Genomic DNA, 72,089 nt, shown 5'->3' on the forward strand with positions numbered 1-72,089 from the left:
ATATGTATGATATGCACATGATATGTACGATATGCACATGATATGTATGATATGCACATGATGTATTCATAAATGCATTGGGTTGGGTTATGATATGGATGGAGGAAGTGCAAAAAGGGCTATGCCCCCGTTTACCGAAAAGGGCTTTTGCCCCAGTTTATCAATAGGGCTTTGCCCCAGTTATTAAAAGAGGCTAGGCCTCCAGTTATATGATAAAGCAGCTATGCTGCCAGTGGAGAGTTTTGGCTGGGTGGGTTGAGTTATTCCCCACATGGAGAGCTTGGTTGGTACGGGTGGAGAGTAGCGGATGGTGGGTCGAGTAGTCTCCCCAAATGGGCTTGCATTCTTTCATTGACATTACATGTGATATTGAAATGGGCCTATGGGCCATCCCGTTTATAGTGAAGGCTTCGGCCCAGTAATATGAAATATGAAAAGGCTTCGGCCCAGTGTTTTGAGATATGAAATATGAAAAGGCTTCAGCCCAGTATATGCTGAGATGGAATTTGGGCTTAGGCCCAGCAGACTGATATTGTTTTGGGCTCTGAAAGGGGCTTGTTGCACACTGAGTTTCCAAACTCACCCCCTTTCCTTAACCTTGCAGGTGGGTCTTGATATGGGGACTTGGAGCCGGAGGGGATTTAGAGTGGCCACGATGTTCGCTTTTGGGCTTTTAAAATAAATGTCTGGTTTCTTTAGGTTACTTTATTTATTATTTATTTTTGGATTGTAATAAGGCCATTTTAACTTTATTTTTTTTCTTTTCTGGGTTTATTCTATTTATTTTTCTTTTTTTATAACTTTAAACTGGTTGATAATAATTCAAATGGGCTAGACTTAGGACGCGTTTTATTTAAAATGATACTTGTTTTCAAAATAACACGACGTCACGATTAATCGATTTATCAACTCGTTGTAACCAAGTGTGGCAATGGTTGTGGGAATATCTAGGATTGGATCCAATCGAAGAGCTTGTTACTTAAGCAACCTTTATGTCTCACCTCCTCTGTTACGGATTCCTACCTGGTGCCCAGCTTCCATTCACTTTGTTAGCTCAACAAAAGTCGGTTTATAAAACACTAAAATGAAACATGGATTTTTAACTTCAATGTGGCATGTCAGATTCGGCCATAACGTCTGGGCTGGGTCTGGAGTGTTACAGTGGTGGTCACCATCCCTTTTCATAATTTGGTGGACGTCACCATCCCTTTTCATAATTTGATGGTTGTCACCATCCCTTTTCATAATTGATAGTTGAAACTATCCCTTTTCATTCATTGATGATCACTGTTACGTAGTTGAATTTTTTTTCAACACAAAATTTAATATTATGCAAAAATAGCATTTAAATCATAATTGAAAACACTATTAAATGTAAGAACTTTCCTAGACGATAAACGTAAAAAACCAAGTTGACTAATACGAAGCTTTTTCCTTACCTTGATCTAAAGCCGTACAGGGATTATCTTGATCTAAATGAATAAATTTAATCAATTTAATAATTAATCTATTCAATTTAATCCAAATTCACATTTTTACAGAATTACACTTTTGCCCCTAATGTTTTGATTTCTTTACAACTTAGTCCTTAGGCTCAAAAAATGAAATTCATACAATTTTACCCCTACCCAAGCCTAGCTGAATATCATATACACTTATAGCAACCCACATGTTGCATTAATTCACAAATTATACCATAAATTTTTCACAATTTTCAATTTAACCTCTAATTGATAGTTTCATCAAAAATCTCTTTACAAAAGTTGTTCATCTAATAGCAACTATCCATTTTCTTCCATCCAACAACAAAAGCAACCAATACTCATTCATGGGAAAACTTAAATCCTTTAATAGTTCTACAAACTAGTCCCCGGCCTAGCTAGATTAAGCTAGAACAATCCCGAAAACATAAAAATCATTAAAAACGGGACAAAAATCACTTACCTATAAGCAAGATGAAGTTTCCAAAAGTTTAAGCTCAAAAATGGCTTTATTTATTTACCTATTTACATATATAACCTAATTTTAGTTGAAGAATAGCTTAAAGATGATAGATTTAATTTGGTTTTATTTAATTTATAATTTATTTACCTATTTACATATATAACCTTTAATAACATTAATAATTACACAAGTACCAAGCCATGTACATCCACTATCACTATTTATGGTCTAATTACCAATTAAGGACTCATACTTTAATGCTCTATAGCTATTTAATCCTTAAGCTACTAGAACTCAACTTTTACACTTTACGCAATTTAGTCCTTTTTCTTAAATTGAGCATGTAAACGGTAAAATTTCTTAATAAAAATGTGTATTAAGGACTAAATTGAGAAAATTGTAAACTGAGGGGTCAAAATGTGAAATAAATGAAAGAAATGGGTTGCTTGGGACCTTAGTGAAATTCGGCCAAGCATGGGTGTGGTTAAATTTTGAATATTTTGTGTTTTGTTAAATAGGGACTGAATTGCGAAAAATGTGAAATGTTATGGTGAAAGTGTAATTAGCCCATTTATGTGTTTTTGGATGAATTTGATTGAGTATATGATTAAATAAGTTGAATTTGTATTGAATTAGATCAAGAAATGAGGAAATCAAATTTGGATCAGGGAAAGTAAAAAATTATCGAATAGTCATTCTGGTCCGTTCGTGCTAGTACAAGGTAAGTTCATAAGTAAATAAATGTTGTTAAATTGAAATATATGTGCATTATATGTGCTGAACTGAGTTGTAAAGAAATATATATATGTGATGCCTAATTGAATCGAGCTTTGGAGAATCTGTTCCGATCATAGATTTTTGAATAGGTGAAATTGAGAAAGTTTCGATAATGTGACAACGTCTGAAAAGTCTCATACGAACCATAGGAATAGTTAGGATACATATGTCATGACATAGGATTTTGATATGTGTTATCGTGTAAGACCACGTCTGGGACGTTGGCATCGATTTGTGATTTACGTGTAAGACCATGTTTGGCACATTGGCATCATATATGGTTTCGTGTAAGACCCTGTCTGGGATAGTGGCATCGATATTTGATTACATGTAAGACCACGTCTAAGGCGTTGGTATTGTACAGGGTTATGTGCTATCCGAGTATCCTTATTGATTTCGAACGGTTTAACAGGCATTTCGAGAAATAAATGAGTATATGAATGTGCATCCGAATCAGGTATGTTGCGAAGCAATGAAAGTGAGTATGATTATGATCAATTGATATATGATCTACGTGAAAATGAGATGTGTATACTAGCAAGTGAACTATGATCAAATAAATTATATAAAAAATGTGGAATTATAATTGTGTTTTGCCATATATGATTTAGGTACATGTGATTTGTATATGAAATTCTGATATGAAATGTGAGTATGATTCAAATGACGATATGTGAAATATATGACAATGAGCGATATGTTATATATGCTCGTTATATGAAATTGTGGTCCTATATTTCAGACATGACAATTATGAAAAATGGATCATCGTTTGGATGTGTGATTTGTTATGGTTATTCAAGTTTTGAAATGCATAAAAAGAAATTTATATATTTCTATGCATGAAATCTAATAAATGACTATGTTTCGATTGGTTATGTAATGAAATTGTGCAAGCTTAATTTATATGAATGATTTAATGGTCGTTATTTTGAAATGGAAAGCATGGTTTATATGTTCACCGATAAATAAGCCTAATGAAGTTACTTATTGTGGTGATGTTAGATTATATAAGATAAGTGATTGAATATGTGTAAGAAGTTAACTAAATTTGGCTTATTCAAGTTGAATTATATACATGATCTTGTAAAGATTTATTTGTTTATTGCTTACTAAGCTCTAGAAGCTTATTCTGTGTGTTTTTCCTATGTTTATAGATTTTCAGAGATCTGCTCAGGTTGGAAGTTGATGGAGACAACATCATACTATCCAGTTAACATTTTGGTAAATAATGTTTTGAGATTTGGTTATGTGGCACGTATAGGCTATAAGTATGTGAAGATGTTTGAAGATGTAAATATATGTTTTGCCAAGTGATATGGCTTGATAATGGATGTGAATATAGTTTGATTTTATTATGGTTTATGTGATAAGAAAATGGTATGATTTGATGCATATGAATGACTAAATGAAATGGTCAATTTTGTATGGGCTTAATGGTTAAATTAGGTATAAGTTTGGCATGAAGATGGATAAGAAATTGAGATGTTGGTAATGTATGATTGAATGAATTTGGCTTATGATTTTGGTATGTTTTAGTATAAATATTGAGCATGAAATAGATTGATGATTACATGACTTGAATGGTGTATGTTTTGAGATTGAAATTGGCTAAAAAAGTGATATATTAATGATTGAATGATGCTTGTAGGAAGGACTCAAATTGTGTGGCATTTTGGCTTTGTAAAAGGCCTATTTTGTGCCTACATGGGCAGGGACACGGGCATGTGTCTCCGCCGTGTTGCTCGAGGGCCATTTCAAAATGAGCCTGGGTATATCACACGGTCGTGCGCACATGGCGTGTGCCAGGCCATGTGTCCAAGTCAGTTTTGACCACGGGCGTGTCTTGTAGCCGTGTGGATAGGTCAGTATGTATGCCCTATTTCGTCACGGCTTAGACACACGAGCATGTCTAATGCTCTGTGAGGCAAACAGCCTGTTCACACGAGCGTGTGACCTTTATAACTTAAAAAAATTATTAAGTTTCGAAAATTTTTTGTTTATGTTTGGTTTAGTCCTAACCTCTTCCTAATGCATGTTTATGGTCTCATTGACCTAAGAAAAGGACTTAATGTTGATGTTTGACTATGACATGACGATGCATGGATTTTAATTGTGAAATGATTGCAAAATATTCCGATATGTCCGGTAATGCCTCTTAAACCTAGTCCGGCAATGGATACGGGTTAGAGGTGTTACATTTGGTTGGTATCAGAGCTATGGTTTAGTTGGTACTAGGATTATCATAGCGTATGTGAGTCTAGCTATACATGCCACATTTAACCTGCGATAGTGTGATATCCCCCGACTCTAATGAAAATTGTTTTGATGAGATAGATATGCTTTCCAACCAAGCTAATTCTGATAGTACAGTAGTAAATACTCAAATGATTGAGTGAAAATGTGTTGATTATGAGTTGAAACTCATAAAGGTATGGATCAAATTATATGACATGTCGTTTTTGATAAATGTAGTAATGATATGAGTATATGAGTTGTGATATGTAGCCTATGATTACTATATGAAATGTTTTGATTGTGAATTAGTAAATTGAGTTGGCATATGAACTATGTGATAAGTACAAAAGTGAGTAAAAGCAAATGTGAAATTGGAAATGAACTGACTATTTGTGATAGTATGTGTTAAGTGCATGTATTAGAGAGTTAAATTTGAGGCTTTACTACCCTCACCCCCTTATCCGTAAAATGTTGCAATGAAATCTGTATGATTTAAGTTGAATAAGCCTATGAGTATCGAATTACAGAAGCCCGTGTTTGAAAGTGTAACACCCCTTACCCGTATCCGACGCCGGGACAAGGTTCAAGGCATTACCGGACTAAAACATAAGCATTTACGCGTAACTGGGCCATAAAATTTTGTTCAATTTTAAAACTTTTCAATTTCTTGCAACTTGTCCCTTATAAAGGCCTACGAAGCCCAAAACAGACATCAAAGGTGGTTCGGGACTAAACCAAGGACTTTAGAAAATTTTAGGATAACTTAGAAAAATTTCCTACTTTAGGGAGTCACACGCCCGTGTGGGTAGCCTGTGTGGGTAGCCCGTGTGGGTCCAAGCCATTTATCACTCTTAAATGCTTATTTGCTTATTCATCTAAGATATTATGCAACCTAGTAAACTTGGTCACTTGAAAACACATAAACATGATTATTCCATGGCTTTGTAATAACAACATGACACTTATCCAAAACTTCATACTTTCATATAACATTCCACACCAATTTCATATTCATTCATTAAGCTAACCCTACTTTTAAATTACCTAATCATACCATAGATTTGGCATACTTATTAACCATGATTCATTCACTTAGCAAATGTGCCATTCATTGTACATCTCATCCACAAACAGACACATTAAATATGAAACATTGCATGCATGTATAATTGATTAGGTTTACAACCCAAATGATTAATATGGACCATATCGCATGGCCATATACAAAATAAATCAAATATTTTCATAAGCCAACACATTTACTAGACCAATATGACATATAAAAAAAATACCAAGTCTTTATACATGCCATGCTTGTAACTCCCCTTACCCGTATCCAAGGCCGAAACAGGGTACAATGCATTACCAAATTTAACCATACACATAGACGAAAACCGGGCCATAAAATTTCATTTAATTCAAAACATTTTGAACACATGCATAGACTCATATTTAAAGACATATAATGTGGCATAGATGAGCACTTACACATCCATAATTATGCAATAACATGTCATTCACTTTAAACATATTTGCTTACCATCCTGTATATAATATACATTCTTTCACTAACTAGAACTAGACATGCTAAATCTTACTCTCATTTTATACCATCATAATGTAGTTACCAATTTGTCCATTAAACATCCATATTCAAGGCAACATTACTCATTTCCATTTAATTCATGATCCACTAGCCTGCATTTAACTTACCTGATGTATGACCAATCATGCATAACAAATAAAGCTAACTATATCATCACATCAAAACATAGGACATGGCATGATTAATTAAACTTACAAACCATAATGGATAAAGACCACATCTCATGATCATATACAATGACTCAATGCAGACTGATACATATGGTCAAAGTCATAATAATAATACATATCACAAACCAACTTCCTATACATGCCACTCACTTGATATTTCTAATATTTGAATTAATTCTCCCAAAAATGATAGCTTGATAGTGTGATTTTGCCTCCGACGATCTCCAACCCCGAGCAGACCTGCCAAAATTGAAGAAGTAGAGAGGAGGGGCAACCTTTACGCTTAGTAAGTCCATATGAAGTTAATAAGCAATTACCCACATTTTTTTAAAAGTGAAACACCATAATCATACAATTTACTCTTGTTCAGGTTAAGCTATTTTACCAAGTTATAGTTACTAATTCATTTATATCTGGAGCTACGAGACTCCAAATTAAGTTTTGTTAATTTTTCTTGAAACTAGACCCATATACATTTCTCCCATAAAATTTTCAGAATTTTTGGTTTAGCCAATTAGTACAGTTTATTCATTAAAGTTTCCCCTATTTTGCTATCCAATAGCTCTGACATCTCTTCACTAAAAATTATTTTTCTCATAGCACAGAATTATGATAATGCTCTCATCTATCTTTCTAGAGAATAGACTCATTAAGGATTTTAATAATATAAATTACAACCCATAATTATTTTTATATAATTTTAATGATTTTCTCAAATCGGAATAGGGGATCACGAAGTCATTCAGAGTCTATCTCACAAAAATTTAAATATCTCATACTAGAAATTTCGATTGCATATACCGTTTCTTCTATGTGAAACTAGACTAATTAGGCTTTAAATTCATATTTTATGCAGCCCCTAATTCAATTTCACAATTTATGGTGAATTTACAAAGTTGTACCACTGCAGTAACCCAAAACTGCCAAGGCTAAATTTACTCATTCATTACTATTATTCACCAAATCCATACAAGATCATTTCATTCATAATGATAAGAACACATAATTATGCTTCATAAGCATAAATCCATAATCTCAATGTCATCAAGTATCAAAGACTTATTCCAAATCATGTCATTTTCATAATATTCACCAAATACTATATACATCATAGATGACATGTCAAGGCATCACATATAAGTTTAGTGTACATACCTGTACAACTTGTAACATAACTCAAAAACATACTCACCAATGGCTTATCTCATTGGGATCATCAATGAATACTTCGTCAAATTACCCGTTGAACACTTGAAATATAATCGGATACATGGAATGCATGCACATAGCTAGACAAACTCAATAGCCTACGGAATATATGTGTAGCCAAGCTATCATGTAACCTACCCATAAGTGAACTCGGACTCAACTCAACGAGCTCAGGTGTGTGCATCCATAAGTGAACTCGGACTCAACTCAATGAGTTCGAATGCCTAGTTACATCTCACGAACTCAGACTCAACTCAACGAGTTCAGAACTCAAATATCCTAGTGACATGTCACTTGTACCCTAATCTATTCCTAAGGTTCAAACGGGATTTTCCTCGATCACACATCTTTTTCGTCTTCTACGGAATGTTAGAACCGATACTTGGTAGCATTTCATATTTATCAAGTGATTCACATAATTTTGCATATTACTCAATAATAACCACAAAACATAATATTTCATAATAATAATCATCATATCATATAAATAACATTAAATTACTTAAAATGACAATTATGTTACCAACATTTACACATGAACTTACATCTCATTTAATATCAAGGCAATAACATTAAATTACACATTGCATTATAAAAAAAATCATATGAACTTACCTCATATGCAGAAATGGCCATTTTTACTATTTTGTCCATAACTTGATATTTTCTGATTTTAGCCCGAATTTCGATTTTTCCTTGATTTATCATTTCAAATATAGCCTAATTAGGACTCACATTATTCAAATTAGCCCAAAATAATATTTTGGCAAAATTACAATTTTGCCCCTAGACTCGTAAATTAAACTTCATCCTATTTTCTTATGTTTTATGACATGCTGATCATTTTTTCCTTCTATAGCAACATCAAATTTTCACTCTAACATGTACTTATGAACATTAGGTATTTTTACCGATTATGTCGTTTAACTCGTTTTCACGTAAAATCGCTTAGTAAAAGTTGTTTAACACAATTTCAAGTTTCATATTCTACTATAAAACATCAAAATAAACACATTTCACCTATGGGTATTTTTCCAAATATAAATCCTAGGTTAAATTATTGCTAGAATAAGCTTAACCAAGTTACCGGGATTTCAAAAATGTAAAGAACTAAAAACGAGGCTAGTGAGCACTTACAATCGAGCTTGGGAGTTTGAACAAACCTTAACCATGGCTGCTACTGGTAGAAACGGTTGAATGAAGAAGATGATAGCTAATTTGGCTTATTTCCCTTTTTAATTCTTTTAATTATTAGTTTACCAAAATACCCCTAACTTAAAAATATTTTATTACACCCATTTCATGTCTATTTTTGTCCAAAAATTAACTAATGGTCTAATTATCATTTAAAGACTCTCAATTTAAAATTTCATAACAATTGGACACCTCTAGTATGTAGAACTCAACTTTTGCACTTTTTACGATTTAGTCATTTTAACTAAATTAAGTGCCCGAACGTCAAAATCTTCAAACGAAATTTTTATGAAATCATTCTGTGAAATCATAGACCATAAAAATATAATAAAAAATAAAATTCTCATCATCAGATTTGTGGTCCCGAAACCACTGTTCCGACTAGGCCCAAAATCAGGGTGTTACAATGCTCAAAATATTAAGACTAACTATACCCCAAATGTCTAGTTGATAGTGTGATCGAGCCTTCGACGTCCTTCGATCCCCAAGTTGGCTTGGCCATACTATAAGAAAATAAGAAAGAGATGGGAGTAAGCATAAAGCTTAATAAGTTCACATGCAAATAAATAGCAACATGATCATAGATATATATAAACACTTATGACATAACATAGATTTACTTTAAATGTTATCATGAATTCATAAATATATCTCAATTTTGTAAACGTAACTTACACATTTTCCATCTTACCAAACATTCATCACATATCGAGCTCATTCATATTAGTTTATCGTACATAGACCAACTAAAATCACACTGTCATATTCTCTCTTCATTGATTTACTTGTCGATTGACTTACAAGTTTACCTGTTGAACACTCAGAATACTATTGGACACACGGAAGATTTACACATAGTGCATCAAATGTAGCCACATGCTACCTCCTGTCACAATCACATATTGCTCACTCACGAGCTAATCACGGGCCTGCTCACACAAGCTGACAGTCAGGACGTAACTAATCGGGCTGCTCACACAAGCTGACAGGTACCCACAACATATGCCAGGCTACCCAACCATCGGTAGGACGTACAAGACCAGCACCCGAATTCACATATCACATATACACATATCCATGAGCTCATATTCACATAGTTCCTAGTGACATGTCACATTGTATCCTAAACTATTCTTAAGGTTCAAACGGGGTTTTCTCGATATCTCATGTTTGTCAAATTCATTCACAGTCTCATGCTTGTAGATTACAACATCATTCATACACTTGACATCATAAGTAATCATATAAACTCATACATTAACAAAATAATAAAAATATTAAATATCATTGCATTATTTAGACATGAACTTACCTCGGTACAAAATATGGATAATTTATACGATTTAGTCCAAAATCTTGTTCTTTCCCTGGTCTAGGTCCGGACTTTGTTTTTCTTGATCTATAATAGCAAATTCAGCTCATTTAATCATCACATTGTTCAAAATAGTTCATAAATTACAATTTGGAAAAATTACAATTTTGCCCCTAAACTTTCACATAATTACAACTTAGTCCCTAGGCTCGTAAAATGAAATGTGTTCATTTTTTTGGTTACCCGAGCCTAGCCGAACCTTTAATATGCTCATATCAGCCCATATTTTCCTTTATTTCACATTATTACTACCCACTTTTACACTTTTACAAACAAGTCCCCTTTTTCACTAAAAATCACCTAGTAAAAGATGTTTATCATGCATCAAACATTCATATTCCTCCATTAATCAACAAAATACATGCATGTTACACATGGGTCAAATTTCATACATGAACCTTAGCTCAAAATATAGCTACAAATGGATAGATCATGCTTCAAACATTTCAAAAATAAAAAAACATTAAAAACGGGGCTAGGATTGACTTACAATCAAGCTTGAAATGTAGAAAAAAACCCTAGCTATGGTGTCCTGCAAATTTTCAGCAATGAGAGAAGAATATGGACACCAATTTTGACTTATTTTCCCTTTTTATTCTTTTACTTACCAAATGATCAAAATGCCCTTAGGGTCTTTCTTTCAAAATTTTCCTATGCATGTCCATTTTTTCCAAAATTATAGAAATTAGTCAAATTGCTAATTAAGACCCCCTAATTCATAATCTATAGCAATTTGATGCTTAAAGCTTCTAGAATGCAAATTTTACATCTTACTCAATTTGGTCCCTAAAATTCAATTGGACATTTTATGTATAGAACTCCTCCATGAAACTTTCACACAAGCATGAAATCATATCATAAACCTCATGAGAATCATAAAATAAATATTTCTATTTCAAATTTGTGGTCTCGAAACCACTATTCTGACTAGGCCATAATTCGAGATGTTACAATTCTCCCCCTTAGGGATTTTCGTCTCTGAAAATTTATCGGTGAAAAGATTCGGGTACTGGTTCCTCATGTTTTCCTCGGCCTCCCATGTAGCTTCTTCAATCCCATGCCTTTCCCATAAAACTTTCACAAGAGTAATACTTTTGTTTCTCAATTGCTTGACTTCCCAGCCAAAATCTTAATCGGCTCTTCACCATAAGTCATATATGGTCGGATCTCGACCTCTGTCAGTGAAATCACATGGGAAGGATCGGATCGATATTGATGCAACATAGACACATGGAACACATCATGAATCTTTTCCAATTCGGATGGTAAGGCTAACTGATAGGCAACTGGCCCTACTCTCTCGGTAATATCATACGGTCAAATAAAACGTGGGCTTAATTTGCCTTTCCGACCAAACCTCAAAATCTTTTTCCATGGGGATAGTTTCAAAAATACTTTATCACTGACCTGAAACTCACTCTCTTTCCGTTTCAAATTTGCGTATGATTTCTGTCTATCCGAAGCGGCTTTCAGGCAAGCTTGAATCACTTTTACATTTTCTTCGATTTCTTTAATCAGTTCAACTCCATGAATCTAATTCTCTCTGAGTTTGATCCAATACAAAGGCATTCGACACTTACGCCCATACAATGCCTCATAAGGTGCCATTTTCAAACTCGACTGAAAACTATTGTTGTAGGCAAATTCTACAAACGGTAAATACTTTTCCCAATTACCTTGGAACTCAAGGACACAACACTGTAACATATCTTCAAGGATCTGAATTACTCGCTCAGACTGAACGTCAGTTTGTGGATGGAAAGCGGTACTAAAATTCAATTTTGTACAAAAAGCCTCTTGTAACTTCTTGCAAAATCGCGATGTGAACCTCGAATCTCTGTCCGATATAATCGATAAAGGCACTTCATGCAACCTCACTACCTCATAAATATACAACTCGGCTAGCTTGTCAAGCGAAGCATTGATGTGTACTGGTATAAAATGAGCCGACTTTGTCAATCGGTCAACTACAACCCATACAATATCTTTCTTTCTCAGTGTCAAAGGCAAACTCGTCACAAAGTCCATAGTAATACAGTCCCATTTCCATTCGGGAACCACCACGGGATGAAGTAAGCCTGAAGGTACTTGGTGTTCAGATTTTACTTGTTGACAAATTAGGCATCTTGAAACAAACTCGAAAATATTTTTTTTTCATACTTGTGCACCAATACAATTTTTTCAAATCATTGTACAGTTTCGTACTACCCGGATGCATAGACAAACGACCACTGTGAGCCTCGAGAAAAATCTTTTGAATCAATTTATTATTCCTAGGAACACAAATCCTATCTCAGCAGATTAAGCAACCATCAGAATTAATCCAAAAATCTGATTCTATACTTGATTCACATTGGGCACTTTTAGCTTGCAAATCATCGTCACTTTGCTGAGCTTCACAAATCTCTTAGAGAAACATTAGTCTAGCTCTCAACTTCGCTAGAAACGAACCGTCGTCTGCTAAAGCCAATTGAGTGTCCATAGCCCTCAACGCGAACAAGGATTTCCTAATCAAGGCATCAGTGACCACATTCACCCTTCTCGGCTGATAATCAATCACTAGCTCATAGTCTTTTATCAACTCTAATCATCTCCATTGCTGCAGGTTCAAGTCCTTTTTAGTCATCAAATACTTCAAACTTTTGTGGTCAGTATACACCTAACATTTCTCACCATACAAATGATGTCTCTAAATCTTCAACACAAACACAATGGCAGCCAACTCCAAATCGTGTGTTGTATAATTCTTCTGGTGCAGTTTCAGCTACCTTGAGGCATAAGCTATTACCTTGCCTTCTTGCATAAGTACACAACCCAATCCATTCAAAGATTCATCACTATACACCACAAATTCCTTTCCCGGCTCAGGTTGTACTAAATTTGGAGCCTTAGTCAACAATGCCTTTAGCTTCTCAAAACTCTACTAGCATCCTTTCGTCCATTCGAACTAAACATCCTTCTGTAACAGTCTCGTCATCAGAGTAGCAATCATGGAAAATCTTTTAACCAACCGTCTATAGTGATCGGCTAAGCCTAAAAAGCTTCTAACCTCTGAACATTTCTCAGCGGTTTCCATTCAACAATAGCTGAAACCTTACTTGGATAAACTCAAATGCCATTACCCAAAACAATATGCCCCAAGAATCTGACTTCTCGAAGCCAAAACTTACTCTTACTAAACTTAGCATACAATTGTTTGTCTCTTAAGGTTTGTAGAACCGTTCTCAAGTGCTCAACATGCTTAATCTCATTATGACAATAAATTAGGATATCATCAATAAAAACAATGACAAATTTATCCAGGTATGGTCGAAAAATACGATTCATTAAATCCATAAATACAATAGTACATTCGTTAGACCAAAAGGCATAATCAAATATTTGTAGTGACCATACCACATCTGAAATGCAGTCTTTGGTACGTCTGAATCTTTGACTCTCACCGGACCTTAAGTCTATCTTCAAAAATACTGTGGCCCCTTTCAATTGGTAAGATGGTTCGATGAGATTAGGCATTGACTCTGACACTAGCCACACACCACTTATCCCCTGGGCCAGCAGGCTCTTTTCTGTCCAATTTTTCCTTCATTTATTCAAAAGCCCACCTACTTGCCATCAGGGTTATTTTAATAATTTTAATAATTAAACTATAATTTATTTTACCCCTAGGTTCGAACTCAAACCTTGACCAAGACCTACCATCACATAATTAGCACTTAACCGGAAATGCTAAGCACACAAAAAAAAGAAAAATTTGAGATTTCGGGATTTTGGGGGCATTACAGCTCTACCCCTTAAAAGAAATTTCATCCTCGAAATTTTACCTGATTCAAATAGTTAAGGATATTGACATCGCATCGCTTCCTCAGGTTCCCAAGTAGCTTCCTCAGCCTTGTGATTATGCCATAGCACTTTGACTAATGGAACGGACTTCCTTCTTAGTACCTTAACATCACGACCAATTATTTATATTCGCTCTTCCTCGAAAGTTAGGTCTGGCCTGACCTCGATTTCCTCAATCGCTACGACATGTGAAGGATCTGAGCGAAACCACCTCAGTATGGAAACATGAAACACATTGTGGATTTGGCTCAATTTAGGAGGTAACTCCAATTGGTAAGTGACTGGCCTAATCCGCCTTACAACTCGATATGTCCCAATGAACTTTGGGCTTAGCTTCCCCTTCCGTCCAAACCTTAACACCTTATTCCATGGAAAGACCTTAAGGAAAACTAAGTCCCCTACTGCATACTCTATCTCACGACACTTAAGGTAGGCATATGATTTCTGTCTATCTGAGGCCTCCTTCAACCAGTCCCGAATCAACTTACCTTATCCTCAGTATCTACTACTAACTCAGGGCCCAAAACTCTTCGTTCGCCCGACTTCGTCAACATGTTGGCGTTCGACACCTTCACCCATATAGTGCTTCATACGGAGCCATCCCAATACTTGCTTGATAGCTATTATTGTACGCGAATTCGACTAACGACAAATAGTCTTCCCAGCTACCTCGGAACTCAATCACACTTCCCCTCAACATATGTTCCAATACTTGGATCACCCTTTTCGACTGTCCATCAGTTTGAGGGTAGAATGACGTACTGAAGTTTACCCTAGTACCCAATGCCTCATGCAACTTCTTCCAAAATCATGAAGTGAAACGTGGGTTCCTATCGAATATTATGGACACTGGCACTCCATGCAATCTTACAATCTCTGCCACATACAACCTAGCCAGCTTTTGTAACGAGTAGTCGATGGTAGACCTTGTTAACCGATCCACTATAACCCATATCGAGTCTTTCTTAGTAGGCGTTAAGGGTAGCCCACTAACAAAGTCCATAGTGATACTTTCCCACTTCCAAAGTGGAATCTTTACTGGCTGAAGCAATCCTGAAGGCAACTGATGCTCCACCTTCACCTTTTGACAAACCAAGCATTTACTTTCGAATCCCATAACCTTGCGCTTAAGTCTAGGCCACCAATAAAGCTCCCGAAAATTTTGATACATTTTGTTCCCACTAGGATGCATAACATAGAGGCTTTTATGTGCTTCTCGCAGAATAGATTGTCTTAGATCATTGTCCTTAGGTATACACATTCTCCCACGGAAACACAACACTCCTTCACTGTTCATCCCAAAGTCCGATGTCTCACCATTCTCTACTTGCGTAAGACGAGCACCGAAGGTCTCATCCATCAATTGTTTACTCCTTATCTGCTCGATCCACATGATTTTACTTGAAGCTCAGCTAACAAGCTACTATCATCCAACAAACTTACCCGGCGAGCATAGCCCTCAAGTCTGACTTAACCCTACGACTCAATGTGTCGGCTACGACATTCGCTTTGCCAGGGTGGTATTCAATTGTACAGTCATAATCCTTCAATAATTCCACCCACCTATGCCGCCTAAGGTTTAGCTCCTTGGTAAGGAGGTACCTCAAACTCTTATGGTCTGAATAAATCACGCACTTCTCCCCGTATAGATAATGTCTCCTTATTTTTAGCGCGAAGACCACCGCGGCTAGCTCCAAGTCATGGGTTGGGTAATTCACCTCATGAGTCTTAAGTTGTCATGACGCATACGCAACCACCTTTCCTTCCTGCATCAACACGCAGCCCAAGCCCACATGTAACGTATCACTATAAACCGTAAACCCCTTCCCAGGCTCTGGCTGAATCAACACAGGGGCCTCAATCAAAACCTTTTTAAGTTTTCCAAAACTCACCTGCTGTTTGTTCGTCCAAACAAACAGTACCCCCTTCCTCAACAACTTAGTTAAAGGTGTAGCAATTACTAAAAAGCCCTCAAAAAATCGTCGATAATACCCTACCAAGCCCAGAAAACTTCAAATTTCTAACACCGACTTGGGTGTTTTCCAGTTTAACACCGCTTCAATTTTCTGGGGATCCACCTTAATCCCCTCAGCTGACACCATATGTCCTAGAAAAGTAACCTCCCTTAGCCAAAATTCGCACTTATTGAATTTGGCATACAACTGCTTCTCCCTCAAAGTCTGCAACATAATCCTTAAGTGCGCATCATGCTCATCCTCATCCCTTGAATACACCAAAATGTCATTTATACAAACTACCACAAAACGGTCCAAGTAGGGTTGGAAGACCCGATTCATAAGATCCATGAAAGCGGCTGGTGCGTTCGTCAGTCTCAATGGCATCACCAAGAACTTGAAGTACCCATAACGAGTTCTAAAAACTATCTTATGAACATCTGCCTCTTTAACCCTCAATTGGTGATACCCCGAATGTAATTCAATCTTTGAGAAAATGAAAGATCCCCTAAACTGATCAAAAAGATCATCGATTCTCGGCAATGGGTACTTGCTTTTAATAGTTAACTTGTTTAACTACTAGTAGTCGGTGCACATTCGCAACAACCCATCCTTCTTCTTCACGAATAACACCGGTGCTCCCCACGGAGACACACTTGGTCGAATGAATCCTTGATCCAACAGTTCCTGAATTTGTGCCTTAAGTTCCACCAACTTTTTTGGTGCCATCCGATAAGGGGTGATGAACACCGGAGCCGTACCAGGTAACAATTTGATTCCAAATTCTACCTCTCGGTTGGGCGGCAACCCTGGCAACTCGTTGGGAAAGTCATCAGGAAATTCCTTAACTATTCTCAACTCCTCAACAGTAGGGCTCTTAACCTCCGTATCGCTAATGTAAGCCAAATAGGCTTCGCATCCCTTTCGCACCAACTTTTCAGCCCTTAATGCCGAAATCACGTTCGATAGATAATTTCGGCGTTCACCAATCACCACCACCTCCTCGTCCTCCACCATTCTTAACACCATTCACTTTGCAGCACAATCCAAGGTGGCTGGGTGTTTCACCAGCCAGTCCATACCCAAGATTAAATCAAACTCACTAAACGGTAACTCTATTAAGTCCGCTAAAAAGGTAACCCCTTGAACTAACAAGGGTACCTCCCTAAACAAATTATTCACTCTTACTGGCTGACCTAACGGACTTATCATAGTCATCTCATTCAAAGTAATTTTAAACATATCACCCAAAGGTTCAGTCATATTGCATGCAACATACGAATGGGTCGATCCAATATCAATCAATGCAGTGTAAGGTAACTTATATATAAAGAACATACCCGTTATCACATCTAGGGCATCCTTGTCTTCTCGGCGACGAGCAACATAAAACAAAGCTGGCTGCCTCGCCTCAACATCGGTTGCATTTCTGCCTGGTGCTCTACGTCCGTCCATTGCCATTACTGCCCCTGGCCTCCCACGACCCCTTGGCGGTAGTTAACCACCCCTTGGTGGCTGAGCACCACCTCGGCCCATGAATGGCACCTGAGCTGACATTCTAGGGCAATTCCTGATCTTATACTCCATAGATCCACAAGCTAAACAAGCTCCCGTCCTCTTCCAACACTCGCCTCCATGGCTTCTCCCACAATCAGCACAAGGTGGCACCCCTGGATTAGTAGTAGGTGACCCTGCTCTAACTGGCCCATTAACTCTGGCCCTACCCTAGGCCTCTGTCCAGCACCAGGAGTCTCAGCCTCCCTTTTATTCTTACCCCTTTCCTTTTCTCGATTTAGGTGCTCAGTGCGGTTCACCTCCTCCGCTATCTTTGTTTTCTCCACCAATTCCGAGAAAACTCACTCTCTTTCTGTAGCTATCAATACCCTGAGGCTATCTCTTAGTCCATCCTCAAATCCAACGCAACACTCGTAGTCCATTGTCACCATAACTCTTGCGTACCTACTAAGACGTAAAAATTTCACCTCATACTCTGCAACTAATTTGTTCCCTTGGGTCAAGTTTAGAAACTCCTTCCTTCTAGCATCCACATAGCTCGCACCTACATACTTTCCTTGGAACGCAGCTTTGAAGAACTCCCAAGTGACCTGCTTGGGTTGAGTGCCCTCTTTCACTGTCAACAACCACTGATAAGCTTCTTCCCTAAGCAGTGACACTGCCCCTTTCAACTTCTATTCTAGTGAATAGTCCAAGTCCTTCATTATCCTTTCTGTGGCCTCCAACCAATATTCAGCCACGTTAGGAGCCACACCAGCCACGCCCTTAAAGACCTCAGCCCCATTTGATCGCAGTCGCTCCGGAATGGACCCCTGATTCCCCGTGCCATTATTGGGCCCTGCGACCCTCTCCAAAATCCTTAGCATTTCCTGCGACAATGCATCTTCTCCTGCGACCCGATCATACGGCCTAGTCCCAGCTATGGGTGAATCTGGAGCCTCTTCTGCTCCAACATCGGGCATATGGCCTGACGCTACTCATCCCTAACACTTCCGTGACCTCAGCCACGACTCTCGCACCTCTTCTAGCACTCATCGTCAATTCACGTATTTTCTGGATTAAAAATTTTATGAAGTTTTTGTTAGTTTCAATAATTAACCTGATTTTTTTGAAAGTATTTAAGGAGAATATTGTTTTCGTAAATCCTCTATAGTTTCAAGATCCTACGGGCTTTAGTTCCATTCTAACAAAATCGTCTAAAGTAGCCCTCTAACTATCTACTGTATAGCAATTTAAACAGGCTCAAAAACAGAAGAACTTACTTGGTTTGACGTCGGAGACTTGGTGTGCCGCTCAGCAAGACTTCCCCTTTTCCAAAAACATTGTGATTTAATAAAATATATATATTTAAAACACCAAAAAGAAATCAAGTAATAAGGCCCATTTCACAACCCGAGTTTTACAACCTAGGCTCTGATACCACTAAATGTAACACCCCAAACCCGGCCTGAACCTTATGACCGAATTGGCATGTCACATTGAAATATTTTAGCGAAAACTTTGTTTCATTGAAAGCCCTTCCTTAATAAGTTAAATCTCAACTGATTAGTAAAATCTATTTTTAGATTGCGAAGCTTTGTTTAAAACATTCGATTAAAGAAAACTTATCCTTTAAAAATTTAGTTGTGCAAACGTAGTATTAAAAGAAAACTATGGTTTAAAAAATCCATGTTCCACTTCTTATAATTACAATGCAAGAAATTAAAAGATCCAAACAATAACGAAAGGGAGAGGCCTTATTACAATCCATACTAAATGAAAATTACTTAATAAGCGAGTAACTTAAATACTTTTAAAACGAATCCAAATTGTCTTGCTAGCTGGCCACCCAGAGTCCCTCCAGACATCGAACCTCCTATTGAGCATTACTTGAGAAAAATAAAAGAGGGGGTTAGCTTTCGCAAACTCAGTGTGTACAACCCTTGACAAGTAACAAGCAAACATTATTCACCATACAACATACATGCAATGCAATACAGTGCAACCCACCCCAATAATCCATCCGCTACACACCAAATCCGTCCCCTAGTATACATCATGTGGGGATATAAATATCGACCCACCCATCCGATACACTCCAATGGTAGCCTGGTTGCTGAACTATCTTCATTGCAGCAAGCTTCCAATCACATATTGGGCTGAAAAAGCCGTCGGTGGATCCACAGTTGTCAAGCAACCATTCGACCCTCATATACTTCCTCCGTTCCATAATTCCCAACCCCTATGCAACCCAAACAGAATATCGTATGTATGCAGCAGTTATACATGTAACATCCATACATCTTACATTCAACATTTAGGGGTATTTTGGTTATTTTTGCCCTTAGGGGCATTTTGGTAATTTTTCTTTATTACAGGTCTCACTTACATTGGCCCGTTAACAAATCCTGTGAGCTAAGACAGCTTAAGTACCAAGCTCTCCTTAGATCCAATCCTAGACATGCATATACCCGTTGCCACACCTTAACCCTATGACTTGTCCATGGTCTTTAATAAATTAATTAAGTTTTATGTTGTCATCATATACTAGGCCTACAACCTCTTACAAAGCCCAGACAAATCCCCATACCTATATATATATGGCCCATTAGGCCCATTCACATTTATGTGGCCCATCAGACCCAAATCACATTCATATGGCCACTAGGCCCAAATCACATTTACAGTCATGGTCACATACAATTTTCCATCACATAGCATCAATTATCAATTTTTGCCTATTATGGGCCCAACAACCCATCGGGCCCATTTAGCACATTTCGGCCCGTTCGGCCAATTCACAACCCAAGTCCATAGAATCGCCTATGGGCCTCAGGCAACCTATCAATTTCCCTCTTACGAGTGTTCTCGCACTCGCAAGACTACGTAGCCAAACTTTCGGCTTTTCAGCTTTTCGGCATTTCAGCTTTTTGACATTTCGACTTTTCGAGATTTGTCGATCTACTTGTGTGTGCAGTGTATGTACACACTTGTTAATAAAATGGGCTGTGATTTCCTTAGCCTCAAACCTACAATCGACATCTTCCTTCAATTAATTGCATGCTTAAAACATATCTCTACCAAAACTGAAACCTCACCTTTCACCTTACCTTGCGCGACAAGTTATAACAGTCCCTTTTTTAATCACTAACCACTCTCAACCCCTAGATCTACACCAATCTTAATTATTAAAACTAGAATAACAAGTGACTTGTATCCAACACAAGTCCCCCTTACCTTAACTATGACCATTTGACCAACTAAGATCAAGAACACTTACCAAGGTTTCTCTCTTGAGGAGCAAATCTGTAATATCCTGAATTAGGGCTTAATCGGAATAGTGGTTTCGTGACCACAAATTCGAGATAGAAATAATTATTTTCCAATTATTTTGATGTTTATGATATGATTGCATGATTGTGTGAAAATTTCGTGATGAAATTCTATGCCTAAAGTGCTTAAATTGAAAGTAGGGACTAAATCGAATAAGTTGCAAAACTTGCATTCTAGAAGTTTTTAGTATGAAATTGTTTTGGAATATTAATGAGAATGTCTTAAATAGCAATTTGACAAATTTTAAGTTCATGGACAAAATTAGGACATGGAAGGAATTTTTGGAAAGTTTAGTAGTAAGGGTATTTTGGTCATTTAGTTATTAAAATGAATTAAAAACAAAATTAAAAGCCAATTTTTGTCCATCTTCTTCATTAGGCCGAAATTTCAAGGGTTCTCCATAGCTAGGGTTTGTTTCAAGCTTCCAAGCTCCATAGTAAGTGATTCCAAGCCCCATTTTTAATGTTCTTTACGTTTTTGGAATCCCGGAAGCTCGATTAAGCTTATGCTAGCAATAATTCAACCTAGGGTTTATATTTGGAAAAATACCCATAGCTGAAATTTGTGTATTTTGATGTTTTATGATAGAATATGGGGTTTTAAATTATGTTAGACAACTTGTGCTACTCGATTTTTAGTGAAAACGAGTAAAAGGGCTTAATCGGCAAAAATACCTAATAGTCACAAGTATATGTTAGAGAGAGAATTTGATGTTGCCATAGAAGGGAAAAGTGATCAGCATGTTATAAAACATAAGAACAAGGAATAAAGTTTAATTCCCGAGCCTAGGGGCAAAAGTGTAATTATGCAAAAATTTAGGGGCAAAAGTGTAATTTTTCCAAAGTTCGTATTAAATACTGTTTTGATGAATGTATGTATAAAATAAGATTAATTTGGCATTATAGATCAAGAGAAACGAGATTCAAGTCGCGATCAAGGAAAAGAAAAGATTGTGGACTAAATTGCAAAATCTTTATATTTTGGTACCAAGGTAAGTTCATGTGTAAATGTAGTAACATAATTGTCATTTTAAGCAATTTAATGTTGTTTATATGATATGATGCTGATTATTATCATGAAATATTATGCTTTGTGGTTATTGTTGAATAATATGTAATTATATGAATTACTTGATGAGTATGAACTATCACCGAAGTACTGATTTCGATATTCCGTGGAAGACGGCAAAGATGTGTGATCGAGGACAACGCCCGTTTGAACCTTAGGAATAGATTAGGATACAAGTGACATGTCACTAGGATGGTTGAGCATCCGAACTCGTTGAGTTGAGTCCGAGTTTGTGAGATGTAACTAGGCATCCGAACTCGTTGAGTTGAGTTCGAGTTCACTTATGGATGCGAACGCCCGAGCTCGTTGATTTGAGTCCGAGTTCACTTAGGGGCGGGTTACATGATTTCTTGATTACATATATGGCATTTATGTGCAAATTATCCATGTATCCAAGTTATATTCCGATGTGTTCAACAGGTGAAATTTCTAGTGAAATGGAAGAACACTTAAGACGCAAGCGACGTTTTGGTAAGTGTTGTGAAATGGACACTTTGGACAGGTATGTTCTTAACCCTCGGGTTGAAAATAGATACAACAACGATAAGGTGGTAAGATGATGAATAATGTTTAGAAACGTGATATATGTTTTGGTGATACCATGCTAAAGTTGTTTGGTATATTTGTGTTGTTATGTTACTTGTTATTTACATATGAACTTACTAAGCATTTATGCTTACTCCCTCCTCTTTATTTACTGTAGTTTTGAACAAGTCAGCTCGGGAATCGGGACGGGTCGAAGTTCAATCACACTATCCAAAGGACTTTCATCTGGGTAAATGGCTTGTAAAACTTAAGTATGGCATGTATAGCAATATACTTATTTTGTGTAAATAATTTTATGATATGGCCATGATTGGTTGAGAAAATGTTTGATATTGATAAGTCATGGTGATGGTTAAGTTTAGATCATGTTTGATATCATGGAAGTTTAATAGGTTATCTAGTTCATAACAACTCATGGAAAGATGAAACTTACCTTAAAACAGAATATTGCTGCAGCAATGACATGAATTTGAAAAATCACTAAAAATAGTATAAATGGAATTAAATGATTATCAACTTATGAAATTAAAGCTTAATGAGTCTATTTTCATATGGATTGAAAACAACAGGAATATAAATTATATTTTATGAGATATTTAAAATTTTGTGAAACAGGGTCAGAGTGATTTTTGGATCCCCTGTTCTAACTTTAAAAATTCATAAGAAATTGTAAAATTATAATTAGAGGTCATTATTTATATGTAAAGATTCCTTATTGAGTATAGTTTTAATAGAAACAAACCTCATAGTCATTTAAATTCTTTATAGAGAGATATCTGATTTGTAATACACAGAGGTCAGAGCAGTCAAACCCTGAAACAGGGGAGACTTTAACTAATAAACTGTACTAATTGGCCTAACCAAAAATTCTATAAAAAAATTAGTAAATAGATATATGAGTCTAGATTTATGGAAAATTTACGAATCTTGATTTTGCGGGTAGCTATGTTGTAACTGTGACTGTGACGCGGGTAGCTATAAAGCTGTGAATGTAGAAACAAATGATTTGAAGTTCTTAATTTGATAAATTATGTTCGGTAACCCCTCAAGCTCGACTCCGGCGACGGTTTCGGGCGTGGGGGAGTTACAAAATTAGTAGAGATCTAAAGACTAAGATTCGATACCTATTCCTACCCAAAATATATTAGAAGAAGTGAGGGAAAATAATTGATACTTAGCAAAAAAAACCGATTAGAAGAGCGAATACTTACACTAAAATCGACTGAGTGGAAAGGGTAGTGGCGACACAAGGGTATTCAGCCAAAGAGGTGTTCGGCCCCTTGAGATTTGTATGGAAATAAAAGAATATTCGGTACCAAGGGAAGAAGAAAGAAAAAGTCAGCTAAATCACAAGTGAAACAAAGAAAATTGTGTAGAGGAAGGATAGAAATCGGCACAAATAAAAAAAAGTAAAGCAAAGGGTTTTCGGCTTTTAGAGAAAAGGGTTTCTGGCAACAGGGTAAAGGGGACTCGGCATTAGCCTTGCCACCTCCCATTCAATACCTATTTATAGCCACTATAGCCGAATTTCTCAAGCCCAAGTTCCCAATTCAGCTCCACCTCATCCTTACTCCTCATCTCTTCATTTTTCTCCCTGATAACCCCTTGATCCTTTCCTCAAATTTCTCCTCTTATCGCTCCCTACAGAGTCAATCCAACACCACCTCTGTCCACCCTTTAAGCAAAAAAAATATATATCCCTTATTTGAGCAAAAGTGAGATTCGAACCCTAGACCTCTGACACTAGCCACACGCCACTTATCCCCTGGGCCAGCAAGCTCTTTTCTGTCCAAATTTCCCTTCATTTATTCGAAAGCCCATCTACTTGCTATTAGGGTTCTTTTAATAATTTTAATAATTAAACTATAATTTCTTTTACCCCTAGGTTCAAACTCAAAGCTTGACCAAGACCTACCATCACATAATTAGCACTTAACCGGAAATGCTAAGCACACACAAAAAAAGAAAAATTCAAGATTTTGGGATTTTTGGGTTTCAGGATTTTTAGGGCGTTACACTGCTTCTACTGAGGGACTTGAGTTCGAGTCTTGGGTTACACAATGGAGTAATTTTTTTGCTAATGAGCTGGGTAGGTAGTGGAGTTGGATTGAGACTCTGAGGTTGAATTGGTCATGAGAGTTTGAATAGGTGTTTGAGGGATTTGGGGAGAGATAAGGGGAGAGATTTTAGGAGAAGAATATGGAAGTTGAGGTGTGAGGTGGTTGTTGTTGAGTGAGGGACTCTTCTAGTGCAAAAATAGGTCATAGGATGATTGGGGGGCCTTGTCGAATTCTTTTAGGGATATTTGTACTCTCATCTGCATTAGTCCTACCATTTTTTGCTTTTCTTTTTCTTATTTCTCATTTCTCGGTTTTGCTGTGTGACCTATGAACTTTTGCATTTCTAACTGTCTGGGCTGCGCTTCAAGTGTACCACTTTCTTTATCCTAAATCTTGGCTGAACCTCCCATTGTTCTTATCTTTTCTGTCGGCCTTAAACATCTTTTATTTTGATCAAGTGTTGACTTTTCTTTTCTTCTCTTCTACATTCACGGTTTCCCCTCAACTCTCTCTATTCCTCTTCCTTGAGTTTGCCAAATATCACTGCTCCTCTCCGTCTCAACCCATTCGGTTTTCATTATTAGCCGATTGTGCTTTCTTTTTTTTTGTGTAAGGCATATCTTTCCGTATTTTGGGTAATGATATGATCCTCTTTTTCCTTTTTCAGCATAAGCTACCTTTCTAATTCTATCTTCTATCCACCTTTCTGTCAGAGGCGTTACTGTTCTTTGTGGGACTCTATCCTGTAGTGTGCCCTTGAAAGCTGAATTCTTTTAAGTAGTGGTAAGTGGTTGATCTTTTGGTCTTAATCTTTTAACTCACAGTTTTAGTTAACAAGGTGGTAATAATATATAGATTTTATTAGGTTTGGAAGGCAATTTTGATCAGTGATTAAAGAGAGCAATCGTTCGCTATTCAAGGTAGGCAACCATTACAATTGTTGAGATTTCGGTACTTTGTGAGATTGGTAACCTTATTGGATTAAGGTCTACCGCGGGGCTATGTTTGAATCTGGGTTGGAGTTGTGGAGAATTTCCCACTTATCGCAAAAAGGTGTGTAATCACACCCCTTCCAAGTGTAAATCGGCAAATGCCGAATAGCTGAAAATACGACGTTTGAGGCCACATGAGCGTGTGACTGCTTGTGAGGCTAGTTGAGCCCACGAAACTTGGGTGTTAGACGACAGGGGCCGCCATGAGCATTCTCATGGGTTTGGGCTGTTCTGGGCCATCTTGGGCCGAAAGGGGCCATGTGGGCCCAATGGGCTTGAGGGCTCCACACGAATAAATTCAAGAAAATAGGGTAATTACTGGACTGGGTTGTGTAGTTCGCATATCTGCAGTAAATTCTGGGTTTGATGGGCCACATGGACGTGTGGGCCTACTTGGGTCATATATTGGGCCTTGGGCTTATATACCCTGTTAGGTCCGTTACGGTAAAGCGAATCGCTCGGGGCGACTGAAGACCTTCTGATGGGTCGATAGGAGTACCTAGACCTCAAAGCAGGTAAAATCATCAAAATACCCCTATAAGGTAAAATGACTATTTTACCATTCGAGGGTAAGTGACTGATTTGTGCTATGGTATAACTGTTCATTCTGAGCATGGCATTCTGCATACACGTATGATTTATGGCATTACATTCTGCATAGGGTTGGGATTTTGTTAAGGAGGAAGTGATTCTATTAAGGAGGAGGAAGTATACTGTTACTAATGGCTTTGCCACATCTACTGATGCTGGCAGCTTTGCTGCGTTACTGTACTGGTAGCCTTGCTGTGATATTTATTACTGGCAACTTTACTGCGATATTGGTGTGTTGGCTGAGTGAGTCGACTTTGTCCCCACATGGTGTGTTGGTGGTACGGAGTGGTGTGTTACTGTACTACTTTGTTACTGTTATGGGCTAAGGCCCACACTGTACTATTTCTGAATAGGGCTCAGGCCCAGACCGTTACTGTATGCGGTATACGATTGACTGAAATGGTTACACACTGAGTTTTCGTAAACTCACCATTTCTTTTTTACTGTGCAGGTAATCCCTAGCTATTGACGATTTGGTGCTACAGAGACTCGGAAGTGGCCACACTATTGCTCCTGTCGTCTTTAATTTTCGTGTTTCATTTGCTATTAAATTTTGTTTTGGGTTTTAAATTATGTATTAATGCCTCTCTAATTATCTAGTTTTTAATTTGGGATTTTAGTTAATTATGATTTATATCTGTTAAGAGTAGGACGCAGTTTTTCCAAAACGATAACTGCTTTCAAAACACTACGTCTTCGCAACACTTTTGAAATGCTTCCGCAACAAACAGAGTTTTAAAAGTAATAAAAACTTAAAATGAATAACAAATGGCTAGGATGACTAGAGTTCTAACAAAAAGGCTTTGGTTTTCCAAAAGGGTTTTCATCAACAGAGAGCAAGTTTTAAAAAAGCACTCCAATGTGACTTCGCCAGATTCGGCCATAACATCTAGGCTGGGGTTGGGGTGTTACAGCTAGTTCAAATCGTCGAACAACTTTTGATTCTATAAGTAAATATTATTATCCGAGAGAAATGATTATAGTTTCGAATGATCTGAAAGAGAAAATTTTGTGTACTTTACAAACGATAATCTTATCAGAGGATGATTATATGTTAGCTGGATTAGAAGTTAAATTGAGGCTTATTAAGTTAATTCATAAAAATTGGAAATGTGTTATCAAATTATATGTTAAAAAAGGGTGTTACATTTGGAGTCTTTCTGTACGCATAGATTTCTCTTGATAAATCAGCTGAGTTATTTGTTTTAGAGATTGCACATAGTGCCAGTCATCATTGTTTCAGATCAAAATCTAAAATTTATCTGGTAATTCTGGGAGAAACTATAGTAAGCAGCGAGTATGAAGTTGTTTTGAAAATTTTTGAAATATTTATTTGTCACGGTGTTTTAGAGTTTGAATGCAACTAAGAAAGACTATTATTGTTTGATAAGCTATCATGTAATTATAAAAATGACATATAATGTGACAGTTACCTAATGTCGCTGTTAGGATCGAGCTTTGTGAGTAAATGATTCATGAGATTAATATCATTAGCGAAATAAAGCAGAAAATGAAGGTAACTCAATACAGTTAAAAGTATATTTAGTTTAATATGATGTACAGTGAAAAATAGATCAGAATCTTAATTGTGAAATTAAAGAAATATGAAAACTAAAGCTATATGTGAATTTTCAATGTACTGTGTGAAAGCAAATCCTTAATTTACTTTCTGGTAAGATTTTTAGGGATGAAAATCCCTAAGGGGGGAGAGTTATAACAGCCTGGTTTAGACCTAGTCAGAATAGTGGTTTCGGGACCACAAATCCAAGTTAGAAAAATATTTTAATATTATATTCCATGCTTAAAGTATGTGAATGGATATGTGTTAAATTTTCATATGAAAATGTTATCGTTTGAGTGCCGATTTGTGAAAAAGGACTTAATCACGTAAAATGCAAAAGTACCAAACTAATTGTTAAAGCACTTAATTACTATGGTTTATTAATTGTTAAGTCCTTAAAATGGAATTATGCCACTATTATGGTTGATGGACGGTAATGGACATTTGTTATATGGATTCATAATTAATTATAAAGGTTAGTTTGGTAAATGATTAATAAATGTTAATAAAATAAAACATAAAGTAAACACCATGCATGTTCATCTTGTTTTTTGCCGAAACTCAAAGAAAAAGAAAAAATTTGAAGGCTTTAAGGTTCGGCAAACTTGGGAGCTTTATTTAGGTATGTTTTGAGCTCGGTTTTTAATAATTTTTACGTTTTTGAGATGTTGCTTTGAATACTAGTAAACCCATGCTTTAATTTTTGGAATTGATGAAGAATTTGTGATTTTCCATTGTTGATAATGTGATGAAATTTTTGTTTGATGATGAAGAATAAATCTTTGATGCTTGTTTTTCATGTTTAATTAAGTGATTTTTTGATAAAAATGTGTATGAATGATTAAATTGAGAAATTTGTAAATTGAGGGGTAAAAATATGAAATAAATGAAAGAAATTTGTTGCTTGGGACCTTAGTGAAATTTGGCCAAGCATCGGTGTGGTCAAATTTTGAATATTTTGTGTTTTGTGAAATAGGGACTAAATTGTGAAAAATGTGAAATGTCTGGGGAAAAAGTGTAACTAGCCCATTTATGTGTTTTTGGATGAATTTGATTGAGTATATGATTAAAAAAGTTGAATTTGTATTGAATTAGATCAACAAATGAGGAAATCGAATTTGGATCGAGGAAAGTAAAAAATTATCGAATAGTCGTTCTGGTCTGCTCATGTTAGTAAGAGTTAAGTTCATAAGTAAATAAATGTTGTTAAATTGAAATATATGTGCATTATATGTGCTGAATTGAGTTGTAAAGGAATATATATATGTGATGACTAATTGAATCGAGCTTTGGAGAATCTATTCCGGTCATCGATTGTTTGAATAGGTGAAATTGAGAAAGTTCTAATAATGTGACAACATCAAAAAAGCCCTGTACGAACCATAGGAATAGTTAGGATACATATGTCATGACATAGGATACCGATATGTGTTATCGTTCAAGACCAAGTCTAGGACATTGGCATCAATTTGAGATTAACGTGTAGACCATGTCTGGGACATTGGCATCGTATATGATTTCGAGTAAGACCCTGTCAGGGATAGTGGCATCGATATTTGATTACATGTAAGGCCATGTCTGGGATGTTGGCATTGTACGAGCTTATATGCTTATCGAGTATCCTTATTAATTCCGAACGATTCAACGGGCATTCCGAGAAATAAATGAGTATATGAATGTGCATCCAAATTAGGTATGTTGCAATCTATATGAAGTTAAGCAATGAATGCGAGTATGATTATGATCAATTGATATATGATCTATGTGAAAATGAGATATGGATACAAGCAAGTGAACTATGATCAAATAAATTATATGAAAAATTTGGAATTTTAATTGTGTTTTGCCATATATGATTCAGGTACATGTGATTTGTATATGAAATTCTGATATGAAATGTGAGTTGATTCAAATGACGATATGTGAAATATATGACAATGAGCGATGTGTTATATATGCTCGTTATATGAAATTGTGGTCCTATGTTTCAGACATGAGAATTATGAAAGACGGAACATGGTTTGGATGTATGATTTGTTATGGTTATTTGGGTTTTGAAATGCATAAAAAGAAATTTATATATTTCTATGCATGAAATGTAATAAATGACTATGTTTTGGTTGGTTATGTAATGAAATTGTGCAAGCTTAATTTATATGAATGATTTAATGGTCGTTATTTTGAAATGGAAAGCATGGTTTATATGTTCACCGATAAATAAGCCGAATGAAGTTACTTAATGTGGTGATGTTGGATTATATAAGATAAGTGATTGAATATGTGTAAGAAGTTAACTAAATTTGGCTTATTCAAGTTGAATTATATACATGATCTTGTAAAGTTTTATTTGCTTATGGATTACTAAGCTCCCGAAGCTTATTTTGTGTGTTTTTCCTATGTTTATAGATTTTTAGAGATCTGCTCGGGTTGGAAGTCGATGGAGACATCATCACTATCCGGTTAACATTTCTATAAATAATTTTTTGAGATATGGTTATGTGGCATGTATAGGCTATAAGTATGTGAATATGTTTGAAGATGTAAATTTATGTTTTGCCAAGTGATATGGCTTGATAATGGACGTGATATAGTTTGATTTTGTTATGGTTTATGTGATGAGAAAATGGTATGATTTGATTCATATGAATGACTAAATGAAATGGTCAATTTGGTATGGGCTTAATGGTTAAATTAGGTATAAGTTTGGCATGAAGATGGATAAGAAATTGAGATGTTGGTGATATATGATTGAATGAATTTGGCTTATGATTTTGGTATGTTTTAGTATAAATATTGAGCATGAAATAGATTGATGATTTGAATAGTGTATGTTTGGAGATTGAAATTGGCTGAAAATGTGATATATTAATGATTGAATGATGCTTGTAGGAAGGACTCAAATTGGGTGGCATTTTGGCTTTGTAAAAGGCCTATTTTGTGCCCACATGTGCAGGGACACGGGTGTGTGTCTCTGCCATGTTGCTGGAGGGCTATTTTGAGATGAGACTGGGCATATCACATGATCATGCACACATGGGCATGTGACAGGCCGTGTGTCCATGTCAGTTTTGACCACAAACTAGACACACGGGCGTGTTTTGCAGCCGTGTGGATAAGTTAGTATGTATGCCTTCTTTTGCCACGGCCTAGACACACGAGCATGTCTAATGTCGTGTGAGGCATACAGCCTATTCACACGATCGTGTGACCTTTATTGTAACACCCTTATCCGTATCCGATGCTAGGATAGGGTACGAGGCATTACCCAACTTAAGAAGAACCAAACATACAGAACCGGGCCACAAAATTTCATTCAGCTAAAACCAATCAATTAAAGTCAATTTGTCCCTATTATGGACCTACGAGACCTAAAACATGCATTATTGGCGGGCTGGGACTAAACCGAGGACTCCAGAAAATTCTAAGAAAATTTCTAGGTTAAAACCTCACATGCCCGTGTGGAGGCAATGCACACACCCGTATGCTTGGGGACACGCCCATGTCCCGCACCCGTGTAGAATTATTGGATTTATTTTCCAATTCGAACCTACAGGGGTATTACACTTCTGAGCACACGCCCATGTGGTAGCCCGTGTGATTTTAGCGAGCATTCTGTCATACAAATTTGAGGCACATGGCCAAGCACACGTCTGTGGCTAGAGGCTATGTCCTCCACACGGTTGAGACACACGGCCGTGTCTCTGCCTATATGTTTACTACCATGCATGTTAACCTAAAATTCAAGGTGCAGGGGACACACGGCCGAACGACACGCCCATGGGGCTGACTGTGTGTCACACACGGCCTAGACACATGCCCGTGTGTCTACCTGTGTGGACCATTTGGAGGCTACTCTCCCAGCCATTGCTCACCCTTAAACAATCATACACTTCCATATGTTCAATGGCATATCCCATGATATATTTGGACACTATGACTCCATTTTCATACTAGTCCCTTAGTATTCACAAAAACTTATCGTTTAGTCATTCCACACCAATTTCATGGTTTACCATATTCCTTATTATCAATCCATTATGAGTGCTAAATCATGCAACCACATACTAGCAAATGAATAGTCATCCATCGAACCAACACTTATACATCTTAGTATGCATGTAAAGAAAAACTTAGGGATATATCCCAATCATTAATATGGACCAAATCACATGGCCACATACAAAATAAAAAATGCCCAAATGAGTCATTATACTTGGCTACTTCAACATGACACATGTACACAAAATAGACAAGTTTCCTATACATGCCATGACCAAAATAATTGAACCCCTTTTTTTATACCCAAAATCCTTGAAGATAGTGTGGCCCAAGCTCCGACGTCTCCCGATCCTTCGAGCTAGTTTGACATATCTAAAGGGAATGGAAAAGAGAGAAGGTTAAGCTATAAAGCTTAGTAAGTATTCATACAAATAATCTACATTTTTGCAACTATTGAATATCTAAGCATAATTGCTTATCCATTATGATACTTTTCATTATTTCATACATCTACTTACCTTCCATATTCATATGCACATGCTTATCCAAATACAAATCTTTTCATATACTAAGTCCTCATAGGGTTTTAGTACATACCTGTGCCATCCTGCACACACATGGCCTACTTAAATTTTACTTTTAGAATTCATATTACGTTACCCGTTGAACACTTGGAATATGATTCGGACACACAGAAGGAATGCACTAAAGTGCCTGAACGTAGCCTTTGCTACTTGAAAAAAAGTGCACTGAAGTGCCTAATATCACAGAATCACATGCCGCACTCAATAGGGCTACTCAAAGAGCTAAGAGAGTATCTGAACACAGCTCAGGACACCCAACACCCAGCCCCTAGCATGTATCACATATTAAATGAGCTCATAACACACATGACTATCCTAGTGACATTAAAAACGGGATTTTAGACATTAAATTTACATCTTGGCAAAACATTAAAACATAATCATTTAGCAAACCATCAAAACATAATCATATCTATGGAGATTTCCAAGTGATATGGCTTGATAATGAACCGAGATTTCAAAAATATGAAGAACATTAAAAACGGGGCTTGGGAGCACTTACCATTGAGCTTGGAAAGCTTGAAAACCATAGCTATGGAGAACCATAATTTTCAGCAGCAACATGGAGAGAATGAGCTGATTTTTTTCTTATTTTCCCATTTTATTTCATTTATAAACCAAATGACCAAAATGCCCTTAATGCCTTTCCTTCAAATTTTTCCATACAAGCCCATTTTTGTCCAAAAACTTTGAAATTGGGAAAATTGCTCTTTAAGACCTCCTAATTAATAATTCAAAGCAATTTCATACAAATTGCTTCTAGAACACAAATTTTGCAACTTATTCAATTTAGTCCCTAATTTCCAATTGGACACCTTATACTTAGAATTTCTTCATGAGACTTTAACACATGCATATATTCATATTCTAAACCTAATAACATTCATAAAATAAAAATTTTAACATCGGATTTGTGGTCCCAAAATCACTATTTTGACTAAGCCCTATTTTGGGATGTTACATTTATAACTTAGAAAATTTGTTAAGTTTCGAAAAATTTTGTATGTGTTTGGTTTAGTCCCAACCTCTTCCTAATGCATGTTTATGGCCCCGTTGACCTAAGAAAGGGACTTAATGTTGATGTTTGACTATGACATGACGAAACATGACTTTTGATTGTGAAATGATTGCAAAATGTTCTGATATGTCTGGTAATGCCTCTTAACCCTAGTCCGGCGATGGATACGGGTTAGGGGTGTTATAATGAGTCACATGGCCCTGTGACCCCTACAGTGTGAAAATTTCTATCTTTTTCCTTAACGGTTTAAATGTTTCTGATTTAATCCTGAATCATTTTTAAAGTGTTTCTAAAGCCTCGAGGGCTCAAATCTGGACAATATACATGTGTTTGAATAGACTAAGATATGATTTATGAAATGTTTTCAGTTAAATGTTTTTATGTTACGATTTTTTGTTAATGCTCCGTAATCCTATACTAGTGACTGATAGAGGGTAGGGGTGTTAAACGAAAGATGCTAGAAAGATATGCAAGCTATAAAGATCCATTTATGGATTGAAGCATGCTTCTCGAAGTTGGAATCTTCATTTTAATGATGTGATCAAAGAGTTTGGTTTTATCAAAAATGAAGATGAGCCTTGTGTTTACATGAAAATTAGTGGGAGCACTATTGTATTTTTGGTATTGTTTGTAGATGAAATACTTATCATAGGAAATGACATACCTACCCTACAGTTTGTCAAGATTTGGTTAGGAAGTTTTATTTCTATAAAGGACTTGTGCAAGGCTACATACATATTAGGAGTTAAAATCTATAGAGATAGATCAAGATGACTCCTAGGTCTAACCCAAAGTACATACATAGATAAAGTATTGAAATGGTTCAGGATTCCTACATATGAGACATGGTATTTCACTCTCGAAGGAATGTGTCCTTCAACTCCGTAAGAGAGAGAATGTATGAGGAAGATTCCATATGCTTTGGCTATTGGTTCTATCATATATTCCATGCCATGTACTCATTCAGATATATCGTACGCTTTAAGCATGATGAGTCGGTACCAAGTAGATCCTGGTGAAGGTCATTAGGTCATAGTTAAAAATATTGTTAAGTACATGAGAACGACTAAGGATAAATTCCTTATATAGAGAGGTGAGATAGAGCTGAGTGTAAAAGGTTACACTGATGCTAGATTCTAAATCGACAAGCATGATTCACGATCACAATCGAGTTTTGTGTTTTGCCTTAATTGTGGCGTTGTGAGCTAGAAAAGATCAAAGCAATGTATAGTAGTTGATTATGAAACTGAGGCCAAGTACATTTGTGACAGCCCAAAATTGACCCTAGTCGGGAAGTGGTTTCGGGACCGCTAAACCGAGTCACCGAAATGTTTGAATGTGATATTTATTGTCTAGAATATGTAATTATGAATGTGTGAAAATTTCAAGCTTCGATTTAGTCGATTGCATGTGAATTCAGTTAGTAGGATTTGTGTGACACTTTTGAAATGTGATAGGCTAATCTATAAGGATCTAATAGTGCATGTAATAAAAAGGGAGGACTTGCATATCAAATTTTCCCCCTAATTAGTAGTGGCCGGCCATGCTATGAGTGGAAACATGTCACAAACATGTTATGTTAGTGAGGTATGTTAGGAAAAATAAAATAAGGAGTATGGGTAATAAAGAAATGGAAAAAAAAAGAAAGAATGTGTGTGAGTGTCCCCCCCCATTGCCGTAAGTTAAAGAAAAGAAAAAAAAATTGGTTCATCCTTTTCATTTCTTTTGGCCGAAAATTCTAAGGAAGGAGGAAGGAGTTCTTGCTTCATGTTTGGTTTGGAAGAGGATTAGGAGGAGGTTTGGCCATACTTGTATCTAGATTAAGGTATGTTTGAGGTTGTGCCATGAGATTCATGCATGTTTTTAGTTGCTAGCTTGAGTTCTAATTAGCCCATGGTTCAAATCTTTGCTATGTCATGGGGATGATATTCGGCCTAGGTGGATTTTGTGTTAATGCCATTGCATGCTAAATATGAAGCTTGTTAATGATACATGTGATGGTGGATTGATGACTCTTGGATATTCTTTTTAGCATTTTTGAGTGAGACATTAAGTTCTTTGTTTAGCCATGACCAAAATTGAAATGGTATGGTGTTGTGATGTATTCGGCCATGGTATATCCATAAGTATGATTTATGCTTATTGCATGGTAGGTAAGATTTGTGTTTTGGATTTATGTTCATGTTTAGTTATAATCAACTTTGAGATTCGGCTCTTGCACATATATATATGTTTGCACATGACGTATTGGTATGACATATACAATATCTCAAGGTATATATTTACATATGATGGTGTTTCGGTTATGGAGTACATGATGGATGCGTATTGAGTTATAATATGTAATGCATTAGTTAGTAAAAGGTATGCCATTTGTGTGTGGTATTGAGTATATAATTGGCCTCAACATAGACATGCATAATCGGCCACATGAATGAGTACATAGGTTGATGTGTTGTTCGGCCATAGGTAAGCATATTGTAGGCTTTATCTTGACTTAGAAAATTCGGCTAAGGAGAGTATTAACTAATGTGTTGAGTTTGATTCATGATTCCATACATATGTGACTTTAATGTCTAATGAATATATGTGGGCCAAGTACCTTGAGTTCCTCTTTTCGATGCTCAAATGATTAAATCAATTTATTTGTTAAATTAAGCTCAAGAGCAAAGGGGAACTAAATCCGATAAAGGGAAGGAAAAAGTGGTCGAATAGCCATCGGAATCGTTCGACAACATCCGAGGTAAGTTTTCGAGTAATGGGACTTAAATTATGATTCGATTAGATTATGTCTTAAGTAAATCAAAATCATGCTCTTATATGTGGCTATTGAGCCGAAATTGTAAATGTGATAAGTGTCTTGTGTTTGAGCTTTGGTAATGAAAATGAAATATGAATGTGTCATGATTTATTGATATATGTGCATGGTTACTTGAATGATATCCGGGCTAAGTCCTGAAGGCTTTTGTGCTAAGCGACTGCATCCGGACTAAGATCCGAAGGCATTTGTGCTAGCGACTATATCCGGGCTAAGTCCCGAAGGCATTTATGCTAGTGACCATATCCAGGTTAAGACCCGAAGGCCTTGTGCGAGTGGTTATATCCGGCTAAACCCCGAAGATGCTTGATTTGGGAACGAGCGATCTTGCTGTAAAAATTTAAATTAATACGCTCGTAAAATCCCAGCGATGAGGTATGTTTCGTGTGTGCTTTGAATTAGTTGATCCCTTACAAATCTGTATTCGCTCAGTCGATAAATGAGCTACCGGCCTTTGGCTAAGTTGATCTTTTGTGTATGAACATAAGGGTTGGTAATGTGAAGTAAGTATGATATTGAAAATTTGTGCATATGAAATTATCCGTTTAGCTATATGAATGCTATACTTTTGTTGTGCTGGAATCCCTTGCTCAAAACTTACTAAGCATAAATTGCTTACTCCGTTTCTTTGTTTCTCTGTTTTATAGATTTTGGCTCGTCAGCTATCGGACTTGGGATTTTTGGAAGTCGAAGTCTCCCACACTATCAAAGCCCCCTTTTGGTACAATTTTGGTTGAACTTTGAAATGGCATGTATAGGACTACCCTTTTGTTGTTGGTCATGTACCCTTCGGTTTTGTGTAAATTTGGATAGTCATGCAAAAATGGATTAAATATACTTTGATCATAGCATTATAATCATTTTGTATGTTGTCCGTCGAGAGGTATGGAAATGTTGGTAACGGTTAGCCATGGGAAGGGTTATTCTTGATCACTTTTGGAATATGTATGACAAACTCTAGTTGATCCATGGAGGATCATGAAATAGGTAAAGTTTACCTTAAAAAAACAGATGCTGGCAGCAGCAGTGATGTGGATGTGAAAAATCACTAAAAATAGTAGGAATGGAATTAAATAGTGAATAAATTATGTAAACGAACCTTGATGAATCTATTTTCATAGGAAAGTAACGAAACGATCATATGGACAGTATGTTAAGAGATATTCAGGTTCTCGTAAGACAGGGCCAGAACGGTTTCTGGATTCCCTGTTCCGACTTTGGAAATTCATTATAAATTAACCAGAGATAATTAGAAGTCATGCCATATATGCATAGATTTCTTTTTGAGTCTAGTTTCTATAGAAACAAACGAAATCAGTATTGAAGTCCTGTACAGGGAGATATCCAAGTCGTAATGCGAAAAGGTCAGTGTAGTCGATCCCTGTAACATGGGAGACTTTGACTAATAAACTGTACTAATTGGCCTGACCAAAAATTCTAGAAAAAAATTTGTAGATGCATATATGAGTCTAGTTTCATGGAAAAATCACGAATTGTCGAGTTGTGAAACTCAAGATATGATTTTTAAGGTGACAGTGACGCAGTTAGCCAGCTTGCCTGGAAATTTTAAAATGGATTGTGCAAAGAAGTGATTTAAGTCTGCAAACCCCTCGTGTCCGACTCCTGCGACGGACTCGGGTACGGGGTGTTAAAATTTTATTGGTATCAGAGCTACGGTTTAGTCGATTCTAGGACTATCGTAATACGTTTGGGTCTAGCTATACATGCCATTTTTTGATTATTTGATAGTGTGGTGATTTCTGACGATTGAAAATGTGTTTATTTATAGTAATGGATCCCGATCCCAACCGAGCGGTAGCTGATGATCTTGAGAGTGTGGCGCCTGCTCCCGCACAAGGGACAGCTCCAGCGGACTCTCAACTGATTGCTAGTAATCCGAATGACGAAGCTAGACAAGCTTTCTATAGCGTAATGAATGATTGGTTCAACCAATACATTCGAACTAATACGACTGTTCCACAACCTCCATTCCCGACTAATGCCACCCCCGCACCTACAATACCTCCGGCAACTGACCAAATAAGGTCAAATAAGCCCCCAGTTGGCAGAATCCGAAAACACGGGGCTACTGAATTTAAAGCTACGGACAGCGATGATGCCGAGCAAGCTAAATTTTGGTTGGACAACACTATCCGGGTACTCGACGAGCTATCTTGCACACCTGATGAGTGCCTAAAGTGTACTATCTCCTTGCTACGTGATTCTGCCTACTATTGGTGGAATACGTTGACTTCTGTTGTGCTTAGAGAGCAAGTAACTTGGGAGTTTTTCCAAACCGAGTTTCGGAAAAAGTATATCAGTCAGAGATTCATTGACCAAAAACGGAAGGAATTTCTTGAACTCAAACAAGGTTCCATGTCGGTTACCGACTATGAACGAAAATTTGTGAGGCTTAGCCGATATGCACGAGAATGCATTTCTTCAGAAGCTGTGATGTGTAAACGTTTTGAGGATGGACTAAATGATGATATAAAGCTGTATGTTGGCATCTTGGAAATCCGAGAATTTGTGGTACTTGTTGAGCGAGCTTGTAAAGCCGAGGAGCTAAGTATGGAGAAAAGAAAAGCTGATATGGGAGCAAAGGAGTGTCATAAGAGGTCTTCGGGGAAGCCCTTCCCACAGTCATCGAAGAAATTTAGAGATGAAATAGGCCGGTCTAGGGACACTTCGGGTTTCTCTAGACGAGATCGCGATCGACCCCCTGTGAGCACACGAGTCACTTCGGTCGCCAGTGTTGGAAATGATCGTCGGGACAGAATGGAATGTCGATATTGCGGTAAATGGCATTCGGGGAGTTGTAGATTCCATGACCGCTCCTGTTACAAGTGCGGATCAGTTGACCACTTCATTAAAGATTGCCCGAGGTTGTCCGAACAGAATGTAAATCAGAGTGGGAAACCGGGTGCTACCACTGCTCGAGGTAGACCATCTAGAAATACGGGCAATGCTAGTGGTGGTCAGAGAGGATCTAGAGATGCTACGACCAGATCCGAGCCTCGCGCTCCTGCTAGGGCTTATGCTATACGCGCACACGAGGATGCTTCCTCGCCAGATGTTATTACCGGTACTTTTACTCTCTTTGATACTAATGTGATTGCTTTGATTGACCCTGGTTCTACTCATTCTTATATATGCGAAACCTTAGCATCCAGTAAGACTTTACCTATTGAGTCTACTGAGTTCGTAATTCGGGTGCCAAATCCCTTGGGTCGTTACGTGCTTGTCGACAAAGTGTGTAAGAAATGTCCCCTAGTAATTCGAGGTTCCTGTTTTCCGGCGGACTTGATGCTTTTGTCGTTTGATGAATTTGATGTTATTCTTGGTTTGGATTGGTTGACCGCGCATGATGCGGTTGTGAATTGCAAAAGCAAGACTATGGATTTGAGGTGCGCAAATAACGAGATGATCCGAGTTGAGTCTACGGACTTGGATGGGTTGCCAGCTGTAATATCCTCAATGTTGGCCCAGAAATATGTAAGAAAAGGGTGCGAAGCATACCTTGCGTATGTACTTGATGACAAAGAATTAGAAAAGAAACCCGAATCTGTGCCGGTGGTTTGTGAATACCCGGATGTTTTTCCTGAAGAATTACCGGGTTTACCACCTGTTCGGGAGGTAGAGTTTGGTATTGAGCTTGTACCTGGAACTACGCCAATTTCGATAGCTCCGTATCGTATGGCACCAACCGAGTTAAAGGAGTTGAAAGCTCAGTTGCAAGAGTTGACTGATAGAGGTTTCGCTCGACCAGGTTTCTGTAACACCCTGAACCCGAGACCGTCGCCGGAGTCGAACACGAGGTGTTAACAGACTTCAAACCACTTATTTGACATTTCCCAGACAAGCTGCCAATCTGCGTACTAGTCGCTTTAAAAATCATATCTTGAGTTCTGAAACTCGAAATCCAGTTCCGTAAATTTTCCCTGGAACTAGACTCATATACCTATACATTACGATTTGGATAACTCCCTGTACAAAGCTTCAATACTGATGCCGTTTGTTTCTATAGAAACTAGACTCAGAGAGGAATCTATAAATATATGGCATGACTCCTAATTATCTCTAGTTAATTTATAATGAATTTCCAAAGTCGGAACAGGGAACCCAGAAACCGTTCTGGCCCTGTCTCACGAGAACCTGAATATCTCTTAACATACTGTCCATATGATCGTTTCGTTACTTCTATATGAAAATAGACTCATCGAGCCTCGATTACATAATTTATTCACTATTTAATTCCATTCCTACTAATTTTTCAATCCCACATCACTGCTGCTGCCAGCATCAGTTACTGAAGCAACTATGCCCATTTCGTGATTTCTCATTGATCTATCTAGTAATTCATCATACATATCACAAAATTATAATCATGACTAGCCATACCAAAGGCTAATCATTGTCAAACATCTCCCTACTACACTATTTCCATATCATGAATCTTAACACCAAAAATTAATCAGCCATGACATATGGCATAAAAAGAAAATCGAATTACCAAGACTTACGACCTAACGTTATAAAACCAAATCCAACCGAACATTTATGCCATTTTCGCATGGCTAAAATTTTACATACCAAATTTCAACAAAACATATTAGCCTATACATGCCGAAATGTTCTCCTAGACCGACTAAAAAGAAAATACCAAAAGTTGCTAGCCGGTGTGATGACTCCGATGACGGCCCGATCACGCAAAAAGAGACGAGTCCAAGAAACCTAAAATAGGTGACAAGGAAACACCGAGTGAGTATATAACTCAGTAAGTCATAAGCAATGCACTACCATCCATTAATAACATTATCACAAGAGGAAGCAAAATGGAACGAGGCTAGTTACTCCATCCATACCGAACCATACCATAGTTCCTCAAACCTATCGGTTCAATCTCATACCAAGTCATGCATTCACATTCCATATACTAATCAATAAGATATTTGAGGCATTTTCATACATCATTTTATTTTCGTTACAATCATACAACTAAACGACCTTTCACCTATTCCACGATAAATCTTATGTACGTGACTTCAATTATAATTGTCACATAGGTTCAAACTTACCAAGCTCAACTTCAAATATAAACATAGCGCCTAGTAGTCACGAACTCAAGGTACTTACCCGATCCGCTGTCCGTGATTAACTCAATAATGTCGCACACTTAGTGCCCGTAGTGATTCAAAAATATATATTAAGTCCGCACACTCAGTGCTATATAATCAACTCTCACACTTAGTGCTATATAATCAAACTCGCACACTTAGTGCTGTACAATTTAAACCCGCACACTTAGTGCCGAGATCAACAACTCAATACATCTCACCTCTTTTCTTTTCATTAACACTTTCATCACCACATGCATACATGTATATAAATTTATCATTCCATTCGGCATAATTACATAGACATTATGTCTATTTAGATCAATACAAAATATATGCTTGATGACTTACTTTGTGTTGGGTAGGACGGTTCCAACTCGGCTACTCGATGATCTTTTCTTTGCCTTTGCTTGATTCTCCTCCTTTAACTCCTTGAGCTTAATCAATAAATCAACTAGTTTAACCATCTTGCTAAACATTCATAATTCAATTACACATGCATATGTATGTTTGTATATTCGGCAACCATCCTCACTAATTACCCATTTAGTCGATTATACACATAATTAAAGGTAACATCACGAATGGGCATACTTATGTATATATACATATATATGTATATATATATACTTCGGAATGTGCATCACAATTAGATTTAACACCACCTTCATACTCAATTAGATGGCCGAATGCATGTATATATGCACAATGTCAACTATAACATTATTTAAACACCTAATTTCATCTCATGAACACTCGACCCATTTTTACCCCATATGGCCGAATGTGTAAGATTACATTCAACACCACCGATGTACTTAATTAGGGGGCCAAATATACCAAGTTAGACTTGACATTATACGTCACAAGAACTCTAATTTAATTTGTCAATTGCTTGGCCAAAGACTCACAAGTGCCTTATCTATAACCTATTCGGCCTTACTACTTAAACTTAGCCTTTCATACATTTATATCTAATGTCATAGAGATGCCAAATCCTTAAGTGTTCCAACCTCTAACTTACTCAATTCAACACATCGAACAACATTTATACCGATTTTGCTAGCACACAAGCCTTTGGCCGAATGTCATTAACCTCTAGTCACCTAAATTTTTATTCTTTAAAACTCATCCAACACTACATTCGGCACCTCCAACCTATAATTTAGATATTCTCAAGTTCATTCACAAGTACATTTATATGACACATATATCATTAACATTTTTCAACATGAATCTATAACATGACCGAATACTCATGCACATACATACATAAAGAGAACTCAAATAACACCCAAAAATCTCCTTTCCAAAGTGCATATATACCCATACATACGGCAACTTCCATTCTTATCTCCCAACAATGAATTCATGAATTTAGCTATGCGTTAATTAGACTATACACTTATCAACTTAATCTCAACATCAATTAGAATAAAATCACAATGCATACCTTTCCTTTGAACTAGCCATGGCCGAATGCCTTGGTTTCTTTTTTTCAATCTTTCCTTTCTCAATTTCGGCAATGAAGAAGATGAAAGATGAGCCTTCCTTCCTCTTTGTTTTCTTTACTTTATTTCACTAATATTATTTTTTTCTCACATAATGCCATTTCTTATTTTAATAACTAATTAAACATATATATTTTCCCATCAACACCCATCTTGGCCGGCCACTATAAAGAAAATTGGGCAATTTGACATGCAAGTCCACCCTTGTGTTGACATGCACTAATAAACCATTTAAAATTAGTCTATCATATTTCACCATGTCTCATATTGATCCCTATTTAATAATTTCTCATGCAATTGGCAAAATTAGGGAATGAAACGTCGGCATATGCATGTACACACATAATAAGCATAGAATATAACAATTAATTATTTTTACGACTCGGTTTTGTGGTCCCGAAACCACTTCCCGACTAGGGTCAATTTTGGGCTGTCACAACTCTCCCCCACTCAAGAAATTTTCGTCCCCGAAAATCTTACCGGTAAATAGGTTTGGGCATCATTCTTTCATCGAGCTCTCGGTTTCCCAAGTAGCTTCCTCGATCCCGTGTTTGAGCCATAACACCTTTACTAATGGGATTTTCTTATTTCGCAACTCTTTTACTTCACGCATCAAAATGTGAACCGGTTCTTATTCATAACTCAAGTTAGGCTGAATCTCGATCTCAGATGGAGTAATTACGTGTGATGGGTCGGACCTATATCGTCGAAGCATCGAGACATGGAAAACGTTGTGAATCTTTTCAAGCTCAGGGGGTAAAATTAATCGGTATGCAACTGGTCCAACTCGTTCGGATACTTCGTACGGACCGATGAACCTCGGACTCAATTTGCCCTTACGACCAAATCTAAGCACCTTCTTCCAGGGTGAAACTTTGAGAAATACTTTGTCTCCAACCTGATATTCAATGTCTTTTCTTTTCAAATCCGCATACGACTTTTGACGGTCCGAAGCGACTTTCAAACTTTCGCGAATTACTCGGACTTTCTGCTCGGCATCCTTAATCAAATCAACCCCAATGATTTTACTTTCACTAAGTTCAGTCCAAAATAATGGGGTACGGCATTTGCGACCGTATAAAGCCTCGTAAGGTGCCATCTTAATGCTTGACTGAAAACTATTGTTGTAAGCGAATTCGATCAAAGGCAGATATCTTTCCCATGAACCACAAAACTCTAAAACACAACATCTCAACATATCCTCGAGTATTTGAATTATCCGCTCAGATTGGCCATCGGTCTGAGGATGGAATGCGGTGCTAAAATGCAGCATGGTACCCAAAGCTTCTTGCAATTTCTTCCAAAATCGCGAGGTGAATCTCGGATCTCTATTCAACACGATAGAAATAGGTACTCCATGTAATCTCACAATCTGAGAAACATACAATTCGGCTAGTTTATCCAATGAAAAATCCGTACGCACGGGGATAAAGTGAGCTGACTTAGTCAGTCTATCAACAACAACCCAAATCGCATCCTTCTTGCTTCCTGACAATGGCAGTCCGGACACAAAGTCCATTGTGACTCGATCCCATTTCCACTCGGGTATCATGATCGGCTGAAGTAATCCTGAAGGAACTTGATGTTCTGCTTTCACTTGTTGACATATTAAACATCTCGAAACAAAGTCGGAGATGTCCCGTTTCATACCATGCCACCAAAACCGACATTTCAAATCGTTGTACATTTTCGTACTCCCCGGGTGAATTGACATTCGGCTACAATGAGCTTCGTTCAGAATCATCGAAATGAGTTCTGAATTTCTTGGAGCACACAATCGACTTCTGAACCTCAAACAATCGTCATCATCAATTTGAAATTCGGATTCCATATTCGGAATACATTCAGCCCGTTTTGCAACCAATTCATCGTCGACTTTCTGAGCTTCACGAATTTGATGAATCAATGATGGTTTGGCCTTTAATTCAGCTACTAACACATTGTCGGGTAGAACAGACAAGTGCACATTCATCGCTCGTAAAGCAAACAGTGATTTCCGGCTTAAGGCGTCAGCAACCACATTAGCCTTTCCCGGGTGGTAATCAATGACAAGCTCGTAATCTTTCAACAACTCAAGCCAACGTCTTTGTCGCAGATTTAAGTCTCTTTGAGTCATCAAATATTTGAGACTTTTGTGATCCGAAAATACATGGCACTTTTCGCCAAACAAATAATGTCGCCATAGTTTCAAAGCAAATACGATGGCGGCTAGTTCGAGATCATGGGTTGGATAATTTCTCTCGTGTAGCTTCAATTGTCTCGACGCATAGGCCACAACTCGACCTTCTTGCATCAATACGCAACCCAACCCGAGTAGGGATGCGTCACTATAAATGACAAACTCTTTGCCTGATTCGGGTTGCACTAAAATTGGAGCTTCAGTCAAATGAGTTTTCAGTTGATCGAAGCTTTTCTGACATTTCTCCGTCCATTCGAACTTGGCATCCTTTTGAAGTAGCTTCGTCATTGGTGTGGCTATCATCGAGAAACCTTTTACAAATCATCGGTAATAACCGGCGAGCCCCAGGAAGCTCCGAACTTCGGTAACATTTCTTGGAGGCTTCTAGTTAAGTATGGCTGAAATTTTGCTCGGGTCAACTCGAATACCCGATGCGGATAGCACATGACCCAAGAAACTAACCTCTCTTAACCAGAACTCACACTTACTGAACTTAGCATATAACTTCTTATCCCGCAAAATTTGCAACACTAATCTCAGGTGCTCAGCATGTTCGGTCTCATCTCCTGAATAGACTAAGATGTCATCAATGAACACAACTACGAACCGGTCCAAATACTGTCTGAAGATCCGATTCATCAAATCCATAAATACCGCAGGGGCATTAGTGAGCCCGAACAGCATCACTAAGAACTCGTAGTGACCATACCTCGTTCTAAAAGCAGTTTTGGGTACGTCCGAATCTCGAATCCGCAACTGATAATAACCCGATCTCAAATCTATCTTTGAAAACACTGAGGCTCCCTTTAGTTGATCAAACAAATCATCAATGCGCGGTAATGGATATTTATTCTTTATCGTCACTTTATTTAGTTGACGATAGTCAATGCACAATCTCATGGTTCCGTCCTTCTTTTTCACGAACAATACTGGTGCACCCCAAGGTGAGAAACTTGGTCGAGTGAAACCTCTATCCGTCAACTCTTGCAATTGAGCTTTCAATTCCTTTAACTCGGTTAGTGCCATACGATACGGAGCTATCAAAATTGGCGTAGTTCCAGGTACAAGCTCAATACCAAACTCTATCTCCCGAACAGGTGGCAAACCCGGTAACTCTTCAGGAAAAACATCCGGGTATTCACAAACCACCGGCACAGATTCGGGTTTCTTTTCTAATTCTTTGTCATCAAGTACATACGCAAGGTATGCTTCGCACCCTTTTCTTACATATTTCTGGGCCAACATTGCTGATATTACAGCTGGCAACCCCCTTAAGTCTGTAGACTCAACTTGGATTATCTCGTTATTTGCGCACCTCAAATCAATAGTCTTGCTTTTGCAATTCACAACCGCATCATGCGCTGTCAACCAATCCAAACCAAGAATAACATCAAATTCGTCAAACGGCAAAAGCATCAAATCGGCCGGAAAACAGAATTCTCGGATTATTAGAGGGCATCTCTTACACACTTTATCAACAAGTACGCATTGACCCAAAGGGTTTGACACTCAAATTACGAACTCAGTAGACTCAACAGGTAGAGTCTTACTGGATGCTAAGGTTTCGCATACATATGAATGAGTAGAGCCAGGGTCAATCAATGCAATCACAGTAGTATCAAAGAGAGTGAAGGTACCAGTGATGACGTCAGGGGAGGATGCCTCCTCTCGTGCGCGAATGGCATATGCTCTAGCAGGAGTACGGTTCTCGGCTCGAACAGCCGTATCAGAGGCCCCTCTCTGACTACCACCCCTACCTCCTAAAATTCTCGGTGGTCTACCTCTAGTTGTCATTCCACTAGGTCTTGCACCTTGAATCTTATTCTTCTCATCAAGCTCCGTGCAATCTCTAATGAAGTGGTCCTTCGAACCGCATCCGTAACAGGCCCTGTTAGTAGACTTACCCCAACATTCACCTAGGTGTCGTCTTCCGCATTGGGGACATTCAGGTTTCTCTTGACGATTATTGCCCACACTAGCTACCGAAGTAGCTCGGGAGTCCATCGATGGTCGTGCCCTGATGGAAATTCCCCCAGTCGTCCTCAACTTATTAGTGTCCTCCCTGAACTTCTTTACAGCTGAGAACGGAGCTTTACCCGTCGATCTTTTACGATAGTCTCTAGCTTCCAATTCAGCCTTCTTATTCTCCTTTCCAAGTTCTTCCGCCTTGCAGGCTCGTTCGACTAGTGTTACGAATTCTTTTATCTCCAAAATACCCACTAGTAGCTTTAAATCTTCATTCAATCCTTCTTCGAATCTTTTGCACATAGCAACCTCATCAGCTACACACTCCCGGGCATACCTACTGAGTCTTACGAATTCATGTTCGTATTCAGATACTGTCATACGGCCTTGCTTGAGTTCCAAGAATTCCTTGCGCTTTTGATCAATGAACCGTTGGCTAATATATTTCTTTCGGAATTCCGTTTGAAAGAAGTCCCAAGTAACTCGTTCGTTTGGGACTATGGAAATCAGGGTCCTCCACCAATAGTAGGCTGAGTCCCGCAACAAGGATATAGCACACTTTAGACATTCATCGGGTGTGCATGACAGTTCATCAAACACCCGAATGGTGTTATCAAGCCAGAACTCGGCCCTTTCAGCATCATCAGTAACTATGGCCCTGAACTCCTCAGCCCCGCGCTTCCTAATCAAGTCTACAGGTGGCTTACTCAGCCTCACAGGATCAGTGACTGATGGCATTACGGGCTCTTGGGGTGGATTATTCAAATTCGGGAATTGTTGGACAGCCGGATTGGTTCGGGCATATTGTGCGACCCACTCATTCATCATGGTAAAGAAGGCTTGTTTAGCCCCCTCACCTTGATCATTCGCAGATGACTGAGGTTCAACAGGCGGCGTCCCTTGTGCAGGAGCAGCCGCTACACTTTCAACATCATCCGCCAAGGTTCTCTCTACACCGGGATCCATTTACTAATCAAAACAAAAATTTTAACCGTCAGAAGTCATCACACATTTAAACATTAACATTAAGGCATGTATAGCTAGACTCATACGTGCTATGGTAGTCCTAGAACCGACTAAACCATAGCTCTGATACAAATAAAATTGTAACACCCCGAACCCGAGACCGTCGCCGGAGTCGAACACGAGGTGTTAACAGACTTCAAACCACTTATTTGACATTTCCCAGACAAGCTGCCAATCTGCGTACTAGTCGCTTTAAAAATCATATCTTGAGTTTTGAAACTCGAAATCCAGTTCCGTAAATTTTCCCTGGAACTAGACTCATATACAAATATGGTAGAATTTTTGTAGAATTTTTAGTCGGGCCAATTAGTACAGTTTATTAGTTAAATTCTCCCCAATTACAGGGTGCGACTACACTGACCTTCATACATTACGATTTGGATAACTCCCTGCACAAAGCTTCAATACTGATGCCGTTTGTTTCTATAGAAACTAGACTCAGAGAGGAATCTATAAATATATGGCATGACTCCTAATTATCTCTAGTTAATTTATAATGAATTTCCAAAGTCGGAACAGGGAACCCAGAAACCGTTCTGGCCCTGTCTCACGAGAACCTGAATATCTCTTAACATACTGTCCATATGATCGTTTTGTTACTTCTATATGAAAATAGACTCATCGAGCCTCGATTACATAATTTATTCATTATTTAATTCCATTCCTACTAATTTTTGTAATTTTTCAATCCCACGTCACTGCTGCTGCCAGCATCTGTTACTGAAGCAACTATGCCCATTTCGTGATTTCTCATTGATCTATCTAGTAATTCATCATACATATCACAAAATTATAATCATGACTAGCCATACCAAAGGCTAATCATTGTCAAACATCTCCCTACTACACTATTGCCATATCATGAATCTTAACACCAAAAATTAATCAGCCATGACATATGGCATAAAAAGAAAATCGAATTACCAAGACTTACGACCTAACGTTATAAAACCAAATCCAACCGAACATTTATGCCATTTTCGCATGGCTAAAATTTTACATACCAAATTTCAACAAAACATATTAGCCTATACATGCCGAAATGTTCTCCTAGACCGACTAAAAAGAAAATACCAAAAGTTGCTAGCCGGTGTGATGACTCCGATGACGGCCCGATCACGCAAAAAGAGACGAGTCCAAGAAACCTAAAATAGGTGACAAGGAAACACCGAGTGAGTATATAACTCAGTAAGTCATAAGCAATGCACTACCATCCATTAATAACATTATCACAAGAGGAAGCAAAATGGAACGAGGCTAGTTACTCCATCCATACCGAACCATACCATAGTTCCTCAAACCTATCGGTTCAATCTCATACCAAGTCATGCATTCACATTCCATATACTAATCAATAAGATATTTGAGGCATTTTCATACATCATTTTATTTTCGTTACAATCATACAACTAAACGACCTTTCACCTATTCCACGATAAATCTTATGTACGTGACTTCAATTATAATTGTCACATAGGTTCAAACTTACCAAGCTCAACTTCAAATATAAACATAGCGCCTAGTAGTCACGAACTCAAGGTACTTACCCGATCCGCTGTCCGTGATTAACTCAATAATGTCGCACACTTAGTGCCCGTAGTGATTCAAAAATATATATTAAGTCCGCACACTCAGTGCTATATAATCAACTCGCACACTTAGTGCTATATAATCAAACTCGCACACTTAGTGCTGTACAATTTAAACCCGCACACTTAGTGCCGAGATCAACAACTCAATACATCTCACCTCTTTTCTTTTCATTAACACTTTCATCACCACATGCATACATGTATATAAATTTATCATTCCATTCGGCATAATTACATAGACATTATGTCTATTTAGATCAATACAAAATATATGCTTGATGACTTACTTTGTGTTGGGTAGGACGGTTCCAACTCGGCTACTCGATGATCTTTTCTTTGCCTTTGCTTGATTCTCCTCCTTTAACTCCTTGAGCTTAATCAATAAATCAACTAGTTTAACCATCTTGCTAAACATTCATAATTCAATTACACATGCATATGTATGTTTGTATATTCGGCAACCATCCTCACTAATTACCCATTTAGTCGATTATACACATAATTAAAGGTAACATCACGAATGGGCATACTTATGTATATATACATATATATGTATATATATATACTTCGGAATGTGCATCACAATTAGATTTAACACCACCTTCATACTCAATTAGATGGCCGAATGCATGTATATATGCACAATGTCAACTATAACATTATTTAAACACCTAATTTCATCTCATGAACACTCGACCCATTTTTACCCCATATGGCCGAATGTGTAAGATTACATTCAACACCACCGATGTACTTAATTAGGGGGCCAAATATACCAAGTTAGACTTGACATTATACGTCACAAGAACTCTAATTTAATTTGTCAATTGCTTGGCCAAAGACTCACAAGTGCCTTATCTATAACCTATTCGGCCTTACTACTTAAACTTAGCCTTTCATACATTTATATCTAATGTCATAGAGATGCCAAATCCTTAAGTGTTCCAACCTCTAACTTACTCAATTCAACACATCGAACAACATTTATACCGATTTTGCTAGCACACAAGCCTTTGGCCGAATGTCATTAACCTCTAGTCACCTAAATTTTTATTCTTTAAAACTCATCCAACACTACATTCGGCACCTCCAACCTATAATTTAGATATTCTCAAGTTCATTCACAAGTACATTTATATGACACATATATCATTAACATTTTTCAACATGAATCTATAACATGACCGAATACTCATGCACATACATACATAAAGAGAACTCAAATAACACCCAAAAATCTCCTTTCCAAAGTGCATATATACCCATACATACGGCAACTTCCATTCTTCTCTCCCAACAATGAATTTATGAATTTAGCTATGCGTTAATTAGACTATACACTTATCAACTTAATCTCAACATCAATTAGAATAAAATCACAATGCATACCTTTCCTTTGAACTAGCCATGGCCGAATGCCTTGGTTTCTTTTTTCAATCTTTCCTTTCTCAATTTCGGCAATGAAGGAGATGAAAGATGAGCCTTCCTTCCTCTTTGTTTTCTTTACTTTATTTCACTAATATTATTTTTTCTCACATAATGCCATTTCTTATTTTAATAACTAATTAAACATATATATTTGCCCATCAACACCCATCTTGGCCGGCCACTATAAAGAAAATTGGGCAATTTGACATGCAAGTCCACCCTTGTGTTGACATGCACTAATAAACCATTTAAAATTAGTCTATCATATTTCACCATGTCTCATATTGATCCCTATTTAATAATTTCTCATGCAATTGGCAAAATTAGGGAATGAAACGTCGGCATATGCATGTACACACATAATAAGCATAGAATATAACAATTAATTATTTACGACTCGGTTTGTGGTCCCGAAACCACTTCCCGACTAGGGTCAATTTGGGTTGTCACAGTTTCTCACCTTGGGTGCACCAGTATTGTTTGTGCAGAAGAAGGACGGAACCATGAGGTTGTGCATCGACTATCGTCAGCTGAATAAAGTGACAATAAAGAATAAATATCCGATACCGCGTATTGATGATTTGTTTGATCAACTAAAGGGAGCCTCAGTGTTTTCAAAGATAGATTTGAGATCGGGTTATTATTAGTTGCGAATTCGAGATTCGGATATACCCAAAACTGCTTTCAGAACGAGATACGGCCACTACGAGTTCTTAGTGATGCCGTTTGGGCTCACTAATGCCCCTACGGTATTTATGGACTTGATGAATCGGATCTTCAGACAGTATTTGGATCGGTTCGTAGTTGTGTTTATTGATGATATCTTGGTCTATTCAAGAGATGAGACCGAACATGCTGAGCACCTGAGATTAGTGTTGCAAATTTTACGGGATAAGCAGTTATATGCTAAGTTCAGTAAGTGTGAGTTCTGGTTAAGAGAGGTTAGCTTCTTGGGCCACGTGGTATCCGCATCGGGTATTCGAGTTGACCCGAACAAAATTTCAGCCATACTTAACTAGAAGCCTTAGAGAAATATTACTGAGGTTCGGAGCTTTTTGGGACTTGCCGGTTACTATCGACAGTTTGTTAAAGGTTTCTCGATGATAGCCACACCGATGACGAAGCTACTTCAAAAATATGTTAAGTTCGAATGGACAGAAAAATGTCAGAAAAGCTTTGATCAACTGAAAACTTATTTGACCGAAGCTCCAATTCTAGTGCAGCCCGAATCAGGCAAAGAGTTTGTCATTTATAGTGATGCGTCCCTACTTGGGTTAGGTTTCGTATTGATGCAAGAAGGTCGAGTTGTGGCCTATGCGTCGAGACAATTAAAGCCACATGAGAAAAATTATCCGACCCATGATCTCGAACTAGCTGCCATCTTATTCACTTTAAAAATATGGCGACATTACTTATTTGGTGAAAAGTGCCATGTATTTTCGGATCACAAAAGTCTCAAATATTTGATGACTCAAAGAGACTTAAATCTGCGACAAAGACGTTGGCTCGAGTTGTTAAAGGATTATGAGCTTGTCATTAACTATCACCCGGGAAAGGCTAATGTGGTTGCGGACGCCTTAAGCCGGAAATCACTGTTTGCTTTACGAGCGATGAATGTACTCTTGTCTGTTCTACCCGAAAATGTGTTAGTAGCTGAATTAAAGGCCGAACCATTATTGATTCATCAAATTCGTGAAGCTTAGAAAGTCGACGATGAATTGGTTGCAAAACGGGCTGAGTGTGTTCCGAACAAAGAATCGGAGTTTCAAATTGATGATGATTGTTTGAGGTTCAGAAGTCGTTTGTGTGTTCCAAGGAATTCGGAACTCATTTCGATGATTCTGAACGAAGCCCATTGTAGCCGAATGTCAATTCACCCGGGGAGTACGAAAATGTACAACGATTTGAAACGTCAGTTTTGGTGGCATGGTATCAAACGAGACATCTCCGACTTTGTTTAAAGATGTTTAATATGTCAACAAGTGAAAGCGGAACATCAAGTGCCTTCAGGATTACTTCAGCCGATCATGATACCCGAGTGGAAATGGGATCGAGTCACAATGGACTTTGTGTTCGGACTGCCATTGTCAGCAAGTAAGAAGGATGCGATTTGGGTTGCTGTTGATAGACTGACTAAGTCGTCTCACTTTATCCCTGTGCGTATGGATTTTTCATTGGATAAACTAGCTGAATTGTACGTTTCTTAGATTGTGAGATTACACGGGGTACCTATTTCTATCGTGTCGGATAGAGATCTGAGATTCACCTCACGATTTTGGAAGAAATTGCAAGAAGCTTTGGGTACCAAGCTGCATTTTAGCACTGCTTTTCACCCCCAAACCGATGGTCAATCCGAGCGGATAATTCAGATACTTGAGGATATGTTGAGATGTTGCATCCTCGAGTTCAGTAGTTCATGGGAACGGTATTTACCTTTGATTGAATTCGCTTACAACAATAGTTTTCAATCAAGTATTAAGATGGCACCTTACGAGGCTTTGTACGGTCGTAAATGCCGTACACCATTGTTTTGGACCGAGCTCGGTGAAAGTAAAATTTTCGGAGTTGATTTGATTAAAGATGCCGAACAGAAAGTAAAGGTAATCCGTGAAAGTCTGAAGGCAGCCACAGATCGTTAGAAATCGTATGCGGATTTGAAACGAAAAGACATTGAATATCAGGTGGGAGATAAAGTGTTTCTTAAAGTTTCGCCTTGGAAAAAGGTACTCAGATTTGGCCGTAAGGGCAAGTTGAGTCCGAGATTCATTGGGCCGTACGAAATCTCCGAACGAGTTGGTCCAGTTGCGTATAGATTGATTTTGCCCCCTGAACTTGAAAAGATTCACGACGTCTTTCATGTTTCGATGCTTCGATGTTATAGATCCGATCCGTCACACGTGATTAATCCATCAGAAGTTGAAATTCAATCTGACTTGAGTTATGAAGAAGAACCGATTCGTATCCTAGCTCGTGAAGTGAAAGAGTTGCGAAACAAAAGGGTTCCGTTAGTAAAGGTGTTATGGCTCAAACACGGAGTTGAAGAAGCTACTTGGGAAACCGAGAATGCCATGAAAGAACGATACCCAAACTTATTTACCGGTAAGATTTTCGGGGACAAAAATTTCTTAAGTGGGGGAGAGTTGTGACAGCCCAAAATTGACCCTAGTCGGGAAGTGGTTTCGGGACCGCTAAACCGAGTCACCGAAATGTTTGAATGTGATATTTATTGTCTAGAATATGTAATTATGAATGTGTGAAAATTTCAAGCTTCGATTTAGTCGATTGCATGTGAATTCAGTTAGTAGGATTTGTGTGACACTTTTGAAATGTGATAGGCTAATCTATAAGGATCTAATAGTGCATGTAATAAAAAGGGAGGACTTGCATGTCAAATTTCCCCCCTAATTAGTAGTGGCCGGCCATGCTATGAGTGGAAACATGTCACAAACATGTTATGTTAGTGAGGTATGTTAGGAAAAATAAAATAAGGAGTATGGGTAATAAAGAAATGGAAAAAAAAAGAAAGAATGTGTGTGAGTGTCCCCCCCATTGCCGTGAGTTAAAGAAAAGAAAAAAAAATTTGTTCATCCTTTTTCATTTCTTTTGGCCGAAAATTCTAAGGAAGGAGGAATTCATTTCTTTTGGCCAAAATTCTAAGGAAGGAGGAAGGAGTTCTTGCTTCATGTTTGGTTTGGAAGAGGATTAGGAGGAGGTTTGGCCATACTTGTATCTAGATTAAGGTATGTTTGAGGTTGTGCCATGAGATTCATGCATGTTTTTAGTTGCTAGCTTGAGTTCTAATTAGCCCATGGTTCAAATCTTTGCTATGTCATGGGGATGATATTCGGCCTAGGTGGATTTTGTGTTAATGCCATTGCATGCTAAATATGAAGCTTGTTAATGATACATGTGATGGTGGATTGATGACTCTTGGATTTCTTTTTAGCATTTTTGAGTGAGACATTAAGTTCTTTGTTTAACCATGACCAAAATTGAAATGGTATGGTGTTGTGATGTATTCGGCCATGGTATATCCATAAGTATGATTTATGCTTATTGCATGGTAGGTAAGATTTGTGTTTTGGATTTATGTTCATGTTTAGTTATAATCAACTTTGAGATTCGGCTCTTGCACATATATATATATGTTTGCACATGACGTATTGGTATGACATATACAATATCTCAAGTTATATATTTACATATGATGGTGTTTCGATTATGGAGTACATGATGGATGCGTATTGAGTTATAATATGTAATGCATTAGTTAGTAAAAGGTATGCCATTTGTGTGTGGTATTGAGTATATAATGGCCTCAACATAGACATGCATAATCGGCCACATGAATGAGTACATAGGTTGATGTGTTGTTCGGCCATAGGTAAGCATATTGAAGGCTTTATCTTGACTTAGAAAATTCGGCTAAGGAGAGTATTAACTAATGTGTTGAGTTTGATTCATGATTCCGTACATATGTGACTTTAATGTCTAATGAATATATGTGGGCCAAGTACCTTGAGTTCCTCTTTTCGATGCTCAAATGATTAAATCAATTTATTTGTTAAATTAAGCTCAAGAGCAAAGGGGAACTAAATCCGATAAAGGGAAGGAAAAAGTGGTCGAATAGCCATCGGAATCGTTCGAAACATCCGAGGTAAGTTTTGAGTAATGGGACTTAAATTATGATTCGATTAGATTATGTCTTAAGTAAATCAAAATCATGCTCTTATATAGGCTATTGAGCCGAAATTGTAAATGTGATAAGTGTCTTGTGTTTGAGCTTTGGTAATGAAAATGAAATATGAATGTGTCATGATTTATTGATATATGTGCATGGTTACTCGAATGATATCTGGGCTAAGTCCCGAAGGCTTTTGTGCTAAGCGACTACATCCGGACTAAGATCCGAAGGCATTTGTGCTAGCGACTATATCCGGGCTAAGTCCCGAAGGCATTTATGCTAGTGACCATATCCGGGTTAAGACCCGAAGGCCTTGTGCGAGTGGTTATATCCGGCTAAACCCCGAAGATGCTTGATTTGGGAACGAGCGATCTTGCTGTAAAAATTTAAATTAATACGCTCGTAAAATCCCAGCGATGAGGTATGTTTCGTGTGTGCTTTGAATTAGTTGATCCCTTACAAATCTGTATTCGCTCAGTCGAGCTACCGGCCTTTGGCTAAGTTGATCTTTTGTGTATGAACATAAGGGTTGGTAATGTAAGTAAGTATGATATTGAAAATTTGTGCATATGAAATTATCCGTTTAGCTATATGAATGCTATACTTTTGTTGTGCTGGAATCCCTTGCTCAAAACTTACTAAGCATAAATTGCTTACTCCGTTTCTTTGTTTCTCTGTTTTATAGATTTTGGCTGTCAGCTATCGGACTCGGGATTTTTGGAAGTCGAAGTCTCCCACACTATCAAAGCCCCCTTTTGGTACAATTTTGGTTGAACTTTGAAATGGCATGTATAGGACTACCCTTTTGTTGTTGGTCATGTACCCTTCGGTTTTGTGTAAATTTGGATAGCCATGCGAAAATGGCTTAAATATACTTTGATCATAGCATTATAATTGTTTTGTATGTTGTCCGTCGAGAGGTATGGAAATGTTGGTAACGGTTAGCCATGGGAAGGGTTATTCTTGATCACTTTTGGAATATGTATGACAAACTCTAGTTGATCCATGGAGGATCATGAAATAGGTAAAGTTTACCTTAAAAAAACAGATGCTGGCAGCAGCAGTGATGTGGATGTGAAAAATCACTAAAAATAGTAGGAATGGAATTAAATAGTGAATAAATTATTAAACGAACCTTGATGAATCTATTTTCATAGGAAAGTAACGAAACGATCATATGGACAGTATGTTAAGAGATATTCAGGTTCTCATGAGACAGGGCCAGAACGGTTTCTGGATTCCCTGTTCCGACTTTGGAAATTCATTATAAATTAACCAGAGATAATTAGAAGTCGTGCCATATATGCATAGATTACTTTTTGAGTCTAGTTTCTACAGAAACAAACGAAATCAGTATTAAAGCCCTGTACAGGGAGATATCCAAGTCGTAATGCGCAAAGGTCAGTGTAGTCGATCCCTGTAACATGGGAGACTTTGACTAATAAACTGTACTAATTGGCCTGACCAAAAATTCTAGAAAAAAATTTGTAGATGTATATATGAGTCTAGTTTCAGGGAAAAATCAGAAGCTGATTTTCGAGTTGTGAAACTCAAGATATGATTTTAAGGTGACAGTACGCAGTTAGCCAGCTTGCCTGGAAATTTTAAAATGGATTGTGCAAAGAAGTGATTTAAGTCTGCAAACCCCTCATGTCCGACTCCGGCGACGGACTCTGGTACGGGGTGTTACAACATTACAGCTAGTGAGGGTACAAAACAGGCTGTTCAAATCAAGAAGTTCATATCTAAACTAGGGGTTGTACTTAGCACATCAGATGCTATAGAAATTTGTTGTGACAACAACGAAGCTATTGCATAGGCAAAGGAACCCAGATCTCACTAACAATCCAAAAATATACTTAGGCATTTTCATCTTCTTCGAGAAATCATTTATTGAGGAGATGTGGAAATATGCAAAGCACCAACAGATAATAACATCGTTGATCCATTGACAAAGCCTCTAACAAAATAGAAGCATGATCATTACATTAAGTCACTTGGTATTAGAAATATGATTGATTGGTCTTAGTGGTAGTGGGAGATTGTTAGAATACCCAAATACCAATCATTAGATGATTGTAATCACATACTTATTTTACCTGGTCTATTAATACAAGGCATTGTCATTGTTATTTCATCCTCTTTTTCTGCGTGTATAAATAAGCTGGTTAATAATAAAGTCCTAAGAATAATATGATTATTTTTAAAAGGTCCTTTGTCATGTATTATTGGGTTTGGACAATGATAATGCAATGAGACTAATTTGTAGTTGATTGATGAAAAAGTGTTGTCATTGACATAGAGATGTCAAAATCGATACATAAGTATGTGTTAGAGAAAACCATACTGGATTGACCCGCTATGAGTACGTTTCTTGAATTATTATGTAATAGTCACAACATTACTCATAGTGATAACTATGTATACTATCCTCAAACTTGATATCATCATTTTCCCAATGTAGAGAGTTGTATATTTTGACACAATCAAACCTCTACCATAACAGGTTATACTATAAAGGCTAATGTAGGGTATGTTGTAATCTATGTAGTGGGATGTGATTGATTAAGATAAGATTTGTCCCTCCTACATAATGGGAGCATTATCTTAGGCCTTTTGATAGAGTAAGACTAGAAATGCATGGCCATGCTCGGATAAGTTTATATAAGATACCACACTTATTTGTTTATTGCAGTCTACTCAAAATATCATGAAACATGAGACTGGACTATACAAGTATGACTATTCCATGAATTTTTCCAATCTAGATATTAAGGATGAAGGATATAATACATGAAAAAGATTATCACAAAAAGGTTATGTCGAATTACGACTTCTTGTAACTTGGGTAGCAATGACGCATTGCTAGATGTCACTCATTGGTTGTAATATACTAGTATTACTACTAACATTCCAAGAGCCATTAGGGTCACACCCTGCAGTTGAAGCGAACAGAATCCAAATACTTTTGGTCTTGTATTTAGCTGTCAGATGAATTAAATTAATCCTTGAATTAATTTAATTTGATAGTTAAGTAGTGAAAACATTAAATGTACAAGCTTGTTGTACATAAATAGAGAACACAGATAAAATTAATATATGAATTTGATTCATACAAAGTATTAATTGATATAGTTTACCGAAATCATTAATAAAAATAGTTATAATATTTTCAGTCAAAATATAAAAGACATGGAAATTGATATTCTTTTGGAAATAATATTTTTTATTATGATTTTCCATTTGTTTCTCTAAAAATAACTGATTAATCACGTTTTTTCTTGATATGTGATATCAAAGAAAAAATAAAATGAATATGAATCTCTAATGTGTTAGGGTTACATAAAACACAAATAAAAAGTCTAGCAATCGTTCTTGAAAATTCTCTCTAAAAAGTTTAAGAGAATTTTGTTGTTCGTTCTTTGATTAGTTGGATTACGTAGAGGCAAATACGTTATTGTTACATCTTGGAATCGACATCTTCAAAAGGGATCCTATCAACAACGTTGTTCGTTGCTTATTAAGTTTCGAAAAGGTATATTTTTTTACCATTGTTTCAACTTGATTTGCTCTTCGTACATGGATCCATGGTTGATGATCGCCGAAATATTTTTTCTACTATGCCACAGGATGTACTGGCATTCCAACAACTACTAGATTCATCTGTTAGCTCTGTCAATGTATACATGGATGTGCTTTCAATTGTGTGTTTGTCTGTATTGGTCCAACATCTATCGTGCCACTCCACCTTGCTTCATTTGTCTTGCTCCTTGAATTTTCACTTCCGTCCTGTTCTAATCATAGAAAATGCCTTTCTAGATCAAGGTAATTACGGTTTTTTTATAGGTATTTCATAACATGATATTCCTAACATTTCCCTATTTCCCCCATTCTATTAGTGACCACATTTAAATATTTATGACTCACCATTGATGATGAAGTTGCACATCTTAACCAACACATCTTCAAGTACTCCTTTCGGTCGTACTAAAGACCTATCAGCTAATTGTAGTGTAATATGGGTATTTTTAAGTTCCCCTAACCTAAGTTTTTCATATATTGATAAGGGCATTAAATTGATCCTGACTTCTAAGTCACTTAAGGCCTTACTGAAGTGCATATCCTTTATCTCTATGGGAATTGTGAAATTTCCTAGGTCTTTAAGTTTCAAAGGCATTTGTTTAGAGATTATTGCACTACAAGATGCGTCTATGTTATCCTACTCTCCTGTTTTAATTTTCCTACGCTTTGACATAATTTCTTTTAAATACTTGGTGTATTTAGGAGTTTTTCAATTAGTTCAATTAGAGGCAAATTAACATTCAGAGATTTAAATAAGTTTAGAAAACTTACAAATTTTGCTTCATCTCGTTTTCGCTTATCTTCTAACCGTGAGGGGAATGGTACCTTGGTAGTGCTGATTCTCTGTTTGGCTCATCTTCTAGCTTAGCTACCAGCTCAGCTACATTCTTTGGTTTGAGTTTATCATAAGCTTTTTGAAGGCTCTCCTTTTTCAAACCTTTAGTATCCTCTTTGTTTTCCTCTTGAGTTAGGTTCTCTAGGTTACTCAGCATTTTACCTAAGCAGAGCACGATCGCCTTTACATGATACTTCCCTTCCCTTCGAGGATTGTTCTCAGTATTATGTGGGATACCGATACCAATTTACCTTTTGATATCTCTCATCATACTCATTTATTGGCTCATTTGATCTTCAAGTTTATTCAATTTTTTGGATGTTTGGGTGCACTCAGACTGCACTTGTTTCATGTCTGTTCTCATTAACTGCATCTCTCCTTTAATTCAACCTAGGCGTTGACCACATGCAATGTGGTCATTCAGGTTGGCCCTTTCTTGAGGCTTCTACAAATATGGAGGCGTACTTAGTATTTTTAACAATGTTAGAACTATTACCTCCTTCTTAGTTTCTACCCCATCTCAAGTTTGGGTGATCTCTCCAACCAAGGTTGTAAGTGTTTGAATAGGGATTTGCACCCCTAATTGTTCTATAAAACACAAAAATTAAAATCAATCTAATAATGTTGTCTCCCAGTAGCGGCACCAACAGCTTGACTGCCTCTAGACATACTAACATCTACACTGTGAATACTACAACTAAATATATGAAATTGAGGCGATGTTCGCAAGTACATGAGTCAAGTTGTAATACGATTTTTACAACGAAGCATATGAGTACTCCAAGGATCATACCTAAGGTAGGTGAGTACTAAATTAATATTAGCCTAAACATAAATAAACCTAATTAGTACTTTAGATAATTATATTACAAGACATAAAATAGAAAATAGTTTGGGTTTTATAAGAAAATAAATAAACATGCAAAATAGAGTGAACATGAAAAACTAATGTATAAATCAACCAAATCTAAGGCATGGGTGATTAGTTCACTTCTGTGGTCATAACTAATTCCTATTTTGGGTTTCTACTCAATCAACTAGTCGTTACCCTAGCAGGATCACTTGATTTTCCACTAAACTATCAAGTCAGCAAAAACAACTTATCTCTTATCGCACAATCCAAACAGGATTGGAGTAAAGGGTTCGCGGATAAGCAATACCAATTTTGGGTTAATTAGCACCTAGATGACTTCTTAGGATTGCTAGGCCTACGGTTGAAGTTATCCGCTAAGAAAACCCTACATAGAAACTAATTAATCACAATTCTACTTGCTAATCCCCATAAGAGGATTAGTTCCTCATGGATTTCAAAAACAATACAAACTTGATAAAATAAATAAACATTATGAATGAATCAAGAATAAAATTTTAAGAAGAAATCCTAATTGTATTGAAATTTTAAAGCATAGAAATCCATAAAGTTTATGTTGAATCTACAAATCAGCTCTTCCGATGAACAAAAATGAAAATAAGTAAAAATAAATCCTAATTCTAAAAAGAACTAGAAACTAGAAACTAAACCAAAAATAAAATTACAAGTTACAATAGTAGTGCAATAGCTTGATTTTGGGCCTAGTCAGAACAGTGGATCTAGAATCACTATTCTGAGGCCGGAGAAAATTATTTTGATGTTATTTTATGTGTTATAATTTGATTTTATAAGTGCATGTTAATTTTGGTATATTAATTTTAGCGATTTCTAGTTCAATTTTGAAAAAGGGACTAAATCGTGTAAAAAGTAAAAGTTGTGTTTTAATACCTAAAGGTGTTAAATTTCCTTGTATCTTAAATGGGGGGTTTTTAATGTGAAATTAGGCCATTGAAAGAGTGATGGCCGGCCATGACACAAGGAATTAAATGGTCAAATATGTTAGGTAAGTGTTGGGTGACTTATTTGACAAATAAGTAATAAAATAAAGAAAAGAAAATATCACCTATTCTTCATCTTCTCTCCACCGATTTTTCCAGCCAAGAAAAGGCTTTAGAAGGTGGAAAATTTCAGCAAAGAAACTCCCATGCTAGTAAGTGATTTTTAATGTCTTTCTTGATAATTTTAACATTTTTGGAACCCCTAAAGCATGAGCTTTCAAAAGAGGGGACTATTTTGGAAAATGATTAAGACTCTAGGGTTTTTCCATGAAAGCATATGTGTTTTTTGTTGAGTTTTTATGGAAGAATATGAGTCTTGGAAGTGTTATAAACAACTTTTATGAAATAAATTTGCATGAAAACACCTAAAATGGGGTATTTTGCAAAGATGTTAAATATGTGTAAATGTGTGAAAAATTGAATTTGTGAGTTGCTATAGTTATGAAAATGGTTTTTCTAGGCTTAATGAGTAAGAAAATGTGCTAAAGATCATTTTACGAGCCTAGGGGCAATTTGGTAATTTTGACAAAGTATAGGGGCAAAATAAAAAATTTGGCCAAAATGTGTCATTGGACTAACTTGATTAGTCTATTGTGTTAATAAGTTAAATGTGATGTTATAGATGATGAAAAACGAGATTCGGGCTTAGAACGAAGAAAAACGAGAAATTGATATTTAGGCCTCTTTTACCAATTTGGTGTCGAGGTAACTTCGTATGACTAAATAAGCATGTTATCCATGTTACTGTTAATATACCTGAATCTATCTTGCTTCGGTTATATTGAATTATATATTGATGATATTGAGTATGATGAAAGTGATGCCAAAAGTTAATAACATTCACGTGATGGTAGAAGACATTAGAAACTCAATGGAATATGAATCCCATAGAAACGAGTAAGTCATATGTAAATAATATAACTACATTGTTATTACACATATATAATATAACTACATTGTTATTACACGTATTTGAATTGATACAGCATAAATTGCTTGATTGTGGAAATGATTATATATGATGAGAATTAATGTAGAGGAACCTCCCGATTGAACCTTAGAAATAAACGGATATTCATGCCATGACATTGGACGATGTGTGTGTGCTAGTGTAAGACATGTCTGGGACATGCATCCGCCACATTATGAGAGCCAGTGTAAGACCATGTCTGGGACATGGCATCGGCATTGAGATGAGAGCCAATGTAAGTCATGTCTAGGACATGCATCGGCTACGAGATGTGCTAGTGTAAGACATGTCTGGGACATGCATCGGCTACGAGATGTGCTAGTGTAAGACATGTCTGGGATAATGCATCGCCATGATACCCTATGTTTGAGGCTTAGTGAATATCCGATAGCTTTCTGAATGGTTCAACAGTGAGAGTTACGATTTAAGCTAAATGAGAAAGGTTATGACCATATTGTGAGTGGTACAGTTACTTACATGAAATTGATGATATGTGAATTCAATTCATGTTATATGATTAGTAAGGAATGAATATGAGCAAGTTGAGTAACACAGGTACGTATGCCAAGCTCATGAGAAATGATTTCAGTTTATGATGCACATTTGATGAAGATGTAAATAGGTAATTCATGCCTATGAGAATGATTTTGTGATGTCCTTGTGATTATAGGTCTATACTTATGATGTATGAATATGTAGCCTTACCAATGCGATGGAAATGAATTAATATGGTGTGATAAACTGAGCATCGTTAATTTATACTAAAATAGTTTTGGACAGCATCCATAGTCCGACTTTGAAAATACACTAAAACTGAGTTAGAGGCTGAATAAAATAAGGAACTAAATCTTATTGAGTCTAGTTTCTTATACAAGAAAAATGTAAGTAAATCAATTCCCTATAGTGAGATATTTGAAGTTGTGTGAGATAGGATCAGAATAACTTCGAATCCCCTATTTTGATTTGAGAAAATCATTATAAATCGTACAAAAAAAGTTATGATTTATAATTTATATTTTTAGAATCCTTAATGAGTTTATTTTCAATAGATATGACAAGAACATTATTCAAGTCCTGTGCTATGAGATAATTGAACTTTAGTACAGAAGGGTCGGAACTGTCAGACAGTGAATCAGGGGTAAATTTGAGGAATAAAATGTACTATTTGGCTAAACCAAAAATTTTGAAAATTTTATGCTAGAAATTTACATGAGTCTAGTTCCAAGTAAAATTAACAGAACTTAATTTAGGGTTTCGTAGCTCCAAATATAAATATTTTATTGACTATTGTACAAGAAGACAACTTATCATAACTTGAGAATATGTTGGGAATTTGGATAAAACATGTTAATGAGTTGCTTATTGTTTTCATATGAACTTAATAAGCGTAAAGCATACCCCTTTCCTTTCCCATGTTCTTTAGGGTTGCCAGGTTTACTCAGGTTTGAGTTCGTCGCAGATATTATCACACTGTCAAGCTATCGCTATTAGTGTAAGTGATTTCAAGTACTTTGAGTCTATGGCATGTATAGGAGTTTAAATATTTGAGTATGTGATATTATTTTAGCCAAATGTATTGGCTTATTTTGATTATGGGGTTGTAAACCCATTTTAAAGATGCATGCATGTGCTATGGACTTACGTGATGAGTTTACAATGATTATGGCATGAATGTGGTCAAGATGTGAGTAAATTCTATGATATCTATTGCATGTGAAATTGCCATTGTCATGACATGTTAGGAATGTTTAAGTGCCTAATTTTTCCATGTTGTATGCTATTTTATAAGTATGTGTGCATGTGTTGTGAGGGGGATAAAATGGCTTGGAAGATAGCCTTGTATTTATCCACATGGGTAGACACATGGGCGTGTGTCTAAGCCGTGTGTGACATACGGTCCGCCCCCATGGGCATGTTGTCCAGTCGTGTGTCCCCTGTACCTAAGTTTTTCAAGTTAGTATGCATGGTAGTAATCACACGGGTAAGAGACACGGCCATGTGTCTCAGTCGTGTGAAGGACACGGCCATAGGACACGAGCGTGTGCCTCGGCTGTGTGGCTTCAATTTATTCATAACCAAATTGGCAGAATGTGCAGGTTTTTGGACATAGGTTTGGGACACAGGCATGTCCCTAGCACATGGGCATGTGGAGCCTTAAAGTATGAAATTTTTCTAAGTTTTTCTTAAGTTCTCGGTTTAGTCCCAAACTGTATTTAATGCATGTTTTGTGCCTCGTGAGCCCGTTTAAGGAACAAAATGTATATGAAATGAAAAGTTTTAAATTGGTCAAAATTTTACTAACCGGTTTTATATAGTTGGTTGAGTTTAAGTCTAGTATCACCTCGAACCCTGTCCCAGTATTGGATATGGGCGAGGGGTGTTACATTTAGTGGTATCAAAGCATGGTTTAGTCGGTTCTCGGACTAACATAGCGTAAGAGAGTTTAGCTATACATGCCATAGTACTACTCGTGATAGTGTTATACCTCCCGACGCTAACGAAACTATTTGCTAAGACAGGAAAGACTTCCAACCGAGTAAATCTTGTTAATGATAGAAGTAATATTAAGATTATTAAAACGTGCTTGTGATATGTTGAAATTTGGAAAGGTATGAAAATAGATTCATGATATTTTTACATGAATTAATACTCAATATGTGATAATCATAAGTTAAAGAATGTGGAAACATGGAATGAGACGAAAGATAAGTCGTGATAAGCTTTTCCATGTATGTTAGTATTCATACAATGTTATGTGCCCAACTCTTTTGGCCAAACGATTATGAAAAGAAAAATTTACTCGAAATGACAGAATGTGTGTATAAGTACTTCTGTTTAATAATGTGTAATCAGTATGTACATGTGATTGACATTTATGTTTAAATCTTTGAATTAAAGATGTCATAAATGTTATAATAGCATGGAAGCTGAAATGAAAGATCAAATTAAGTAGAACGCTAGAATTGAGTACGATTGTTCGATTATAAATTGATGGATAAGACCATAGTTGGACTATGGCATCAATTGAATGATGTACTCAAAACCGTAAGATGTTCTCTAATTTGGTAAATGTTGGTAAGTAAATTAAGGCTAAGTGTTGGAACTTGATTAGACATTAATGGTAATTCGAGTAAAAGAAATGAAAATTTATATTGTGATAAGTTCAATGATGTTTGGTTAGTATTCATATGAAATAAAGTAGCATGTGTTACTAAGATATGTGAAAGTGTATTCATAACAAGTTGGAAATTTGAAATGTTTGAATCGATGTAGATGATACTATGTTGTTGTTAAATGTGTATATGTGTGAGAATCAAAAGTTTAGAGGCTTTACAATCTTCACCCCTTACCAAAATAGAGTTATATGAGGAAATTCACGAGAGATATGTTGTATAAGCTTGCAAATGTGAAACTAAAGAGTGCAATAATGGAGTATTATGGGATTAGTGATGACAGAATTAATCAGAGGAATGATATCAGATTTGCAAAGATGTCTGAGTATGACGGATTCAATTAAGTAAAACTTTAGCTATATCTCTCTTTTGAGTATTCTGTATTTTTCTCTATCGTTGGGAATATGTATGGTTGTCCATTCCTAGTGAAAATTTTATTGTATGAGAATGTTAGCAATTGTGATATTAGACAAAAAGCTCTGCTAATCCGGCTAGTTATGACCAACATTTCTTATCTCTTCAGAATTCTTTTCTGATATGCCGAAATGAAGTCGATTGTGAAAATTCAGATGAGACCACTCTGATGTTTCTATTGATTATGGTTATATATATATGAGGGAAATATATTATCTCTGTTATGATGGAATTCCAGAGCGTATAGATGGTAGCTTCCTTCTGGTTTTCTCTGAGGGATTTTTTAGATTTTCCTCATTATTTTTTTCGGGGTTATATTCTCAGATTTCTGGTATGGTGTTATGTCTTGGAATTCTTTATCATAATTGTTCCTATTGTTCTTATTTCGAGAATTATCAGTTTGGCTCATCTTTAAAGGTATTCTTTGACTTTTGATAACAATGTCTATTATGATTATGCTACTGGTTCGATTATGGGAGTGTGGGAATTCTAGTATTTGGATTTCTCTAATCTTCGCGTAAAGGATTATTATCAGCAAAGGTAAATTAAGCCATGTGTATTAAGTTTATTCTCTGGTTCGAGAATAATGTTGTGCAATTACGGGTAAATAGACGTACTGTTTGAGATGAAGAAATTTTATTCTTTAAAATATGATACAGAAACATATTAGTTGGATTTCTCTCATTCGAGAGATGTTGTTATAAGTAAAGTTGTCTTGATTAATAAAGAGACCACATCTATGAAGTTGGAATCATTTGATTCATGTTAGTAAAGTTTCTAAACAGTTGGTGACGAGGGTATAGAAATGTGGGTATAAGTGGTAAATTAAACAAGTACAGCATGATTCGACTTTTAATTTGGAATTGCAGGGAGGATTTGATTTCTGGTTTCTGTTACTATTATTCCAGAGTAAAATTTGAGTACTGAGAAACTCTGGGTTATACAGAGAATTGAGTATAAAGTTCACAGCAGTATCTTGTCTATTCGTCCAAAGGATGTTGAATTGTCTATAGGGTAAAGTCGAATATCAAATGTATTTGAGATTATTACTGTCAGTGATGATAGTGGGAAGAAAATGAGAAAGGATTGTTATGAATTCCGTATCGGGATATCTCTCATCCCCGAGAAAAAGGAGGGGTGCAAGTTGAGTTGTGATAGATTGATCATGGAAGTCCGCATGGCTATTTTAGTATGTACAGATATATTATTCGACAGATGTGACTGAGTTATATGTTTCTAAGTTTATAGTTCCAAGAATGTCAGTCTCCAGTATTTCGAATTGAGCTCTGAGATTTATACCGCAATTATGGAATGACAGATAATTCTAAGTATGAGACTGAGATGAATTATAAATTATGAGAAAAAAGGTGAAAGTGACTCGTGAAAGTTGAAAGCAACTTCTTCTGGTAAGATTTTCGGGGACGAAAATCCCTAAGGGGGAAGAATTGTAACAACCCAATTTTGGGCCTAGTCGGAACAGTGGTTTCGGAACCACTATTTTGAGGCAAGAGAAAATTATTTTGATGTTATTTTATGTGTTATAATGTGATTTTATAAGTGTATGTTAATTTTGGTATATTAATTTTAACGATTTCTACTTCAATTTCGAAAAAGGGACTAAATCGTGTAAAAAGTAAAAGTTGTATTTTAATACCTAAAGGTGTTAAATTGCCTTGTATCTTAAATGGGGGTTTTTAATGTGAAATTAGGCCATTGAAAGAGTGATGGCCGGCCATGACACAAGGAATTAAATGGTCAAATATGTTAGGTAAGTCTTGGGTGACTTATTTGGCAAATAAGTAATAAAATAAAATAAAAAAGAAAATAACTTCTTTTCTTCATCTTCTCTCCACCGATTTTTCCAGCCAAGAAAAGGGTTTAGAAGCTGAAAAATTTCAACAAAGAAATTCCCATGCTAGTAAGTGATTTTTAATGTCTTTCTTGATAATTTTTGCATTTTTGGAACCCCTAAAGCATGAGCTTTCAAAAGAGGGGACTATTTTGCAAAATGATTAAGACTCTAGGGTTTTTCCATTAAAGCATATGTGTTGTTTTCTGAGTTTTTATGGAAGAATATGAGTCTTGGTATTGTTATAAACAACTTTTATGAAAGAAGTTTGCATGAAAACACCTAAAATGGGGTATTTTGGAAAGTTGTTAAATAAGTGTAAATGTGTGAAATAATTGAATTTTTGAGTTGATATAGTTATGAAAATGGTTTTTCTAGGCTTAATGAGTAATAAACTGTGATAAAAATCATTTTACAAGCCTAGGGGAAATATTGTAATTTTGGCAAAGTATAGGGAAAAAATAAAAAATTTTGCCAAAATGTGTCATTGAACTAATTTGATTAGTATATTGTGTTAATAAGTTAAACGTGATGTTATAGATAATCAAAAATGATATTCGAGCTTAGAACGAGGAAAAATGAGAAATTGATGTTTAGGCCTCATTTACCAATTTGGTGTCCAGGTAAGTTCGTATGACTAAATAAGCATGTTATCCATGTTATTGTTAATATACTTGAATCTATCTTGCTTCGGTTATATTGAATTATATGTTGATGATATTGAGTATGATGAAAGTGATACCAAAGTTAATAACATTCACGTGATGGTAGAAGACATGAAAAATTCAATGGAATATGAATCCCATAGAAACGAGTAAGTCATATGTAAATAATATAAGTACATCGTTATTACACATATTTGAATTGATATACTATAAATTGCTAGATTGTGGAAAGATTATGTATGATGAGAATTGATGTAGAGGAACCTCCCGGTTGAACCTTAGGAATAAACGGATATTCATGCCATGACATTGGGCGATGTGTGTGTGCTAGTGTAAGATATGTCTGGGACATGCATCGGCCACATTATGAGAGCCAGTGTAAGACCATGTCTGGGACATGGTATCGGCATTGAGACGAGAGCTAGTGTAAGACATGTTTGGGACATGCAACACCCTCGAGATGTAAGCCAGTTTAAGACATGTCTGGGACATGCATCGGATTCGAGATGTAAGCCAGTGTAAGACATGTCTGGGACATGCATCAGCTATGACATGTGCTAGTGTAAGACATGTCTGGACATGGCATTGCCATTATACGCTATGTTTGAGGCTTAGTGAATATCCGATAGCTTTCCGAATGGTTCAATGGTGAGAGTTACAGTTTAAGCTAAATGAGAAAGGTTATGACCATATTGTGAGTGGTACAGTTACTTACATGAAATTGATGAGATGTGAATTCAATTCATTTTATATGATTAGTAAGGAATAATATGAGCATGTTGAGTAACACAGGTATGTATGCCAAGCTCATGAGAAATGATTTCAGTTTATGATGCAAATTTCATGAAGATGTAAATAGGTAATTCATGCCTATGAGAATGATTTTGTGATGACCTTGTGATTATAGGTCTATACTTATGATGTATGAATATGTAGCCTTACCAATGTGGTGGAAATGAATTAATATGGTGTGATAAACTTAGCATTGTTAATGTACACTAAAATAGTTTTGGACAGCAGCCATAGTTTGACTTTGAAAATACACTAAAAATAGTGGAAAATGAGTTAGAGGTTGAATAAATAGAATTAAATCTTATTGAGGCTAGTTTTTTATGAAAGAAACCATGTAAGCAAAAGAAGTTCCTATAAGGAGATATTTGAAGTTCTGTAGGATAGAGTCAGAATGACTTTAAAATCCCCTGTTCTGATTTGAGTAAATCATTATAAATTGTAAAAAATATTTATGAGTTATAAATTATATGTTTAGAATCCTTAATGAGTCTATTTTCAATAGATATAGACAAGAACATTATTCGAGTCCTGTGCTATGAGATAGTTGAACTTTAGTGCAGAAGGGTCGGAACTGTCAGACAGTGAATCAGGGGTAAGTTTGAGGAATAATCTGTACTATTTGGCTAAACCAAAATTCTGAATATTTTATGGTAGAAAGGTATATGAGTCTAGTTTCAAGGAAAATTAACAGAACTTAATTTAGAGTTCGGTAGCTCTAGATATAAATATTTTATTGACTATATTGTACAAGAAGACAACTTATCATGACTGGAGAATATGTTGGGAACTTGGATAAACATGTTAATGAGTTGCTTATTGATTTCATATGAACTTAATAAGTGTAAGCTTACCCCTTTCCTTTCCATGTTCTCTAGGGTCGCCAGGTTTGCTCGGGTTGGAGTTCGTCGCAGATATTATCACACTGTCAGATATCGCTATTGGTGTAAGTGATTTCAAGTACTTTGAGTCTATGGCATGTATAGAAGTTTAAATATTCGAGTATGTGATATTATTTTAGCCAAATGTATTGGCTTATTTTGATTATGGGGTTGTAAACCCATTTTAAAGAAGCATGCATGTGCTATGGACTTACGTGATGAGTTTACAATGATTATGGCATGAATGTGGTAAAGATGTGAGTAAAATCTATGATATCTATTGCATGTGAAATTGCCATTGTCATGACATGCTAGGAATGTTTAAGGGCCTAAATTTTCCATGTTGTATTCTATTGTATAAGTATGCGTGCATGTGTTGTGAGGGGGACTAAATGGCTTGGAAAATAGCCTTGTATTTGTCCACACGGGTAAACAAATGGGCGTGTGTCTAGGCCGTGTGTGACACAAGGTCTACCCCCATTCGGTGTATTGTCCAGTCGTGTGTCCCTGTACCTAAGTTTTTCAAGTCAGTATGCATGGTAGTAAGCACACGGGCAAGAGACATGGCCATGTGTCTCAGCCGTGTGAAGGATACGACCATAGGACACGGGCGTGTGCCTCAGCCGTATGGTTTCAATTTGTTCATAACCAAATTGGCAAAATGTCTAGGTTTTTGGACACAGGTTCGGGACACAGGCGTGTCCCTAGCACATGGGCATGTGGAGCCTTAAAGCATGAAATTTTTCCAAGTTTTTCTTAAGTTCTCGGTTTAGTTCCAAACCATCTCTAATGCATGTTTTAGGCCTCATCAGCCCATTTAAGGGACAAAATGTTTGTGAAATGAAAATTTTTAAATTGATCAAAATTTTACGGCCCGATTTTATATAGTTGGTTGAGTTTAAGTTCGGTAACACCTCGAACCCTGTGCCGGCGTCGGATACGGGCGAGGGTGTTACAAGCAGTCCTTTCTCAGTGTCTTATGAGTCTATTTATAGTGTTAGGGTTGGCCATCGTCCTTAGCCTTAGGTCAATTGAAGCTTTTACGTTAAATTTTATTGTGCAGACCAAAACACCCTTAGCTCATAATTTCTTCCTGTATAGGGCCAATGCTGCGACATCCAATGCATGTGTCGCCACACCTAATGTAATAGCCCAATTTAGACCTTAGTCAGAATAGTGGTTTTGGGA

The sequence above is a fragment of the Gossypium hirsutum genome, chromosome A02 (genome assembly GCF_007990345.1).
Source record: "Gossypium hirsutum isolate 1008001.06 chromosome A02, Gossypium_hirsutum_v2.1, whole genome shotgun sequence".
Classification (NCBI taxonomy): domain Eukaryota; kingdom Viridiplantae; phylum Streptophyta; class Magnoliopsida; order Malvales; family Malvaceae; genus Gossypium; species Gossypium hirsutum.